Source organism: Bidens hawaiensis, unplaced genomic scaffold (assembly GCF_021521415.1).
Source record: "Bidens hawaiensis isolate Kalapana, Puna unplaced genomic scaffold, B.hawaiensis_p1.1 tig00001575_1, whole genome shotgun sequence".
Taxonomy (NCBI): Eukaryota; Viridiplantae; Streptophyta; class Magnoliopsida; order Asterales; family Asteraceae; genus Bidens; species Bidens hawaiensis.
In genome coordinates this window covers 3918268-3977587 of record NW_027491088.1, presented here as the reverse complement: position 1 = coordinate 3977587, position 59320 = coordinate 3918268, and the positions used below count along the sequence as shown (strand labels likewise).

The following is a 59320-nucleotide window of genomic DNA, read 5'->3' as shown; positions in this document are numbered from 1 at the left end:
GGGACGATGTTAACCCCGTGACACTTCTAAGGACTCAGATTGTGACATTGCTTAGAGTTTGACAGTCAATTTAGTTAAGGTGATGAAATTATAGCTCGGTTTGACACCCCGTTTGGCCGTGGGGCCCGTTTCCGGTATTTCGGTGCCGGAAACGGTAAAATCGGGTAAAATTACCCAAATCATCCGAATTATTTTCGGATGATTTATTTTTACTTAATTTACTTAAATTTATGAAATAGTCCATTTTTAGAGTTTTCATGTACCAGTCAGCTCGCTTATGCGAACTTTGCCGGTTTTCACGTTTTAAGCTTTAAAAACTTGTTTTTATGTTCTTTTTAGCACAAATAATTACCCGATTAGTCTCGGGTCTTGAAATTTTGCACAAAACTTAATTTGACAGTAAGGAATTTTGTAAAATTTTCCCAGATTTATTTTCCTATATTTACATTTATTTATCTATTTTTAAATCTTATTAAAATACTAAATATATCAAAAATACCAAAACACTTTAGAAAAATCCCAAATTTTTCTGGGATGATCTCTATCATCCTCATAACTTTCTGGAAATTTTCCAGATTTATTTTCCTATATTTACATTTATTTATCTATTTTTGAATCTCATTAAAATACTAAATATATCAAAAATACCAAAACACTTTATAAAAATCCCAAATTTTTCTGGGATGATCTCTATCATCCTCATAACTTTCTGAAATTTTTCCAGATTTATTTTCCTATATTTACATTTATTTATCTATTTTTAAATCTTATTAAAACACTAAATATGTCAAAAATACCAAAACACTTTAGAAAAATCCCAAATTTTTCTGGGATGATCTCTATCATCCTCATAACTTCCTGGAATTTTTCCAGAATTTAAAACTTATTTTTCAAGCCATTTTCACCCAAAACCGAGCTAGAAAGCCCTAGAACTCGTTTCACCGAAAAGCCTACTTAGACTTTTCCAACTGAGCTCAAATTTTGTGGGTGACTTTTATATGATATAAAAAGCTTATCTTAAATTTTCCGGAATTTTTCATCATGTTTTGCTATTTTTCACTATTTTTGGCCAAAACCGAGCATTAAATTCACCAAATATTCATCTTTTATCCAAAAATTACCAAAAATTCACAGATCTCATATTTTCATGTGTAGATCATCTCTGTGAAATTTCGTGACCCGACTCTAATCACACGTAAATCTGTCCATTTTTCATAAACACACGAAAACCGAACTATTTTGTGTTTTCTAGCTTTAGATCGCAAGGATCTCGGTTTCTAGCCTTTGCTAGCCGCTAGATACAACACTTACAAGCACAATATCACTATACCAAGCAAACTATACCAACAATCAAACCATTTCTTTCATAGTGTCGGTTTTTAAGTAAAAACAAAGGTTTTAACCGAAAAAAATCCGTTCTCGACTCTTTTTACTCATTTCTTGGACCAAGATCCCTTGTATAACATGTATACATCTCTTGATCATGCAAGAGTCGGTTTCATCTCGGGTTTTCACCCATCTTTCACTTGGAAATCCATTTTAACAAGATTTTAACCGTAAAATTTTATTCTAAACACTTTTAACTCATTACTTGGATCAAGATCCTTTGTATAACTTGTATACATCCCTTGATCATACGAGAACCGGTTCCATCTCGGGTTTTCACCCATATTTCACTTGGAACCTTCCTTTTCTCAAGATCATGGAGTTAGAAGTAGGATTCAAGCATCAAAACATGTTCATACCTTGTGATTTTTGGTTAAAAACTCAAGAGCTTGGATGTATGTTTGAAGATTTGAGAGAGTTTGTGTGAAATGTGTTGAAGAAAAAAGAAAATGAAATGAATGATAATAACACAAGGACCGATCGGTCCATAAGGTGGATGGGGGTGGGCCCCACACATCAATTCTAGGCCACACATTCGGATTACGCAATCCGGATAATGTTGTGGATAATCTGGTTCAGTTCGTTTCTCGTTTAGACTCGTAATTCGGCTTAAAACGAGCATAAAATGGTTGTTTTTCGGGTCAAAAATAAAATTTACATAAAACTGATTTAAAAACTTTAAAAACTTAACCCATGACATTAAAACATCATATTATCGGTATTTGTGCATCTTTTTCGGTTTGATTGATCGTCTCTTGCTTGGTTTGGTGTTAAAGGTTTCGTTTAGCGTACCGACGTACCATTAAATCGAAATCCTTTTTCTGTGCTATAATTTACTTATCCCGAAGCATTAATACTTCGTAAATATCACTAAACATTATATACTTCGTCTATAATGTAATTCCCGATTCGTTCGGGTTTCAATAACCGATCAATGATTAATTGTAATTCCAATACGATTCACTATATAATTGAGTATGATTCATACTGTGAACCATATATATTCGTATCAATGTGCTATAACTCATATAATCAATATTAAATAACACGTAAATAGTATATTCCGGCTAGGGTATACCTGGATTTGCCGGAATCGTTACATTTACAGTCATGGATCAGATTATGTTGTCTTAACTAGGCTCATTCTGGTTTCAGAGTTTGGCTTGAACGTTCTCAAAAAAACAATAATTCTGGTTGTCAATTAACAGTCGTTGTGCCATTATAAGATAAGAAATATTTGATGTAACACACGATAATATGAAAACTCAAATGAATTTGGGATTCGATCGGAGAGAATGTCACAAGACCCGGCTTAAATCCTCCGGGTTTCACGTAACTGCTAATATTAATATTTGTTATCGTGATTAGTGTTATGACATATTGACATGCATCTGAGTCACTGAAAACAAAACCCTCCAAAACCCATAATAATAATAATAATATTCATCCCAATCCAATCCATGGCTTCCTCGCCAACTCACCTCTAACATTTTGTCGTACCACAGTCTTCTCTACTCACACGTCTTTCATTTCAATTCTCAGCAATTAATTAATTAATTAATTAATACCCTACTATAAATTAACACTCACCTCAACCTCTTAACACCATAGCCGTTTCACCCCCAAATTATCTCATTTCCTACAGGTAACCAACCAATTACTTATACTCTCTTCAATCACCACAACACACTCACACGATCTGCAATTCAGATCCAACAATTACAATCTAATAATACGCTTTAAGTTTTTAATTGCAGATATGAGTTTCGCTAAAGAGTACGAGTTTTTGACGGAGATTGGAATTGAGCCACGGAATCTCGGGAGTTATGTGAATGGTGTATGGAAAGGAAGTGGCTCTGTTGTATCGTCGGTTAATCCTGCTAATAATAAGGTAGTGAGTAGTATTAATTGTTAGGTTTAATTGTATCTGATTTTGAATTTAATGTAGCTTTTGGATGATCTGATTGAATTTAAAACCTAGAATTAGGATTGGTAATTGCTCATGAGAACAGTGTTGTAGAATTCACTAGGCGGTGGTACCGCGATAATAGCCTAATAGGTATTAATCGGGAGTAATCGGAATGGAATTTTATATGTAGTTTTTCAAAATTATATCAAAATTTTTATATAATTTTTCGAATTTATCAATCAGATTGGATTAATAACTAATAAGTATAGTTTTTTGAATAGTACAAAGATTTTGGCTATTTTTACGACTTTGACCAATTTTGACCGAAATCTGAACATTGTTTGGAATTTTATATAATTTTTCAAATTGATTAATCGGATTGGATAAATAAGTATAGTTTTTCAAATACTTCAAAGATTTTTGCTAAGACTTTGACCAGTTTGACAGATTTTGACAATAATTTGAACATTGTTTGGAACATCATAACAAACTAAGTTTAGCATCACAAGGTCCAATATAGAGCTCATGTTCCACTTAAAATGAAGAGAGTACAATGATATGTAGTATCTAGGGGTTTTTTTTTGCTAATTTTACACTAGCTCAGATTCTTATTATGGAAACATATTCTTTTTGCAAGCAGTGAAACTTAAAAATTAAAATGAAAACATTGTGCTGTACATCACATGATTGCTGCGGCTGCTTCATTTTACTTAGGGGCTGTTTGGCAACCTTGTGCTGAGCCATTGAGAAGCCTGATCGATTAAGAGGCAACCTCTGAATCGGTCAGCATGTTTCTTAAACTTACCCATTTATAGGTGTCTTATAAGTGAACCAAACACACTCTACCTTTGACCGCCGATTCAAAGGTAGCCTCTTAATGGGATCGCTAAGAGACTACCAAACAAACAACCCCTTACTTGTATTCTAAAATGTATTTCCAAGGTCCTTAGCATTGCACTATTGTATTGGTGTTTGAATGACAAGTTTTTTCTGAAAGTAATTGTTTGCTATCATGTTGATCCAGCCCATTGCTGAAGTGATAGAAGCTTCTTCTCAAGATTATGAGGAGGGCATGCAGGCTTGTTTTGAAGCCTCAAAGATTTGGAAGCAGGTAAGTGAAACGGTTTTTTTTGTTGATGTCCTTCTTTGACATTGCTTTATTTTATAAGTTGAGATTCTAAAGTTGGCAAAGTTCAGCTTACTGTTAAAGTTGTGTAACTGTTATTTTTTTTTGTTTTTTTTTTCAGCTTCCTGCACCAAAGTGAGGTGAGATTGTTAGACAGATTGGTGATGCGTTGAGAGTCAAGCTTGACTACCTTGGTAGGCTTTTATCACTCGAAATGGGAAAGATTCTTCCAGAAGGCATAGGAGAAGTGTATTTTAGCATTGTTCTTTCATTAGTTTAAACTTTGACTTCTTTATTTTCCTGCATATATGCACTTTGTATATCTTCTGTGGTTCATTTTGTGAAACTGTTCAAACTTCAAACCTTAACTTACAAAAGCTAATCATGAAGTTGTTTTCAAATGGCAGGAAGTTATTGATATGTGTGACTTTGCAGTGGGTTTAAGCCGGCAATTAAATGGATCAGTCATACCCTCTGAACGTGAGACATTTTTCTTGTTTCTTTAATCCTTTCAAACTTTCCGAAATATAAAAAGATAAATACTTCTATTATATATGGTGGTAAAAGTGAACAATATTGTGTCTCATGGTGGAAATTTACTATAAGCGGGCCGATTCAATATTTTAAATTTCAGATGTTATTTATACTTTCTTCATGTGAAATATTTTACATTACAACCTCACATACTTTCTTGTCTCATTTACAAATTCAATTGATTTTGACAGGTCCAAATCATATGATGCTCGAGGTGCGTCTAATTATTTTTATTTAACATATGCTTATGCAATATTTTTTTTATAATTAAACTTGTATATTACCAACCATATACAGATGTGGAATCCTCTTGGAATAGTTGGTGTCATTACCGCCTTCAATTTTCCCTGTGCTGTTCTTGGTGAGCATTATAGCACTTATTAATACATCAATGAATACATTTCAAGATAAACCTATAAATGAGTTTAAAACAAGACTCAACTGAATTATACCTTTATTCTTATTAATTATTTAATTGCTTCTGTGTAGGATGGAATGCATGCATTGCTTTAGTCTGTGGAAATTGTGTTGTTTGGTAAGTCTTCACCATAAACTTTCTTTGGTGCAAAATAATTATTAAGTCTTAACATTTTGGATTGCTCATTTTATTATTTTGACATATTTGCAGGAAAGGTGCTCCAACCACACCTTTAATAACAATTGCAACGACCAAATTAATTGGAGAAGTGTTAAAAAAGAACAATTTACCAGCTGCTATTTTCACCTTTGTGGAGGTGCTGAAATTGGTCAAGCGATAGCAAAAGATACACGCATACCTTTGGTTTCCTTCACTGGAAGTTCAAAGGTACTTTCTTCACTTATTCTTTATTTTAGGCTTGCAAACGAACCAAACGAACACGAAAAAAATCAACGATTGAGATTTTCTTATTCATGTTAATTTTGTTTAAAGGTAGTTTCTTCACCAGTGTGTTTATGCTCGCTTTTAGTTGTATAAACTAACGGTTCACGAACGAACATAACTAGTGGAGATCAATTAAAAATTTAAAAGTTAATATGTACATAAATATGCTGGGCCTAAAATTTTATGAAAAGACTAAGCTATAAATTGGTACTTCGAATTTGGAAAGAGCATGAAGAAATTAACGATACTTCTTTATCTTTTGAGTTGTTATGGACAATAATAAAATTAGGCTATATTGTAATAGCCCTAAAAGTTTAGATGAATATGCAACCAAATGAACTTAAACAAACGTAAACTAATGAACATAAATGAACGATGGTAGACAAACATAAATGAACGAATGAGAATTGTGTTCATGTTCATTCGTTATTAAACAAACGGACATAAACGAACTTCCTGCCAAATGGTTCACTAACAGTTCACTGAACGTTTGGTTCGTTTGCAGGCTACTTTATTTAATAATATCTGTAAAAAAGTTAATTATCACGTGTTTTCTGTTATATTGGTTCTATGTAAAATCGTAAATCATGAATGACCATTCTTAATTTCTTATACATAAGTGTGAATGTTGGTGTTTAATTCTCAACATTATTATTGTTAACACATGGCATGTTCAGGTTGGTCTCGTGGTTCAACAAATAGTGAGTCAACGGTTTGGTAAATGCCTGCTTGAGTTAAGTGGTAACAATGCTTTAACAGTAATGGACGATGCTGACATTAAACTTGCGGTTCGTTCTGTCTTGTTTGCTGCTGTTGGTACCGCTGGACAACGCTGCACAACGTGTCGTAGACTGGTAACCTATTATCATCAATTTCAATCTTTCTTAACAGAAATGGTGTTTCCTAACACTAATGATCTGTTTTCATTATTTTCAGCTTGTTCATGAAAAGGTTTATGACTCGGTTGTCGATCAGTTACTGGAAGCATATAAACAAGTCAAAATTGGAGATCCGTTGGAGAAAGGTACGTTGCTTGGACCTTTGCACACAAAAGCATCAAGGGAGAATTTTGTAAACGGAATTAAAGTTATTAAATCCCAGGTATGCTTATTTCGGTTGCTTGACGATGGTTTTCATAATGAAATCAAATTTGTGTTAATATTTTTCTTCATTAATTGACATGTTTTATGGAGGAAGAATCCTCACAGGTGGTTCAGTTATAGAATCTGAAGGAAACTTTGTACAACCGACAATAGTTGAAATTTCACCGACTGCTAATGTTGTGAAGGAAGAACTCTTTGGTCCTGTTCTATATGTCTTAAAATTCAAGGTCAGTTTTGACTTTTAGAGCAAATTCTTGTATAACTATTACTATATGCATATATCTATAAATGCATTATTACTTCTTGTACAGAGTTTTGAAGAAGCTGTGGAAATAAACAACTCGGTACCTCAAGGGTTGTCTAGTTCGATAGTCACCCGCTCACCTGAGGTTATCTTTAAATGGATTGGGTGAGTGACATTTGATAAGTAGGAAATATACTTTTTGTATCTAAACATATGTTTATTTTTATGGCAGGCCCAAAGGAAGTGATTGCGGTATTGTTAACGTTAATATACCAACAAATGGTGCTGAAATTGGTGGTGCTTTTGGTGGTGAAAAGGGTACCGGGGGTGGTCGTGAAGCAGGAAGTGACTCTTGGAAACAATATATGAGGCGATCAACTTGGTATGTTACTATATCCTCAATTTATTTATTCGTTATGTGATAGTAACCAAGTTTTTGAGTAATAAGTTGGCCAAAAAATAATGAGGCACATAATATTATTTCAACAAGAATCTGAGTTTTTTTAATAAACATACAACTTTTGACTGAACATGTTTTCTTTTACAAATTTATAATTGGCATACTTACATCATCTGATTAATATAATGTTTGTATGTTGATTATCAGCACAATAAACTACGGGAGCGAACTATCACTTGCACAAGGGATCAACTTCGGCTAGTGGATTAGCCTCATCTTTGATAAACGGTACGACAAGCAAAAGATTCATGGTAGGTTGGTTTTGACATTTAACTGCTTGTAATCGTGCGACATTATGAAATGATTAAATAAAGGGATTTCACTCTCAACTGATTAGTCTAATTACTAAAAAATTTGATCCATGATGTAAAATGTGGTTTCTACACTATTTACTAGCAGCATATAGACTTGTCCATGGGAGTATATTTACCAGAGCCATGCAATGTAATCCAAACCTTTGGTGTCCTGTGACATACTTTTGTTCATTTGTGGTCTCTTTTTCTTAGGCTTACATCTGTCGAAACTTGAAACCGAAAGTTGTGCCTTAAGTCTATCCCAAGTGCGAACATGTAGCCAACTAGCCATAGCCATCCTGGCACGATGGAAAAGTCCAATGTGCATTCTCAGTCTCCGATCTTAGCCCTTTACGCCTTTGGACCATTCCATTGATCAACTTGGTGTCTTCGCTTACGATTTTGTTCCGTGTTAGTTCCTTTTATCACTTTGAGTATGGGCCTCGTAGCTTCATTATTTGAGACAAAGTTTGGCTGGTCATATATCGACTAAGGATTATGTGTATATTATATTTACTTTTATGCATTCGAATTGAAGTTTGCTTGGTGACTGTCTTTGGTTCCCGTATTCTATCTTAGCCATTCCTGGTCCCCTCTTGTCCTTCCCCTTGACGCACTTACATTGCATTGTCGTTGAGTAACTTATCTTACGCCATGTTGTTGGACGTGTCAACAACGCCTACCCGACACAACACTCTTGTCATTAGTAGACACCCTTTATGCGGTAACTGTAATTAGGAGTTGTTTCCTCTTGGTAGTAATCATAGCTTCTTCTAAATAATATAGCGAGCATTTCGTTCTCTGGAATTTGAACATCATATTGGTGTATATTAATAAAATCAAATTATAAAAATGGTGATGTATTGTGCATAATAAGAAACAAAAGTTGCGTATTTATAAACATATGTTGCGTAATTACCAAATGATATTTGGCCCAATGATATTTTGGTGTGTTAAATGACGCCTTACCATATTTTGAGTCTCGCTGTGGAATAGAACTAGATGTAAATTAGATTGGTATGTGAGTTGCTATTCTAAAAATATATATATACGTTGCGTAATTATTTGTATCACTACTACAATAACGTTCTCTCAGAAGCGGTGATAAGCCCTCTTTGAAGCGGTTTAGAACCGCTTTTAAGCACATGTTTATGCTAAAAATGAAATTATATCAAAGAAGTGTAGGAAACCAACAGAAAACATCACGTGTTGTTGATGCACTATTGGAAAAAAAAACACATTAACACACCGTTACAATTTACGTTTTACACTTTTAGGCACAATCTTCTTTTTTTATAATAACTGTGATGAGATCAATAATCTGTTACAATATTAACGGATTGAAATTGACAGTTGTGAATTCAATAGTAGTTGAGTCGGTAATAGTATGTCAACTAGGAGATATGTAGATTGAACAATGAATCACAATGAATGGACATTTGGCCTAATGTGATCATATACATCTTGTCAACCAACTAACAACCAAATATGATTCCAAGCTTTAATTACTTATTAACTTGTGTTAAAATATCTTTCAAAGAATACATAAAAAAGAATGCTTTCAACACATAACTTCCAGGTTCATATTCGTTAGAAAAACCCGAATAACTGAATCATGACCAGTAGATAACTTTTGGTTAACCCGTACTCTAAAACCAAATTTTATGGTTTAGTTCGGTTATGACTTGTTACGTGACCGAGCAAAACCGATATGCTATGCTCTTGCTTTGTTTGTATATCTGATTTTGATATTTTTATCGTCTAGTAAGGGTGTGTATGGGCCGGTTCGGTCTTGTGCAAAAACCTAACCAAAAACCAAAATGCCGGTTTTGGGGTTTTTGAAAACTATTCGGTTTCCATTCAATTCAGTTTCGATTTTATTTGTTTTACCATTTAGGCTTCAAAATTTTGGGCCGAAAAAATAAAGCTGCCAAAAAAATAATGAATTTAGGCTTAAATCTTTTTATTACGTAATAAATGATTGATTATTATACATATGAGCTAAAATATTTGGGTCACACTGTATACTATATTCTTATAAACAACTTCAAATTAAAATAGAAAAATAAAAATCAGTAAATTCGGTTCGACTTGGTTTTTAAAAAGCATATAGCCAAACCGTAAGCTTTTGTGTCGGTTCAATTATTTCGGTTTTGTTTTTTCGATTCTGAATCGGTTTTTTTCTGTTTTATACACACCCGGCATATAGCAATGCCGCAAGCCCGCAAGGTTATTAACTAAAAGTCTAAAACCAAGGGCCATAGTAGGACAGGCCCAAAAAATTTGGTTGATTAATTGACCAATAGCCGAATCATTTTGTTTACTTAGTCAAGAACCAAAAACTAAAATTAACCAAACCAATCAGTTACACATTTTCTTTATTGTTAGTAACGATTTGATTATACAAACATAAAAAATGATAAAATTTAACAATTTAAAATTAAAAATTATAGTGTGAACAATGCATTGAGGTTGGACTGTCAACCTACAAACATGTCACATGGAGGATATAATAAGATATTAAGACATGTATCTAGAATATAAACCTCAATTATTTGTGTGGTCGTTTACCTAATCTAGTAAAATCTGGACTCTAATCATGCACCATCCTACCTACTTGTATATTTTCCAATCATTTCTAAAGAATATATTGTTTATAAAAACAAAAAAAAAAATTAAAATCATATGTTTGGATTTAGATAATGATGGTGGCGATAAGGAGCATTTGGAGAGCTAGGAACAAACTCATCTTCGAGAATGAGCCAATGAAGATTGAAACCATTCTTGATGAAATAAATGTGTTAAGTTTTTTGTAGATAAAAAATAGAGCGAAGCGTTTGGATTTAGATTGGTCTTGTTGGAGTAGCTTAACTTTGTAATATGTTGCTCTGGTTGTTTTTTGGACCCTGCTAGCTTCTTGGTAGTAGGTGCTCGGTTTTGTTGGTTTTATTGAAATTGCCATTTCAAAAAAAAATAAAATATATCTTATGTATCATGTAAGCATTAAAATAAATATAAATATGTTTTTGTAGGTGGTGCCATGTGATTTGGTTTTCTTGTACATGTATACAAACAAATATATATCTATCTATAAACACAACCATTCTCTAACTTTCCATTTGAAGTCCCTATTATTGTCTTTGGACGTATGCCAAATAGTTATGCCACCATTAATATGATGAGAGATACTTTTAATATTATGGTATTATTATAAGTATGAAAAGGAATAGTTTTTTGTTGATACTCATATTAAGAGAGACCAAGGGACTCACAAAAGGACATCTTGTCCTATTAGGTTTTAAATCTTAATCAAGATACTTGTTAGAACATCTTCAAGACTTCAATGGAGAGTTTATAGATGTCCATAGGTTGTGCTGCAAGAGAGGTGACGACGTGTAGAAGTGAGGGGACCGCCTTTCCAAGGTAGGGGCCGGCATGCTAATCAATTATGTGATATGACAATGAAGAATAAATATTAAATCTATGTACCTGTTAATTTTACAAGCATATAGACGGAAGATGACATGATTCTTGATCTTCTCGAGTTTCGTTTAGGATGTATGGTTACGATGGCTAAGGTGAAATTTATATAAGAAGGCTATATAACAGTTTAAAATTTTGAAACATGAGATAACATCATTGGATAGGTACCATTACTAGTTATTTCTTGCCGTATAGTTATGTTAAATACTATATAAGTCAGCTATATATAATCTACTATTATATTTCTAGTGAAAAGATCCAATACACTAATGCCTTAACGTACACGCGAATCCTTTTTTTCACGAATCGATCCATGAAATCACATCCAAACATCTCGGAATCGTCAATACATATCCAATCAATCATTTGTTCACCGAAAAAACAGTTTTGGATGGAATTAATCGATCAATTTTTCACTTTTTTTACGAAGACCATTTTTGAGCGTTTAAGTTTTGTGAGCGTTTTCTGAGCGTTTTAGGTTTTTGCCTTTGAGCGTCTCGCGTACCTACCGTACGTTAAGCATTAGCGTACAGTAACTACACCCTATATATATATTTCTAAATCTCATTATATTTACCAAGTACTACTTAAAACTCATTTTGTATCAAATAAAAGCGTCCAAAATTTATGAAGCCCCGTCTTATATTCAAATGGCAAAGTTTTAAAAGCTTATACACAGGGGCGGACCCACATAGGTCCGATCGGGGTCCCGGGACACCGATGTTTTTTAAAAATTACTTAAAGACGGTATATTAAATTTTGTAAGGACCCCATAAAAATTAATACTTGGAACCCATACTATTAAGATTGAACTGGTACAGTGGAAAGTCTCTTGTTTTACTTGTGAGAGGTTGTAGGTTCAAGCCCCACCATACTCCTTTTTTGTTGTTTTTTTAATATCCTAGTCTTAGTTATTCAATTAGGGTATTTGTGCTTTTTGTTAGTTTCTCTCATATAGTCATTATCACCATGCAACATATATAATGTTAACATGGATTTTGCATATTCTTTTATTATTTACCTTGTGTATGTATATTATAATTAATCATTTATTTGTGTTTTGGTCAATTATGTAAGACCATATATATAGATTATGTTCATGTTTTTCGGGTATGAATTAAAAGTGTATGTTTCATCTAGTTTGTAATTTAGATTCTTTCTACTTACTCGTTTCCAATGTCACCATAGTTCCGTGTTTTATTGTGTTCCTCGCCTCGACCCGACCCGAATAACGACCGACCCGAAAAATTTTGTAAACCGGAAAAATCGGGACCCCATTGACAAAAAATCCTGGGTCCGCCACTGCTTATACAATAATGTAAAAACAATGAGTGAAGTATATCACACTTAAAGTTAAAACAATTTTACTTAGAAAACTAGATAACCTCATAAAACTTTATTCATTTTTTTTACTTCAATTGCAATCAGAAAATAGAAATATAATTGCATATTCCACTCACTCTCTTTCTAACTTTATAATGTCAATATAACTTTCATGATATTCAATAAGTAGCCATAAATGTATCATATAATTCTCTATGTAAAACTAGTTTTTATAACTAAAGTTTCACTAGAATCTGTTACATATAAATGCAACATCATAATATTATCACCTTTTTGCCATTATACAACATACATTACGTGTGGTTAGAAATCTAGTTCCATAGATATTAATAACTCGTCGTTGACATATTTGCTAATCATAATAACCATGAACATGCATTTAACTTTGATGTTGATATTAACATTATATTATTATATTTCAAACAAAAATGAATATTTTCATTCCGCAAGGCGTTGAATCATGAATGCATCTCCTTAATATCATTGAGACCTATGAAAAGCGTATAATACATTTGTACTTGATGCTTTGATAGTAATACATAAAACGATAACATAATCGTCACAATTTATCTCCCCCACTGCCCTTACCATATTTGAGTCCCGTTATAGAATAGAACTAATAGCAAATTAGATGGGTATGTGAGTTGCAATTCTAAAAATATATATATGTTGTGTAATTATTTATATATGTTGTGTAACATGTTACGTAGTTGTTTTTGACCAAAAACTATATTTTCATGCCCAAGGCGTTGAATCATGAATGCATTTCATCAATATCCTTGGAAAACGAGAATCGCATAATACAATTATACCTTGTGCTTCGATAGTGATACGTAAGACGCTTACATGAACGTCACAATTTATCTCTCCCATCACCTTTATTATTTTTAGTGTATTATGTACAACTGTATTATACAGCTCTCGTAGTTCTTAGCATTTTTCTGGTTCTGAAATAACTGCATCTGTATCTGTATCCTTTGACCGTTCATCGTCGTCTTCCGATTCACGACACGAACACGAATCAACGACAAGCGTAATATCCGGAATACAACTCTCCGACCGAGCAAGCGCGGCACACTCTCCAACCTTCGTAACCGGACTACACGGCACCGACCTCGGCGAATCCAAACTCCGACGGAGAATCCGTCTCATTGCCGCAATAAGATGAACCGTTGGATTCGAAGAGATCGGCGATCGACAGAACGACACGTGGCAAGCCATCGCTTCGTCGGTGGTTATCAGTCGGTTACTCCTAACGATCTCATCTTTAACCGCCTCACTGCATAATCCACATATCCATTTTCCTTGATACCGTTCACGAATCCTTTGTATGTACCCCGGTGTGCAGTCTTCCGTCAATCCGCAGCACTCGCACTTCACTAATTTTACTTCCGTCGTCTCGGTTATTAGTTTTGTTGCTGCGGGTTGCGATTCGGTTGCCGGCATCACCATCGCATCGCTAATTACGGTTGTAGACATCCGTAATCTGTTAAAAAAAAATTAATATGTTTATTCATTGATTCATAAGCAAATCAGCTAGATGAACATTTTATAACAAATACCGGTATCATACCACTCATTTTTCATGTTTTTAGTATCGATAACATTTGGTTTTGGTATTTTCAATGATACTGGTACCGAACGGTATCAAACCGAGAAAATCATGACGGTATTCGGTATACGTTCATCTCCAAATCAGTATAGAGATGAACATTTTATACCGAATACCAGCATCATACCGCTCATTTTTCATGTTTTCAGTATTTTCAATGATACCGGTACTTACAAACCAAGAAAATCAGGATGGTATTCGGTATATGTTAATCTCCAAATCAGTATAGAGATAAACATTATATACCGAATACCAATACCGATTTCAAAATCGGTATAGGTTGTCGTTAATCATGTTTCGGTATCAGTACCATTCAGTTTCGGTATATATATTTTTAGTATTTTCAATATTCTCGGTAACGATGAGTAACGAAACAAAAAAATCGGTACAGTGTTCATATATGGTTTCACTTTAGTACCAGTAATGTACCAATCTCGTCATTAAATCAGTATGGATAAGAACATTTTATGCCGAATACCGTTACCCCTGACACAATCAGTCAAGTGTACCGGTACTTGTTTATAATGTTTTATCAGTACCATACAGTTTCTGTACTTTCAAGTATTTTTAATAGTACCGGTACCAATCAGTAAAGAACTGACAACATTCGGTAGTGTTTAATACCAGTATTGTATCGATCTCATATAAAATGAAAAAAAATAAATTACCAGCACAGAGAACGAGGTGAACTTCAGTAATAATAATATTCCTTGGATTCGAAAATTAGTTGAAAGAAGATGTGACTGATTGTAACTGATAATCTATCTCTCTTTCTCCCACTCTGCATCTAGAAGCTTCGATTTGTTAGGAAACATGAAGAAGTATCTGAAAGGCATTTTCGACTGATTGTAATAGCAGCTCTTAACAACTTTTTATTTTCTAGTATAATTTTGTTTTCTATTGGACTTTGAAAATTATAATGCTAATGAATGAATGAAGTGAAGAAGTTGGAGTGATAAAAGACAGAGGATATGGGGATGAACAGAGGATGTAGGGATAGTTGCTTTTGTAGGTGGGGGTAGGTATTACTCTCAATGATTAAGGGTTTAGCAAATGGAGAATAGAATCCAACATTTTATCAAATGCCAATGAACAATGGAATAAAACAATTTAAACCATAGATGTAGGATTAGGATTACTTTATGCATGTTTGCTTTATTATAGAATTTAGGTAATGTTGTGGTAGAGGTATACAAAATTGATTTTTTTTAAGTGGGTTCGGTTTTGGTCAACGAAAGTTGAGAACGATTTTGTTCAAACTAATCGGTTTGAAACCTGTTTTTATAAAATGAGTATATAGAACGGTAAAAATCCAGTGATCGGTTGGGTCCAGTTATAAACTAGTTTCATTTGAATCGGTTTTAAAAGCGGGTAACGTTTGGTTTCTTGAAAGGTTCGGATATACATCTCTACACTTGTGTATGGTGTTTATCGAATCGGTTATCGTGTTATATAAGCTGGCTTATTCTTTTTTTTTAAGTGAACTAAGACTGGATTTGATAAACTGATTTGAACTATTGTTGATTCGAATAAACCGAAAGTTTATATAGAATAAAACATACATGCATTTAAAATACTCAATTGGTATAAATAATTAGACTTCAAATGATTTGGTTGAATCGGTTAGATAATTCGATATAAATCATCAATGAGTATATGACTAATGATATTTGGGTATGGAAGAAAGGTGTTTACTCATTTTGAAGGTTGATGATGCAAATCCACACCAGACAAATCCGATGATTTGAAGAGTATTTTAGTCACTCATAAAAAGAAATATATATAAATTTCAATACACGTTTTTATAGTGACTTAATTTGAAACTTCAAAATCAAAATTTCCAAGCCGTTCTTTTCGCATTTTAATTTTTTGTTTTTAAAGATTATGATGGGATGATACAAAAATATCTTACTGTGTGTGTATGAACGAGAACCTATCTTATAAGCAATATAATAATTGTGTGTTGATGAACGTGAACCTATCTTATAAGTAACATAACTACACTTTAAAGTAAAATAATATGAAAGTAATATTAAATTATTTACCACTATATAAAGTACTTTTGATTATAGTTGTCTCGGTTTTTTACAATCTAATGACATTTTTAATATTGGATTAAACCCATTTAAAGGGTAATTTATTCGTAGCAACTTAAATATATGGCTAGCCTTAGAAAAATATAAGTGAAGTTAACTAATAGGATGTTTAGTGATAAAAAGAATAAATGAATATTAAACACTGACCTCAATGGTAAGAGCAACGTTTCTTGTAGGAAAAGGTCGAGTCTATTATTGGTAATATTTCCATACTTCATAAATTGTGTTTCTTACCTAGTCCCATACCTATAGCCTACAGGGACTCAATACTTATCGGGTGAGTGATATATCTGCATGTATTATGAATATCTGTTTATGGTATTGTTATACTATTAAATTTTTCTCCGTATCCAACATGCTATTTATTATATTATTAAATTATATTTTATACTAATAAATCAGGGCGAATGAGTTAATGTAATCGGGCGGGTATTTACTGATCCTACACCAGTAAAAATTTATAAAACTAATCTCATATCATGTCTATACCTGAATATCCATCACATTATACGTGTTTGAGTGTTTTAGATATTTTTATTATCCCAATCACTTATGACTTTTTCAAATAAGTCATTCTTTATATGAAGTACAAAAGGGTATGAACCTTAAGACAATTGGCAAGTAAAGTAAGTACTCCAAAATCTTCAAGGAGGCAAACCAACGGTGGTAGGAGAAGATCAACGGGAGGGGGCGATGGCAGCTACTCAAGCTACTATGCAAGATCTTTTTCGTGAGTGTCACGATAACATGAATCTTTGAGGGGTTGCGATCTCTACTTCAGTTTTACATGACCGTGGAAGGGAGTTTTCACGGGACATGCACATGTGAAAGGTGACCTATGCATGTTATGATAAACTTCTTATTGAGCTTTCCTTGAACCATATTAAAACCAATTTTACGGGGTGTTGTCAAAGATGAATAATTTATTAAGATTTGCATGTTTTTGTGGTGGGGGAATGTAACCAGTTAAATATTTTAAGATAATAAATACTGAAGTTGTGCTTAATTGTGTTTTTTCTTAGTAACCACGTCATACTTTTCGAGTGTGGCTCAACAAGAGCCGCCAGGGTCACTCGCATGATAAAAGTTCTTGCACTTGTCAATCAATTAATCGAGAGTAGAGGGTCACTCCCACGACAAGACGACACAAATGACCATAGTTATTAAAAGCCGAAGATGACAATCCTCGAGTTTGAGGACACTACATAACGCAATAAAAGGCAACTCCATATGTGAGTATCCTTAGCAATGGAATTGAAAGAGAAATGAAATATACTGTAAAATAGTTCCTTTCCTTTCGAAACTACAAGTGTCATTCATTATTCAACATTTTATATTTTAGTTATCATCTATTTATTTACTAATCAAAGGGCTTGTAGCCCAATAACATTAAAGAGTTAGAACACTTGTCATTTCTAAGGACGCTCATAACGGTTTCTTTATACACCCTGTCACGTAAATTCAAGACCATGAAACACTAAAGTGTGTAATTGTTTCACACTAATATCACTAATAACATTCATGATTAAATGTATTATTATTTGCTTGTATACCACTCCAAACAAACGTTCCATTGAGTTTGTATTTCATAATTTTTGTACGAATGATACAAAGACACGTTAACTCTTTAGATGTGACAAGATTGTGATCTTTATCTAATTCATGTTGATATTGATATTGCTTTCACATTTTCGTTCTCCCCATAGGTCCTACCTGCTTGAACGATGTGTCAACATTTTTAACCAACCTTTTGTTTATGATTTGAGATGTCTCTTAAGCCGTGTTAGCGTAAATTATATTTTCTCTATGTATATATAAAACTTATACAAATTATGGTATTCCAAAAGTTATACTACTAGTATTTTATTCATCATCATCCAAATAAGTTAATAAAGGGTATTCAATATATGCTACACATGTATGGGTGTATCCGTTATAAAAGCTTGAATTAAATTACTGATGCAGCGGTAAAATGATAACGAAGATCGAATAACGTTGATTCAGAGAATACCCGTGATAAACTTCCAAAACCCCCAAATCCCACCCAAAGGTCAAGGAAATTGAAGAGAAAAATATTTATTATCAAAATTCAAGTCTGACCATCTATATTACATCAACATCATATAGATAGGATTTCTGATACGAAATGGGCCCAAAAAAGGCCATGGGCCAAACACAAACCCAAAATGAAAAATATAAAAACTGACAAAAAAAACATAAAAAGACCCATAACTTTATTTAAGAGGCGTTTTTGGACTTCGGACAGGAGGCTGTTTGCCGCAATGTGCTCCTCGTCTCAAGCTTCGATTTGACTGCTAATGGGCTTGAAACGGAGCTTCGTGGGCCAAATTATGCTCATTTTCGTTGGCTATCTTTGGAAGCACGATCTTGGGCTTCCAAATATAACATGGCACACTCTTCAATACTTGGGCCTCCATCAATTACCAAGTTTAAAAGAGATCGAGTCTAAACTTATAATGGTTTAACAAACGAACTTGAGTTCAAGAATCATATACAAGTTTAACTAAGCCCACGGTTCGAAATGGACCTAGAATTTTTATTTTTTTTTATTTTATTTTATTTTTTTTTTGTTATTCAAGTTCATCCTGTGTGAAATTTGAAAACATACAAACCGATGAAGAGGTTTTAACATTTTAATATACATTTTCTAACAACTGTTCATACCATGCCAAACCACAAACATGCAAATCGAGCCCAAAAAAAGAGAGAAAGTTTGTTTAATGTATACTTTTTGCAATTATTAGCCGCTAACAATAAAAATATAATGTTGCCAGAAAATTTTAAAGTATATATATACCTTATTGAGGATAGTTTATTAATAGAATAATAAATATGGACGATCATGGTTCTTTCTCTTTCTCTAACGGCACATGAACTTTTATTGATTATAAAGTAACAAAATGATAGATCAAATATATACAAACAAAAATTTATAGGGGGTTAAATATTGGGACAAGCAAATGGTATCGGCATTCAAACAAGTATTTCGGTACCGGTATCGTTTTTTGAGAAAACAATCGGTACCGGTATCGCTTTTTGAGAAAACAAGGATCAGGTTTTTTTGGGATCGGTACCGGTACCGGTATTTACTGAAAATGTTTGCCTACGATACTAGTACCGAACTGAGCATTTTCGGTATCGATACCAATTTTTTTTAGGAAAATCAGGATCGGTACCGAGCTTATTCGAAGCTAAAAAATGCACATCAAGAATTCTAATCTAGGGATCGTAGTTTCGTCTTATTTTTTACTCATATAACAATAGGATATTATATTCTCTAGTAATTTATTATAATGTAGATTTTTTATAAAAAGTTTTCTCATTACGTGTTTTCCAAATAAACCAAGTAGATGCCAAGAAAATCGTTTGGGTCAACTTATGAAATATAGATCCAATCAATCTCTTAGAAAAGCGCAATACTTTCGCAACCGAGCTTCTAATCGTGAATAAAAACCTACACCATGAGTTTACTGTTCCAGACCGTAATAATAAATGATAATCATAGTTCTTAACGGAAAAGGTGGACGGTGATCATAGTTAATGACCACAGTTGTTGTAAGTGTGATTAACTTAATTAGGTCATTAGGATCTTCATTTGTGTGTTGGTTTTTATTAATGATACCAAACCCACTCTTTTTTATAATTGTATTAAACCTTTCAATTAAAAAGGTCAAAAAGGTTGTATTTTTTTGTTTGACTTCCTAAATGTACGTTTTCATTTATGTTACGCTAGTGGACTAAAAAAAGTATAAACATATTAAAAATTATTTGTTAACATCTATTTTGTAAAGGGTCCCTGGTGTTTCAAATTAATGGTTGAAGTCTCATATCAAACAAGGGTATAGAATATGACATATAAGTTTGTGATTATGATTAAGAAAAACTAGTTCAAAATATGTGTGTGTGTGTGTTTTAATAGAGTAAAATGGGGTTTTCGTTCTTATGGTTTGTCTAATTCTGCGTTTTAGTCCAATAGTTTTTAATTTGCAATTTTCGACCATATGGTTTTCTTTCACTTGAAATTAAACCCGGCCTCACTAACCCCTTTAAGTCTAGTCGTTAAACCTATCAGTGTGCTCCTCACGTGAGGGGCAGTTTTGTCATTGTTTTCTCAAAAACACCCCAACCCCTCACGTGAGGGGGCTTGCGAATTAGGATGAGGATTATTTGGGGAGTAAAAGGACAAAATTGTCCCTCACGTGAGAGGCATGCTGATGGGTTTAACGACAAGACTTAACGGAGTTAACGTAGTCGGGTTTAATTGCAAGTGAAATGAAACCATAGGGACGAAAATCACATATTTTAAACAATCAGACTAAAATCGCATATTTGTACAAACCACAGAGATAAAAACCGTAATTTACTCTTTTTAATATATGTTTAATGACCATCTGACGGGCCACTGACTCACATGATCATATTTATTTCATTCTCAAGAGTAACCCAACAAAATGGTTTTCATTTAATAATTGACAATAAGATTGGAAAGTGGGGGTTAAACAATTGCTGTTAGCCAAAAGCTTTAACAAATCTGTTCAGCATGTGAGTTGCAATAACCAAAAGCTACAATTACTGTTACGACATGTGTAATAACATTAAAAAATATATATGTTCTTGAAAGAAAAGAAAGGTTAAATGGTAGTAGTATCATAGGTTTGGTGCTCAATTTTAGATAATGTTCTGGTTGAAAAAGAACATTTTATGATATTCACTAAATAAAATGCAATATCATATAAGAATATAAGATTATTTGGCATGATATTATAATATATCTTATCAAGTTTATAAACTATTGGCACAAGCAAGGTATGGGTTTACGTTGGAATAGTTTGGGCCTTAGCAAGCAAAAGATTATTGTTGTGTTTTAATTTGTACCAATTTATATAGTCAAATGGATTCGATAGGGCACTTGGACTCGGGCCACTCGGCCCATTATTCAATTCCACCACAAAAGCAGTTCCGTATATTGACTCGGCCCATTAACTTTATTCCAATGATCCAATCTACTGGAATAAAATCATTAAATCATTAAATACCATTACGTCGGGTTAAATTTTCCTTTTTTTAAAAACACGACCAAGGTTTTTTTAATTTTTTTCAGTTTGGTTGCTTAATTTTGAGCATTTATTAAAAATATCATGATAATGATGAAGAGGCTTTATACTTTAATAAACTAAGCGACTTTAGTTACTTCATAGACAAATTATCATTAATATAAACCAAAGCAGCCGAACGATATTTAGTCTGATATTTGGTGTGTTAGGTGTGCTTCTCTCATAAAGGTGGAGGGCTTGAGTCCTGTCGTGAATTGGAAAGTAGATTAGATAGGTGTATGAATTGTTATTTGAAGAGAAATGATAAATTAATACATTTTAAAAAATAATAGTTACATGAGCATCCAAGTCAACAAAAATTCACTTCGGCATAAAAAATGAAACATAAGACTATGGACGACATTGAGGTCATCCCTCATCTTCTAATTTTCAGGGTTCCCACATATAAACATTTCTTAGAAACTTATGTTTTAAAAACCCGGGCCCTCTCATCTGTATATTTTGGCTCACTTTGCCACCTCAGCCCATAGACACTTGTGTGCTCTATATTAGGGGCGTTTATATTTGACTTGGGGCTTATAAAACTTTAAATTCAAATCACAAATCCAAATTTGAGGGTTAAATATTCGAATCGGATCCTTATCTTAACCGAATGGTGTATTCTGTTTTTAAATAGAAATTAAATCAAATGAGTCTGAACTTTCCAAATTCACATTCAATTAAAAAAAACCCTCCAACCACATAACTCGATTCAAATAACCAAAAACCCGAACCCAATAAACAACCTAGTCTCCATTTTAGATCTTCTTCAAGACTCCTTTAATTTAATTATTTACAAACTCCAATGATTTACTTTTACCGTACACAAGTTAAAGATTCGATGTGGATACACACATCAAACTAACTAATACAATGTGGTCCTGGTTAGCATTTCCAAAAAGAAACCTAAATAATTTTCACATGAAACAACAGTAATAAAGAAAGTGGATGATGGTCTTCTTCAATGTCTTTGTTCGATCGATCGAAGTTGATGAAACATGAAGCATGAAGAGGCAGGCTTTATTAAGCACCCGCACACACGCTTCAACGGAACACCACTCTTGGGATCACCATCACCTCCCTTTAATTTCTCTTTTTACACAAACACACACCCTTTTTCTTTTTCAAAGCTGCATTTACTTCACTTTATTTTCTGTTTTCTACATACCTTCTGCTTTCACTTTCACAATAACTATTTAAGGTTTTTTTTATTTGATATCATTATCCCAAACACATAGTTTGTGAATATGATTTTACTTAGATAAGTTTTTACGTATTTATGGTTTTTTATTCCTTTCATAATAATCATTCAAAATTCCAGCAATAAAAAAGTGACAACTAAACGAGCAACAAGTTGCACCACAACTCATTTTAAATAACAAAACCGATACTACTAATAAACAAGCTTTGGGTCTTAAAGGTCGAAAACTTACTATGCACGACCCATTAAAAACTGGTAAGAAAGTCGACAACGTGAGGCTATGGAACCATATGTATCAAAGGTGTAACTATAAAAGGGATAAACGCGTGTTATTTCTCTAAGCAAGATTTTTCGTATTCAATAATTTTGCATGATTCCGCCTTCAAGCAGCCTAACCAACAACAAACATTTTGTATTTAAGCCCAACGGACATTCTTGTAAGGTCCCCTACCCACCCACACACAAAAACATCGGTTGATCATGGAGTACACATTTCTTCAAGTGGATCCGACTTTTACCCGAGCCTCTTTTTTAGCAGAAATTCCTCTTCGTTTAAGAATATGCCTAACAAAATCATACATATATTTAAATTTTAAACCCAAGTAACTTTGCAGTCAAGTGCAGGCTCGCCTAAATGATCCTAACACACCTTGGGCAAATAGGCATGACTCGTCAACTAAAAAACAGAGGGGTCATTAGCCGGTAGTTAAGGATAGCCCGGTACTCTAAAGTCGACATGGTTGGTTTAGTACTTTGTTAACCATAACTTTGAAAATTATGGACAACATTCCAACTATTAGCTAATAAAAGTGTGTAAAAACACTTAAATTCATGTACTTTAAGACCAAATCTGTGCTTTATTTCTGATTTGTCATCATGTTCTTATATGAGCTCAACTATAACTCTATTATTGCTAAATTTGTTTATTTTATTAAGATTTCGGTTTTATTTTCTACATTTGATATAAATAAGTGTCGAATTTAAATGCTCTTTGAAGTTGATTTTGTCTTTTGTGTAAGTTGGTGGAGGAAGTCGGTCCATAGACGATGACTTATCATAGGAGTTTTGTATGCTTGAGGGATGACAATTGTAATTATGAGATAGTGAAGGTTCTTTATATACAAAAACTAACTTAATGAACCTTTAAAACCAACGGTATACACCTATAAACTTTCATTCTACACCTCTTGATGAGTTTATTAAATTAATTTTTTTATTTGTGTAGTATTATTTTATATGATCGTAGATACATAGTTACGACTTATTATTTTCATTTGCATCTTCATAAACTGTTGAATCTAATCGAAAGAGAAAAAGCTTAAGATGGTAAATTAATGTTCGCTTCGGTTATTAATAACTTTAACATGTTCTATCAAGCTAAACGTCAGTAGTGGCGTTTAATTCAAAACTTATAACGAAAAGCATATAGGAAAGTTGATTCTTAAAGATATAGTTTGCTTAAACCTAAGGCCACCCGTAGTGGGCGGCGACCTTTCTGGATGAAAAGTGGGGGAGCCGGGCGAGAACACCGCCCCACGGGCAATATGTGGGGCGAAATGGTGTGTGGGTGGGTGGGGGGGGGCGCAAACTATTTGTTGGGCGATGTGTGTATAATATATATATTAAATATTATTATAATATATGTTTGTGTGTGTATATATATATTAGCCTACAACACTATTACACTCCAAAAACAAATTTCTATCATTTGATGACTGAGTGTCACGTGTTACAATTCGCCCAATTTGTAGCCCCACCACTACACATAGCCTAATAGTAATTTATGACAAATGATTGTCAAGACCATTAGAGAGGTTAATTAAATTGTGCATCTCCTAATCGGCTATTGTAAATAAGGTTTTCTTTTTAAAAGAAAAAAAAAGAACAAACAAAATAGATGAAATATACCTTCCTATATGTTGGAACAAGTACCTTCTGCTTTTCTTTTGCTTTGGTTTTTCTTAGGAAATGTGGTGATTAGGGTTATAGACAGATAAAGCTCCTTTTGTGTCATAACAAATTAGATGCAAAACAACCCTAACTCACTTTTTCTTTGTTGTTATCTTTCTTTTCAAACTTCGCTTCTTCTTCAATATTCTTCTTTTGCACATCCTTGATATTTTATAAAATGCATGGTTGGTTCTTTTTACTATATTTGTTTTGCTTTTAAAATCAAGGCCACTATTTGATTTGCAAGAAAAATCCTAAACGGATTTAAAAAAAAATCTAAATATTTTGATCATGATAGAGCTTTCAAAGCTCAATATCATATCAAATTTACGTATGAATAAATTGCTATTAAATTCATATAATATAGAGGGAGAATGTTATTTAAAAGAAAAGTGTAAATAACTAGAATATTTAATATTTATGTTAATATTAACTAAGTTAATTTTATGGTATAGTTTTTATACTAGATTAATTATTACTCCCTCCGTCCCTTTACAAGCGTCATGGTTTGAAAAACACAAAATTTAAGAAAGTTTGAATGATTGTACTTTTTTCTTAACAAATTACTATAATGCCCTTGACATATATAAAAAGACAAAATTTAAGAAAAGTTGGAATGATTGCATTTTAAGGGTAAATTTGGAAGTTAATTAATAAAGTTTGAAAGTGGACATTTGTAATGAGACAAACTAAAAAGAAAATGTGGACACTTTCAAAGAGACGAAGGGAGTATTACTTATTATATTACAACAAAATAAAATAGCATAACGGGTAAAGTTAAAATACAAAGGACAACAAAAATGAGAAAGGTGAGAAGGAATCCGGTCCATTGATCTTGTATTTGAATGGTTGAGATTAATTTAATAAATAAAAATTGATGGAAAGGGCATGAAGGTAATAACACACCTTTGTTGACTTTCTCTCTCCACATGCAAGGCACATGGCAATTCCCACATCATTTTAAAATGTCCATAACTTTTTCATACGACATTATTTTAAAAAAAATCACCATAATAATAAGCGTTTTTTTATCTTTAATATGAGTATCATATTGTTATATAAAAATAAAAAAAATTAATGGGTTTTTTAATTGTGTTTTTTTGTTGTTCATTGTGTCATTGTGTAATATGTTGTTTCCATTGTGTTTTACGTTTCAAGTCATTATATTCACTATTGTGTCTTACGTTTTAGGCCATTGTGTTATACGTAGTCACCATTGTGTCTTATGTTTTAGGTCATTATGTTATACGTATTCATCATTGTTTTTTACGTTTTAGGTCATTGGGTTATACGTATTCACCATTGTGTTTTACGTTTCAAGTTAAAGACACAATGGTGTGCGAAAAGACACAATGACGAAAAAAGACACAATGGCGAAAAAAGACATAATGATAAGCGAAAATACACAACGGTGTGCGAAAAGACACAATGACGAAAAAAGACACAATGATAAGCGAAAAGACACAATGGTGTGCGAAAAAACACAATAACAAAAAAAAGTCACAATGATAAACGAAAAGACACAATGGTGTGCGAAAAGACACAATGGTTTGCGAAAAGACACAATGGCGAAAAAAGACACAATGATAAGCGAAAAGACACAATAGTGTGTGAAAAGACACAATGACGAAAAAAGACACAATGATAAGCGAAAAGACACAATGGTGTGCAAAAAATCACAATGACGAAAAAAAACACAATGATAAACGAAAAGACACAATGGTGTGCGAAAAAACACAATGACGAAAAAAGACACAATGGTATGCGAAAAGACACAATGTCGAAAAAAGACACAATGATAAGCGAAAAGACACAATGGTGTGCGAAAAGACACAGTGACGAAAAAAGACACAATTATAAGCGAAAAGACACAATGGTGTGCGAAAAAACACAATGACGAAAAAAACACAATGATAAGCGAAAAGACACAATGGTGTGCGAAAAGACACAATGACGAAAAAAGACACAATGTCGTGATTTTTGTTTAAAATTTTATATAACAAAAATCATACTCATATTATAGATAAAAAAACGCTTGTTATTATGATGAACTTTTTTTAAAAAAAAAATATCATACAAAAAAATTATAAACGTTCTAAAATGATAGGGGTATTTACATGTGCCTTGCATGTGGAGAGAGAAAATGTGTACAATTACCTCTATACCCTTTTTCTTTTTGTCCCCACTTGACACATGTCAATTATTTATAGCTTCTCACACTTCTCAGTTTTGTTAGACCATGTGTAGTCATAAAGCTCCACTACCAGGGGTTATACGCCACGTGGCGCCCAGTCAGAGTTATGGTTTTGTACAAAAACAGACTGTAGTCATAACTCTCCACTACCAGGGGTTATGCGCCACGTGGCGCCCAATCATTATTAATTTTTTTAATTTTTATAAATAATAATTCATTTAAATAATTAAATATATAATTAAAACAGTACATTAAAATTAAAAAATACATTAAACGGATATAGTAATCTAATATTATTATTATTTTTACGATGAATATTTGATATAGTTATGATATTAGTAACATAAACATAAGCATAAACCAAGTTTTTTTTTACCAAAGGGGTTTGGGTAAAATGTATTTATCAATATGGAGATTTTGAAACTTATTTACCTATAAATGGTGTGGGGTTAAAATTGCAATAAAAATATATTACGGGTTTAAAATTACAATAACAAAATGGTGTGGGTTATAAATTAAAATAAAAATATATAATACACCACTCCTCATCTCGTCTTCTTCAATTCGCCGGCCACTAACTCCGACGACTGGCATTTAACCGGCGATCCCGTTACCACCCACCACCACCACCATTTTTCTCCTTCTTCTCCGATCTGTAACTCACCCACCACCACCATAACAATAACATAAACCGGCTCCAAGACCCACCCATGACCCACCCAACGGCTTTTTTTTTTATTTGTGTGCCAACCCCCGCGTTTTGTATACAACGCAACCAAAAATCAATTTCATATAACGCAGGGGGGCGGCGTACCCCCCGCGTTTTCGTCCTCAACGTTTGCCACTACGGGTGATCTTACCCTTTATAGAATAACTTGACCCTAATTATTATGCTACTTTAAAACGTAAATAGTTGTATTTATTTTTTACGCTTCTTACATTAATACATATGTATTTGTATATGAGGTGGGATCTCTGACACAACTACAACCCCGCCACCATCACCACTGCCACCATCACCACCGTGCCGTCTCCACCAGCATCTTCGTCTGTCCTGCCTCCTCACAAGCAAGCAAGTGGTGCTTTTTTTCACATCCTGTGCCTATTTAATCATCCAAATGGATTACAAACTAAAAATTTGTGATATATTCACTTTCATCTTAATTTCAAACTCTCTTAACAAATTTCAACCAATTCTTTAAAAAGAAAAAAGAAAACCGAAGGCACCTTAGATTTTTAATTATGGAATCCTAAACTTATTGACAAGTACTTTTTTTTATTGAATGACCAACACACATAGAATTGTCTATGTATTCCGTACGGGATGGTCTAACGGCAACGGGTAACCACCAGCTGCTAGTACAACCCAACGCAGTTTAAGTAAATAGATTTATAAACGTACATAAATTAAATGAAACAAAATCAAATGAATTATTATTATAATTATTATCCAAGATACACATTGGCTAAGTGAGTGAACCAAACGAGATATGAACTAGTGATCAACAGGATCGTGACTATAGTGATTCATGATTCGAGACACTGATCGCGACGTATCACGGACTATTAGAGTTTGTGTTGCGCAGGGGTGGTGGCGGTTGGTGGTTGGCTCGCGGTTGTCATCGGAGATCATATCATAGAAGTCGTTTTCCCTAAATAAAAACAAAGAAGTGGCTTTTAAGGAGCTAGTAACACGAGTGCGTACGTACGTGTGTATGCACGACATGAATGAAACATGTTGGCCACCCACACATGTGCTCTGCTGAAAAAGGCGTCCACAGATGATAGCAATGGGTTATAACTTATAAGACTTGTCTTTGTTAATGTAATCACCACCACCCGTGGTCGTGGTGGCGATGCTGGTGGCCCGACGGTGCATGGTATTTAATTAACGTGGTGGTGACTACTCATGCAATTGTTTTACCATCTAAAGTTTATTCCACACACTACAACAAATCTGCCCTATTGCGACAACAATTTCCATACTTTTCCCGACAACATGTAGTTGGTACAAATCTAAATTTTTTATCCCGACGACATGTGGTCGGGATAGGTGTCGTCGGAGTAGCCTCGTCCAGAAAAAAAACAAAAAAATGTTTCCCAACAATATGTTGTCGGCATAAGTAATGCAAAAAACATTTTTAAGAAAATGTGTTATTCTTTATTAAAATGAAAAAAAATATATTTTAAATAAAATATTAAAATCTTATCCCGACAACATGTCGTCGGCATAGTGATATGAATAAAATATTATTAAAATCTTATCCCAACAATATGTTGTCGGGATAGTTAACTGAATATTATAATATTAAAACCATATATTGACAATACGTTGTCGGGATATAGTTTTAATATTATTATATTCTATTAATTATTCCGACGACATGTTGTCGGGATAGAGTTTATAATTATTTATTTCAGCTAAATCCTACAGCATTGTTTCGCTATTTTCCGGATTTCAACCTGTTTTTCGGCTAATTGCAAAACACCAAAATCAAAATCCATAATACGCAATACATAAACTTAAATTATCCTACATCATATATACGACATTCAATCCGTCAATTTGTTCAAACGCCAAAAAAAAAAGAGAGAGTTATCCAAATGAAACACAACTAAAATGTCATAGCCCTTGTTTAAGCATCACTTTCATCTTCGCTTTCGTAAGGTCGATGTTGCCATTGTTTCTTGGCATCTTCAAGTTTTTTGTCAAACTCTTGTGACATTTTTTCAAACATCTCTTGCATTTGACTTTATTGTTGTTGTTGAAGTTCGGCTTTTAAACTTTCATGCCAATCTTGTTGTCATGATCCGGAGGAAGAACCAATTTAGGTACAATAGGCTGTGTTGCCCTTCTTTCAATTTGTCCAATTCCCCGGAGACGCCTGCGTGATTCACCGAAAACATTTCGAAAAACTTCTGAATTGCAATAATCATCCGATACATCTTGAATTCTTCTTCTTTCCGCTTTAAGTCGTTCCTAAAAAAATAAACGGAATATATGCTCATTTTGGCCCAAACAGGGCCGTCTCGTGGGTAAGCTAAATGAGGCAATGACTTTAGGCCTCCAGATTTATAGGGCCTCCATTTTAAATAAGAGTTATGTATTATGATATTTTGAAAGTAGAGTTATTTTAGAATTAGTAACTCAATGATGAGCCACAAGTTAAGGATGATTGCTTCATATCCATTATCACGGCATATCATCTACATTATATAATTCTTGTATACTCTTTAGCGCTATACGCATAAAGAAAAGAAAATAAAAAGGCCTCAACCTTTTAGTTAGTTTTAGGCCTCCGAGAACATTGAGACGGGCATGGGCCCAAACACACTTTAATTGACCAAAATAGATAAGTTTTGGTAGAAATGGGTAATTTTGACCCATTTGGACCAAAACGTGCGTATTTTGAGTTATGTAAAGTGTGTTATGCTCGTTTTGTCCCGAACACACTTTAGTTGACCAAAAATATATATGTTTTGGTTGAAATGGGTAATTTTAACCCATTTGAACCAAAACATATACATTTTTTTCCCTGAACACACTCTAATTGACCAAAATATAAAAGTTTTGGTTGAAATTGACAAGTTTGACAAAAATAAATACAATGGGTCTGAATCACTTACAAAGTCTAATCGTGCCGCTTCATTGACCCATTCACCATCCTTTGTATGGGCATCCTCAAAACCCTCAACATAACTTGCTGGTTCTTTGTTTACGGTCTATATATATTGAAAAAATTAATACTAACTCTTTTAGCATGAGATTAAACTAGTATGTCTTTGTATAATAGTAACATTTTTCTTACCTGCACCTTACGTGGGTCCTTGCGAGGTGGTTGATTACCACCATCTCCCCCGTGTGCTCGGGCCACATCTGCCATTCCTACAAAAAGTTATTTAAAGTGTGTTATGCTCGTTTTGGCCCGAACACACTTTAGTTGACCAAAATATATATGTTTTGGTTAAAACGGGTAATTTGATCCATTTGAACAAAAACTCGCATATTTTGAGTTATTTAAAGTGTGTTATGCTCGTTTAGGTATTTCTTATCTGAGAAGAGCTTATCAATCACTTCAATCCAACGGTCCTCATTAAATAAATATTAAGTTTCTTAGCATGTCAAATACACAATAAATACAAGTATAAAGTTCACCCACCCAAACCAAATTGTGAGCACCAAACCAGTAAGAATATTAAATGGCGTTTAATCAAAAGTAAAGAATTAATTAAAAATAGCAGTGTCTCTCAGTCTATCGAAAAACCTCTCGATAACGTAAATGGTTTCATGCTCACATTAAATCTGAGCGAAAACCAAAATTGAAATCAGTTGTTTGATGCGATTTCCATTTTTCAAGTGAACGACCCAGATTCAATTATCAAACAATTGAGGCTTATTATTAACAAAAAATTGAGGTTGTACAGTTACAAGCAGTTCAAACCAAACCCTACCAACCCAGATTCAATTATCATTAACAAACAATTGAGCAAAAACACCCCAGAACCTTAATCTACAACATAAGGTATAGAATACTCACTTAATAGAGGTGGATTTGGGCTACGTGGCTGAGACGGCGACACAGGTGGACGGAAATGGCTGAGGTACACTGCGGCTTCGTTTGATCCGGTGGCGGAGGTGGACGGAAGAGGTGGACGGCGGCGGTTGGTTTGTTCTCTTTTAGAATCAGTGCAATCGGTGGCGGAGGTGGACGGCGCAGGCGGACAGCGGCGGGGGTTGTTCGGAGGTAGACGGGTTCTGGTTATGATTTTTTGTCATATGATAGAGAATAAGATGGGTTTTTATTATTTATATCTAAGTAATCATATCCCGACAACGGGATATGTTATGAATTTTTTCTTTTTTTAAAAATTTTTAATAATGACGTCATATGTCCACCCTATCCCAATGACATGTTGTCGGGATAGGACTCCTAAAAATAATAGCTGGTGTATTTCAATAAGGCGGGTAACTTGAATTATTTTCCAAACATTTCAAGAATAATTTATCCAACGACATGTTGTCGGGAAAGGTCATTTGTTTTTTTTTTGTTATATACATTGCGTACATTATAGATACGTACATAGATGGTTACATCTAATAGTACTTTACGTATACAATATATTTTTATTGTTCACATGGTTTCAATAGTATGATTAAGCTATTATATATTATTACTTAAGTTGAATATATTTTCCCGTAATTTTTAAGATAATGTCTGTTTTGGAAAAAAATCTGCTAAGGATAATGTATCCAAATCTGTTATGTGAGATTTAGTGCTAAAATGATAACAACGAATGTATATATGAAATCTTGATGAATTCAACGATTATATGAACAAAATAGAGATAAACGTTGTGATATGATTACGAGGGAAAAAGCCCTTAACCAAAATAGTCTTACTTCGGTCAAAACTTATCGAGGTAACCATTGGTAAAATAGCTCCGGTTAATGATTAATAGGATAATCTTTGGTCGAAGTACTTTAGTCAATGATCAACAAGGTAACATTTGGTCGATGAGTATATGGTTATCTTGGTCTCCGGCACAAAACACCCCCGGACGGTGAAAACTATCACCGTCGAGTTTATTGATTAACAAAGAGTGATCACAAGTGTTTGTGGAGTATACGATCAAGATTACAAGGAAAGCGAGTGTGTAGAGAGAGTGTTTAGTTCTGCTCTAGTGTGTCTAAGTACATGTGTGTTCCTACTCGATCATAACTCGATTATATAAGAAAATACAAATAACAACCTTTCCTAAAAATCCGGAAGTCTTCCACTAACCACTCCAATGACCACGTGCCTATAACCATCCAGTAGCGAATTAAGTGGAGGACCAGGTCTAGGAACCGTTAATGTTGATAAATATCAACATTCATATGAGAAACAATCGTTAACAGCACCAAATACTGAGAATCCATGATCCTGACATAGCTCTGGAACTCTTCAGAAGGATAATTGATCCAGACATGTCTTCAAGAATAACATATCCTCAGTACTCAGTTATTTGTGACACAACAAGAAGTCCTATAAATCCGCCACCTTCCCACTATCTTCATCCACGACTTTGACCATGTGTTTGACAAGTCCAATAGCGATATATCCGGTGGAGCCGTTATACTTATTAAATAACAACCTACACACAAGAAACAATTGTTAATAATACCAAGTACTGAGGACCACTGATCCTGACAGGATCTGTCTAAGGATAACTGATCCAAGAACATATGTCAGGATAACGTATCCACAGTGTCAAATTTCCGTGCCCTAACAATGTCATGATTAGATTTTTAACATATGAGTCGGTAATGTGTCTCTAAGCTTTAAAAAAAAGAGAAAGAAGATGATTATTTAACATTGTTTTAAATATGTCTTAATTTATAGGGTAATTTGTTAAAATGACTATTTAATTACTCTCACGAGTTTGGAAAGTTCAATAGTGCCGCTAGAATGGTTGACCAGGTATGTTCCCTTTGACCCGGCCCATTTTTTTACCTAGTAAATTTTGTGCCCCCCCGAAGAGAATTTATGGATATGTTTTTGTATGTATGTATGTGTGTGTGTAACAATCTCTAAGTAACATATCTATGTATGTACGTATGTAGCCATCTCTATGTATGTATGTATGTATGTAACCATCTCTATGTATGCATGTTTGTAACCATCTCTATGTATGTATGTATGTATGTAACCATCTCTATGTATGCATGTTTGTAACCATCTCTATGTATGTATGTATGTATGTATGTAACCATCTCTATGTATGTATGTATGTATGTAACCATCTCTATGTATGTATGTATGTATGTATGTATGTAACCATCTCTATGTATGTATGTATGTAACCATATCTATGTATGTATGTAACCATCTCTATGTATGTATGTATGTATGTATGTATGTAACCATCTCTATGTATGTATGTATGTAACCATATCTATGTATGTATGTAACCATCTCTATGTATGTATGTATGTATGTATGTATGTATGTATGTATGTAACCATCTCTACGCATGTATGTAACCATCTCAATGTATGTATATATGTTTGTATGTATGTAATCATCCCCATGTATGAATGTATGCAACCATATGTATGTATGTATGTATGTATGTATGTATGTATGTAACCATCTCTAAAATGATTTTAAAGAAAAGAAAAAATAAAATATAAAGTTTATCCCGACAATATGTCGTTGGGATAGGGTAGTTAATTTTTTATTATTTTATTTTAATTTAAGATGATTTTAAAGAAAAGAAAAAATAAAATATAAAGTCTCTATCCCGACAATATGTCGTCGGGATAGGGTAGTTAATTTTTTATTCTAATTCAAGATGATTTTAAAGAAAAGGAAAAATAAAATATAAACACTCTATCCCGATAACATGTCGTTGGGATTGGGTAGTTACTTTTTTATTATTTGATTCTAATTTAAGATGCTTTTAAAGAAAAGGAAAAATAAAATATAAACACTCTATCCCGACAACATGTCGTCGGCAAAAGAATTGAGTCAAAATTTGGTTTGGTCAAAGTTGGTCTCGCGAATTAACGATTGACACTTGTAACGAATTCTGGGATTTTCTATCCCGACAACATGTCGTCGGGATAGAGTTAGCTATACCGACAACATCATGTTGTCGGGATAGGTTTCGTCGCAAAAAGACCAAATTCTTGTAGTGACAGTAAATAAGGATTACAGATTAACCAAATCTTAAAATTTCTTTTGGCTATTTTTGTTCGTTTGAACTTAATTAGAAGTTAGAACTCACGGTTTTGATGTTTGACTGTTAGGTGGTGTGTTGTGGTTTAGGCGTTTAGCTAGAAAAGGCTAGTTAAAGCATCAAATCATTGCCATGTAGGCCGTGAGACTTTAACTAACCCGTCTTTTAACTAGTACATTGGTTAACTAGATTTAATTACCTAAATTAATATAAAAAGAAAAAAAACAAATGAAGGACAATTAAAATATGTTATTGGTTGTTACTTGGGTTGATCCACTTGTTATTTATGTTTCACGACATTAAGGATCTTTGGCACCATATTTAGCTAGCTCGGCGTGTTGTAGTAGCGTCATCATGCCCATGCGGTATGAATGGCGCCTCCACAATACACAGTCTTAGATGCAAATTTTAAAGTACGACTTTTATATTTTTATTTTGCAGACTGATCAACCGACAAGTAGATTTTTAAGTATGTATATAGTATTAATTTCATAACTATAATAGAACATATTAATGATGTACATAGTGTTTGAATTAGATATATAAAACAATTATGTAACTAACACAATTTTTATCATACATAGATTACTTTAATTAATTATCTTTCATGCGGTAACTAAGTGTATTGTGTGTTTTATCGCAGTTCTCGACATATATCAATTTGAAGTGAACACACTGATGTATGTGGTGTTTGTCAAAACAATTACTCCATCCTTCCCTTTACAAGTGTCATAGTTTGAAAAACACAAAATTTAAAAAAATTTGAATGATTGCATTTTTGCTTAACAAATTACTATAATGCCCTTAACATATATAATAAGACAAAATTTAAGAAAGTTTGAATGATTGTATTTGTGAAAATAATATTTGAAAGTGGACATTTGTAATGGGACAAATTAAAAAGGAATGTGGACGCTTTTAAAGTGACGGAGTGAGTAGTTGAATTTGGTGTTTGTCAAAACTATTAGCTAATAAAGATGTGGGAGAGAAGATGAGACGGCTATGTGATTACATAATCTTCTTATCTATCATAATAGTTTAAACAATAGGTAAAAATATTGTTACAAATGTAAGATCTTCGGAGTTCTCTAGCTAAGTATCGGTTTCCTGTCAATTTGTTAGCATCAGGAGTATTTCTTTTTATGAATCCAATATCATTTAACAATCCATGAACACTATTCAGACCAACTCTAAATAAAACAAACCATAATATTCAAGTATTATTTGTTTGGCCTCACACATTATTCATTATGAAGGCTTTTGCCTCTTGTTTTCTCTATAGATCTTGTCATTAAGTATGTAAAGTTACAATCAACATAAACACTAGTGAAGTCGTCTATGATGACGGGCCGACAATGATAATTATGCAGGTGTTGATGTTCTATCAATATTGGTATCTTGTCTCGTTCATCCTGGTTAAATCGGCCCGGCATGTGGACCATCGAAAATTAATGGTGTGTAATATGTGGCTTAATCAAACGAAGATGTCATAATAACACGAATCAAGTTTTTGTATGTCAAATATATTATTTCAGAGTTTATGTTATTTTTTCCTACTCCACACCAAACATTTGAAGTGAAAAAAAGAACACACAAAGAATTACTAGTGGACCTATAGAGTTAAAGGTCATGCCGCGATGATGATTATGCCGGTGTTATTAAGATCATTACAAGAAAATTATGTTACTACCCGTTACAAGTCAATATTCGGGTTGGGTCGGACATCAATCACAAGGCGGCGATTAGAGGGCCATATGTGGAATTACTTAATCAAGTTGGATTAGAACTCTAGTGTTTATCAAATTGATTGTTTGGATATATATTTGTTTGGATTAATGTTTGGTTCGTGTCTAGTTAGCTGTATAAACTGAGTTATGGTATACCAAACCAAGTTTATTTTTCTCAATAATATTCGGGAGTTATTCAATTTGTGTTCTTGTTAATTAGTTCGGGGCTTAAAATTCTACATTGAAAAGAGAAAAGGTATAGTGTTTATATTTTTATAGAAACTTTATACTGGTAAAACTTGACAAAGATTTTGTTCATGTAAACCCGACAATGATGTTCTTCCTATAATATAAAATGTGCATAAATTGTCAATAGTTTGAAACCAACCAATATGGACAATTGTTGTCTCTTCACGTATTACAATTTTTATGTCCTGATCCTTTTATTTAAAAAATAATGTTTTTTTTTATTTTAAACCCTTTTTGGATTGTAAGAACTTGGTTTAACTAAATTGTGATATTTAAAAGATGGTAATAAAAATGATTTTGAAAAATCTATGAATCTAATTCGGGTTTGTATTATAGATGATGGGGATAATTAAACTTGATTACAAATAACTTCTATTTATAACTCTTTAATCCTTGACCTATACAAATCCTTATTAGATTCAACTAAATAAAAAATCCGTAAGTTTGTAAGTATGACAATTTGTCCTCTGTAATACAAAAGATTACTCTTAACAATATTAATGGTGAAAAGTTACATTCATCATACAATAAATTAAGTTTATCTAGAGATTAAATCGATAATAAAGTTTCAATTTCAAAATAAAATAAAAATAGCAAGCATATAAAATAAATGAGTTTTTATTATCTTATTCTTATTGATAGGAAAAACTATTTTAGTTAATACAAATTATTCCCTCTTGGTGTATTATCATATATTCTTGCAATTTAAAAGCATATATTGACTAAGAAATGTAAGGAGTGAATGGTATAATTATATTATTTACTTTGAAAACAATACAGGTTTATAAGTGTATAAAAGTTAGAAAAACATGATTGTATAATGGTTTGGATGAGTGTTAATTAACATATCTTGCGTTTGCTCATTAACTATAAAAGTTAACCTCACTTTCTTATCTCTTAAAAGGTATAAATCACCTTATATAATCTCGACAGAGATCATTGATTTTCTCGAAAACAAAGACAACCATCACTCCTGCATCTTTTCCCTAAAATGTTAACTAACTAATACATTTGTGATCAGTGTTAACTAAATGGTTGTTTAAGTAAATACATAAAGCTAACACCTGAAAACTTGAATCAAACCGTTATGCATGACCCGACTATATCAAACCAATATCATTAAAATGACCTATTTTGAGATATTTATAGAGATATAGCGTAATATCCTTTTTATAACTAGATAACTACGATCTAGAGAAAAATGTGTTGTTTGTAATAACACACACTTAAGGCCACCTATCACTAGTGGAAGTGTTGCACACTATTATACTAGCATAGTAGCATGCCTTCACTTAGCTTAGGTAAGGGAAGGCATAGATGCATTGTGTACCTTATTCAAGTTCTCAAAGCAAGAATAATCCCGTATATATTAGGTAATATCTGTAAATCATTAACCAATCAATTACAATATAGAAGTAAGGACAAAAATGAACCTTTTAATTATATTTGATTATAATAATTGTATGTATATCAAGACATTTATTATATATGCTGGGTCTTCAATGAAAAGTAAGTAGCAAAGATTTATGTAGACATAAAAAACATCTATAAATCCCTGTTTCTCCAAACCACTACACAGAAAATGATGTAAGCTTTGTTTTGTCAATTTGTGCTCATTGGATTCCCTCTAAATCAAGCATGATTAACCAAAGTCATTTTAGTTTTGTTTTAATTTTTTTTTAGTTCACCACATGTGTAGTGCTACTATAATTGATCATAATTTGGATTAACTGTATGTGAATAGTACTATTTTTAGTGTATATGAAAATGAGGATTAACGTGTTTCCCCAAATCAACATCCAACATACAACAACATTAAATTTGAAATCTAAGCTTAGTTTTTTTCATTTTTGGCAATATTCACTTTAACTTAATATGAACCTGTCCTAAAAAGGCTGTTATTATAATAGACATTTCAAGTGAGGCTATACTAACATAGTGACATTTTAAACATCATTTTTGTCCCATCTAATTTTAAAGTCTTACAGAATACTCTGTCTATATATATTTAAAATGTTTTTATATCTCATAGCACTATACAAACTTGAAGAACCTCAATTGTTAGTGCGAAAAAACATACAGGTGATACGGAAGATATTTAGAGTGAAATAGGTTTATGTTTAATAATTTAGTTGTCTTGTTGTCTAAGTTTCTAGGTGCCTATAAATAAGGAGGCTTAGGTTTATTTGTTTTCATTAACTATTTTTATGTATGAAGTTTGTTTCTTATAGATAAAAAAAAGAGTCTTATGCAATATCATGCTCGGTTTATTGAATCATTTAATATAATATAAGTTGTATTAGATATTCTAATAAAGTATAAACAAGCCTAGCTCGAGTTTGAAAAACTTCTCACGAGCTGAGCTCGAGTCTTAAAACTAGGGCTTGGAACAAGCAGAGCTCGAGCTGAAGCTCTATATTACATGATTTACATGTTTAAAAAAGACAGAGTCTGATCTTGTCTAAGTCATAGAGAAACACAAACCGTGTGTAAATACCAGAGCATTCAATTCGTTAAAGCGTTTACGTACATCTTTCAAAAACAATTTATCATTAAGCGGTTGATTCATATAAGAAATAATTAACTTGTGAATCAGGTCTAATAAAATAGTAATTAGTGATTTTAATAATTTATAGCTGTTAACAACAAACTCGTATATGATTGTTTAGAAAGTAAGATTTGGACTTTGGAGTCCAAAATGGTGAAAACCGGAAAGAAAAATCCACAGAAAATCTAAATGTTCCCCACACTTTGAGACCCACCAACACCAGTTTAATCTTATTCATCATTTCGTTAACGTGTTCCTGCTTTATCACTCCTAACGGTTCAATAACAACAAAAGTTATTTCTTAAACTATGTTTATAAATTATGATTTTGAAAACACAATTTAGCATAACCAAACCATGTAAACCAAAAAATATATATAATTAATATAATTTACTTATTGTTTGACACGTAATTAAAACATTTTGCATAATAAAAAGGACCCACGAATAGCATATAGAAAATAAAGTTAAAAAGTAATAATCTTCTTGCTAACATCTATTTCAATCTGATATTTGGGTATCAATCTCGATATTCTCCTTCCTTCACACTATTCACACCATCATCTTTTAATAATGTTATTTTTCTTTTAAAATAACATAACATAGGGTTTTTATTCAACATAGAAAAGGTTACTTCTAGTTCGAACTTCGAACATATCAATTGATAAGAAATTTTAAATTATTACAAATAAATCTGTTTAAACAAAAAAATCGGTATTATTACTGTATCGTCGGTTTTTCTATACCGTTCGTGGGTAATAGAGATACTGAGCACAAAAGTTACGCCCGATCATAAATCATATTTCTTTCACATTAGTAAACACCCAAATTCTTAATAATGAGAGTATTATTTAATTTTTTGAAAACCCTGATAATTATATCTAAATAAAATCCAAAAAATATAAAGAAAAATCAAATTACTTAATTTAACGGAATTACAAAATAAACAAAATTACTTCTAACAAATTAAACCCCACACCAAATAACTAACAAGTAACAAACTATATTTTGTTCAATTACATACGAAATCCGTCACCGAAGGCTACATGTATCCAGACGAGTAGTTTCATAAATCCGTCACCGACGGCTACATGTATCCAGACGAGTAGTTTCATACACAGGCAATTCGTCTCCATAATTCTCCATTCCAATTGCTGAAAAATTCTCCAGCTCAAACAGATCCGAACTTGTGTTACTAGCAACATCATCTTCATCGTCTTCATAACTCAGGTCAGCTTTCACATTACCTGTAATTAACTGATTCAAATCAACTTTCTTCTGGTAATTCCGCAACAAATTCCTCGCAGCTTCTTCAATTCGACGTGTTTTCTCATTCGAATAAGCCCTAGGCTCATCGTCGTTAGGTTTTTTAACGAATTTGAGTGCATGTAAACTCGATTCGTCACCGTACAACGATTTATGTCCACACGGTTGACAGTCGTCACCGACGATCACACTCACCGGATAAAACCTAACCGATCGCTTCTTATTATTGCTTAATTTGCCTCTAGACGACGGCGTTTTGCTCAAACATGACCGTGAGAATGATGACGCTGACGAGCATGTTGATGAGTTTGCGGATTTTGATTCGATTGAGGCGGTAGATGAATGCTTCGTCTTCTTCGTGTTGCTGGATGTGAAAATCGAGTTTAGAAACGTTGCTAGCTTACCGCCTGGAGATATCGGTTGCTTCGCCTTCTTTAAGTCTCCGTAGATCTTCATCGCTCGTGCTTTCGTCTTCACGAGCTTTCCTTCCTGTTTTTGTTTCGGTTGCGTGTCATTGAGTCGGTAGCGTTGCTGTTGCTGTTGCTGTTGTTGCTCTTGTTGTTGATGAGCGTTCATTTGTTTTGAATTGTGTACGTCGTGTCGGTTTTTGTTAGTACGGATAGGTTTATAGTAAACCGATTCGGTTTCTGAGGAAGAGAAGCCACCGCCAGTGCCACTGCTCGAATCCGAAGAGCTGGAACTCGAATGATTTGTTTTGAAATTACCAGCTAATCTTACTTCTTTCGCCTTCCAATTCTCAATCATGTCATGTTGATAATAGCTGCTACTCTGTTTTGGCCTAGTGGTTTCTCGATAACTAGCCGATTTACGGTCATCTCGTTCGTCGAACGAGCGGTAGATCTCATCGAGTAAGGAAGATGAGAAGGAAGGATGCTCTCTGGCTGATCTATACATGATTAATTGTGTGTAAAGACTAAAGAGAGTGAGTTAAAAACTTACAATGGGTTACAATGAAGTGAATAATATTGTGTGGAGGAAATAATGGCATATCTAAGGGTAAAGGAAATGGGAACACATGTGGAGGAAAAAGTGAGAAAAGTGTTGAGAGTGGATTGCTTGTCTAGTTACAATGAGTGAAAATGGAGAATTTGGGAACACAGTGGACAAGAGTGATGATTTGGGGTTTAGAGAAGCCATTGGAGTGAAGTGGAAAACATGGTTTTATTGATGATGATGATGATGATGATGATGATGATAATGATGAAAGAGAGTGGTGGTGGTTGTGAATATGTGATGGTGGGTGGTTCAATTCTCTTCAAATTATGCTGCTGCCTTTTTATAAAGAGAGCAGAGGAGGATGTTGTAAGGGGATGTTGATGCTCATGCCTTTATCTTCCTCTAGGAACTATGAGGCAGAGATATAAATATACAATAATGAGGTATGGTTACTTTACCAAACTTCATAAATAAATCTGAAATATTCAGAATGGGTGTTAAATAGGGTATGAGACGAATATAATATCAGGTAACATTTGATATGATTAAAAATATACAAACATCGGAAACATATATATTCATAACTATTTTGTTTGTATTTTTGTTTTAATGTCACTAAGGGGGTTTTTGAGATTTTGCTTATTCTAGTTAGCAACTTATGACTTATAAATTTTAAAAAAAGTTAAAACGCGTTTTATATGGTGTGTTATTATGAGAGAATAAGTTAATAAAGTTGTAACTTATTAACTTATAAAAAAAATTATAAGGATGTAAAATAAGGAATCCCAAACACCCCATAATTAATAAATTAATTTGCTAATTTGTTGATAGGAAGAATGGTGAAATAGTAAGAATTGTATTTAAATATTCTAACAAATAACTTTCAAAATACTAACTGATATACACAATACTCACGATTATATTGATACCTTGATGAGTATTAGGCAATGATATTGAGTCTAATGAATGCACTATTGTATAATCAGGTATAGAACTCAGGGGCGAAGCTTGGACTAAGTCGTCGAGGGGGTCGGATTCAAAATGTATACAAAATTTCACAAACGAAGGTGATGGGCTCAAATTTTCGGCCAAAAGGGGCTAAGTTTAAACTACGTATAAAAAATTTCGGCCGAAAACGACTAAATTTTACACTACGTATAAGACATTTCGGCCGAAACGGCTAAATTTTACACTACGTATAAGAAATTTCGGCTGAAAACGGCTAAATTTTACACTACGTATAAAATATTTCGGTCGAAAACGACTAAATTTTACACTACGTATAAAAAATTTGGCCTGAAAACGGCTAAATTTACACTACGTATAAAAATTTCTGGACGAAAACGGATAAATTTGCACTACTGCGTAAAAAACAGGGGGGCCGGGGCCACCCCTGGCCCTAAGCCCCTAAGCAATCTTCGCCACTGATAGAACTGGGGTTATCAATACTTGACCAAAACTCGTTCCATTGTCATCCATATAATTCATTTCTTATTCTTATTGATATGAGTAAAATGTAGAGTTTATGATAAGAATTATATAGATATGAATAATGAAATAATGAACATAGACATGCAACGAACACATTTAACTTGAAGGCAATCCCAATAATAACGTTTTAGAGGGCTTATAAACAGGTAACGTTGTGCTTGCTACATTCACCTCTATCTTGCTCACTTATGAGCATACCCTTCTCTCCCTCCCTCAAAACACCCAAAACCGGACCACTATGGATACACAACAAACAATGAAAATGAACACTTAAGCGGAATGCTTGTTTGTATTTGTTTGTCAAAAAATGAACAAGCTTATATACGTTTATCGATGTTTAAAACAAAAATAAACAAAAACCAATAAAAAATAAATAACAATATTCCGATTATAATCTTTAGTCATCGTCACACGAGTAATAAATATATAAAATTTACTAATAAACACGCATCAATATTCAAACTAAATTGTCTAAATAAAATTATTATTCAAAAATTAAATCAATACAAACTTATAAAACGACCAAAAAACACAAATAAATCAACTAATATGTAAATGGGTCAATCGATATTACTAATAGTTAATTAATATATTAATTTAAATAGATTATGTAGTATATAAAAATCCGGTATTATAGAAGAAGGTATTTTGATGTGGTATTTTGATGTGTTATGTAGTATATAAAAATCCTGTATTATATAAAATCAGTCTATTAGAGTCTTAACGTTTTTACCAACAAAATTACCAATGTTCCGTTTAAACATTTGAATATTTTGTGAACAAATACAACCTTTTCAACCAATTCCATTTCACTTGAGTAATCACTCACGCGCATCTTTACATAAGCATGGTCAAACACTACAAATAAATTATAAATTTATAAGTGAGAAAAATGAGATATTGATATAACAACTTTTAAGGACAATACCACATACAAAATAGACCTTTAATTTAAAGTATTGGTGTCACTATTACTGTATTACGGGTCGCATTCACTTCGGAACCTACACGGTTGGGCATTTTTTATATATATTTAAAATCTAATATTGTTAATTTTGTATATTTTTTTTCATTATAATATATCGTTTCAATTTTATCAAAATTTTGTAGTTGTGACTCGTGACTTCTAGTCTTCTACGACATGAGATTTACATTTATTCAACCTTGGGTAAGTATACCGTTAGGGGCGCTTGTGTATCACATCGAATTTATACACTTTTGACAAACTAAAAATATTATTATTCGAATTGTGAGATAACTATATCCGGGTATTACACTAGATAATTCTTATGTGTTTCTTACATTTATCTATAAAAACTGATTTTTGGAGTGTTTGAATGAGTTTTTAAATTTTACTTATTTGATTTTTGAAAAGGAAAAGGTGTCAAAGTTACTCCAAAAACTTCAAAATTTACTTTTCAAAAATCAAATAAACAAGTTTGAAATGCTCAACCAAACACCCCATTTGTTTGAATGTTCATACGATGCGAAAGGACATAACTCAATCAATCTAGCTAAACATCGACCTTAACACCTTACCACTACAACAACACAACTCTAGGCTGATTATCTCGCATCGAAACACAATTAATAATTAGCTACCATTCACCAAAAAGTAACATAAATTTTCGGGTAAATATATAAAAGTTCTTTACATATATAATATATTGACGTTAAGACTTACTTTGAGTAGTTGCATCAAAGTGGTGTAACTTTTTTTACCATTCTGTATTGAATATAAGATAAAATAACTTTGTAGTATACAAACCTTTTATAATATATTTTTCATTATAAAATATATTTTTATATAATAAGCCATCAACCAACCTTAATTATAAATTATTCTCCAATGGAAAAAAGAGAGCATATACGACTATGTGTAGTGGAGAACTACAAGCTAAGGGGGATTTTCGACACGTGGTGTCACGTGACAGTTGGACTACTTTCATTTTAGAATCGTAGTGGAGTTATCGCTCTTTTTAATTTTTTATTATTATTTTCAACCCTTCACAGCCAGCGACAAAGGTACCCCCCACCCACCCACCACACGCAGTACACTTATCGCCCAAAAATCGTCGGGGGAGAGGGGGGTTGTTGTCACCGAAAATCACCCCAAAAACCTGCATTTTGTCACCCACTAGGCATGGCCTAATAAAATATATCTTGTCACTATATATTGAACTAGAGAATTTGTGTGCATGTGAATGTATAACAGGACTAGTGAGAAAAGCATATAGATTGTCGTACTATAAAAGTGGGCGTATTGTAATAATACTAGAATTGTAGTAGCCTTACAATACAAGTAATGTGTTGCGCATGCAACATTCCTTACCTTTTTTACACACATATATATATATATATGTATATACAAATACATGTGTGTCTGTGTCCGTGTGCATGGGGTGGGGATCTAGGACTACTACTAGTTATCGTCATTCGTCAGTGGGAATATAATCATTCCACTCGTGGCTTCTCCACTCTTTTTCTATAATTAATTTGACCTAATATGCCATTACACATGATATAATAATATACATTCTACTTTTTATGTGTTCATCTCTAATTCAAGCTACCCTTAAAAAAATAATAATAGATTGTGCTTCATCGGTTTATAAACTAGCCCACCGGTCTTAAAATCACCCAACCAACAAAGGGATCAGGCATGGATCAACGCGATGTCTTAATTAGTCAAATCTTACAGATTTCGTGTCCACTAAAGAGATATCGAGGCTAGAGGTGTGCGTGGCGCGGTTCGGTGCGGTTTTTGGGTAAAACCAAACCGAAAATCAAACTTCGGTTTTTGGAGTTTTTGAAACTGTTCGGTTTCGGTTTTTACTTTTTAGGTTTTTGTTTTTGTTTCGATTCGGTATCGATTTTTTCGGTTTAACCATTTGAGCTTGAAAATTAGGCCGAAAAAAAAAGTTGGGAAAAAATAATGAATTTAGGTATAAATAATTTTGTTAATTGTAAAAAAATAGACTTTCATACATTTGATCAAAAATATTGGAGTTATATATTTATTAAATTCCTATAAATTACTTAATATAAAATATAAAAAAACAAAATTTAGGAATTCGGTTCGGTTCGATTTTTTCGGTTTTTTTTACATGCAAAACCAAAACCGAACTGTTAGTGCGGTTTTTAAAAAAACATAAAACCAAACCGTCGATTTGTTTCGGTTCGGTTTTTTCGGTTTCTTGCACACCCTAATCGAGGCAAAAGGAACACACGCTTTATATATCATAGTTTTTTGCACGAGATAGTTGTAAATAAGTTGTATCACATTTAAGTGTGTCTATGTGAAAGTAGTACTAGGATGGACATGCTTTGTGACATGGCAAAGAAAAATATACTAGTGAGCTTCTTGTGAGCAACATATTGGTTTATGTGAGATGCTAAATTTTTGTTTGTTTTTATTGGTTATTACAGTTCATCAAAGACGTATCAGTTCAAAATTGTTTGATCTATTAGCTAGTAAGTGAACCCGTAACACTCACGGTTCCCTGGTTATACAGGTCTGGTCCGGTGTGGTCCGATTTTCAAAACATGGTACCACACTACCACATATGAAACCTTATATGGCCACGTGGAAAAATTGACCCACTTCACAACAAAAACAAGTGACCACTTTATGCATCTCTTGGTTAAGACCTGCCTATGTGTTGTTGTGTGTGGTTAATTACCTTAACACAATTATTCATCCAACTTAGAATCAGATAAAAGTACAAACTCCATGATATAAAAAGGTAACTTTACACCTTTTCTCCACTAAATTGTAACAATTAACTTTACATAAATCACTAAGTAAAAAAAAGGTTAATTAGTTAAAACACACCTTCAGAACACATGCAACATAAAGTGCTACTTGTGAGTTGTGAGGGTCTTCGTTGTGCAAATACAAAGAACAAAATCGTTGGTAAATAATTTTTAGAGTTCATTTCGTGAGAAAAACTACTAGCAAGATGTATTTTTGGTCTCTAAATTTGTGGCCGTATCACATATAAATTTTAAAATTTTTATTTTATTTACCCGTTATAGAAAATGATACTTTATGCTTAATATAAATTTATTAGCTTCTAAATTTGCAATCAACGAGTTCCTTCCAAAATTAGCAACATAATTTAAATATGTAGTTATACATCGGTCACAATCTTAATGATTAGCTTAATTTTTGTTGGTTATTTTAAAGCAAATTCAATCACAAAAGCTGACAAATGTTCGACATATTTGGAGTTGCCACTCTTAGCATGTTGTAAATGAGTCAAGCCGTGTCCACCCATGTTTGACTTGAGATCGACTCGTTTATCTTAACGAGCTAAAATATTGAGCTCGAGCTACGCTCTTCAAGAGCTCGATTGGCTCATTTACTTCCAAAAATATTCAAATTTTGTATTCTTTTTACACAAAGTGGTATATATGAAGTAAAAGAAATTAACATACACATAATATGCTGAATTTGTAACTTTTATTTTGTAATTTGTGTTACAACTTTAAGTTATAATTTTTTATATTAAAATTTGGGCTTTAATTTAAATGAGCCAAACGAGCCAGCCAAGTTGTGAGCTAGCCTTTTCTTGGTCTCGGCTCATCTTTACAAATGAGTCGATTTCAAGCGATCCCGAGTCACGAAATTTTTAACAGCCATAACTCAGACATGTTGAGATTTTTTTGCTTGAATTCATGTTGTTACCAATGCCGGTTTCTAATTCATGTTGTTACCAAAGCCGGTTTCTAATAACGAAATGGCACAATATCTAGGATACTAAGGTGAATAATTCAAAATGAATTCATAGCAATAAAAGCAAAAATCAAATCTGCACAAAGAATCCAAAAAAGTAAAGGGACTATGATCAGTAGTATAAAGACTGCTGGCACCATGCATCAAAGAACATGGGGATTAATTAAACATTTAAAAGAAAGACAATAAGATTCTTTTGGTGGCCCTTCAATTCTCATTCTTTTGATGCTTTTTTTTCTTTTGTGAATAAAACTTGTATCAAGACAAGAGTGAGTGTCTGCAATCCCGATAAATTATAACAACAATCTCTGGGAATAGAAGGAGAATACCAAAAAAACAAAAAACAAAACAAACTTCTTGAAAAGATCATCATCGCTTTTGCTTTACATGATATCACATGGCCAAGAATTTAATCAACAATGGTTTGAGTAATCAATCATCAAAATCACGGAAATTAAGGAGGGTCCATATAACGGGCCGTGTCATATTTTGTTATGTAATCGGATTTTCTTTTAGGAAAATGCGTGTTGGAACTTGGAACTTTCAAATTTCGCTGGTTGAGAAGAAAACGTGATTTTTTTAGATGAAACGTGTTGTAACGCTTATTTGAGGAAAAAGTAGATATTCTTTTAGAAGGAAAAGATTTTTATAAAATAACCCTCTAAACGAAAGGCTCTAGTTCTAGACACTGGGTATGAAGAACTAGTAAAGCACTAAAGTTTAACATATGCATTTGTTTTAAATATTTGTAAAATAACTTTAATGAAAGTGGCAAAGTGTAATGTAAACAAAGAATATCCGTACAGGCCTTGTGGCCCACCATGCCACAAGGACACAAGGTAAAACTAAACTACTAAATAAAACCAATCTGAAATATCCAAAATAGATTGGGCCCAACAAGCCCAACGGGTAGTCTAACATGGTAACATGTGTGATTAGAGGTGCACAAATTGGGTTTTTTAAATATCCGGGTTCACGTATGACCGGGAACAGGTATGACCGGGTATTGGTAATAATCGGGCTGGGTATTGTCTCTAAAAACCATACCCTATGCATCAGGTTCGGGTCGGGTATAGAACCGGGTATTCTAAGACCGGGTATTTGAATACCCTATTATCGGGTATTGAAAAAACCTCATTTACGGGTTTTTTCGGGTTGTTTTCCGGGTATTTTTCGGGTATATATTGGATTTTTTAAAAGTTTGCACTTTTTAGAGTATTTTTCGGGTATTTTTAAGGTATTTTCAGGTATACATCGGGTATTTGAAATACCCGGTTTGGGTATTGGAAAAACCCGGTTCCGGGTATGAAACCGGTTGGGGTTTTCGGGTATTACCGGGTACAAATCGGGTCCGGGTTTTAGTGCCAAAATGCACACCCTATCCGTACCTTACGGGTAGGGTCGGGTACTAAAAACCCGGGTATTAGAAAAATCGGTTCCGGGTTCAGGTTTTTTGTGCACATCTATGTGTGATTGTGTGTTTTAGCTTTTATTTTATTTTTCTTCTCTTTTAATAAAATTATTATACATAATTACATAGTCTCAGTTTTTTTTTTTCGAACTGTGAACTTTTATAAACAACCAACCAAACACCTACAAAGCATCTCCACAACTCGGAAAGAGGTCACCTAAAAAAGAAAGCAAAAAAGGAAAAACTACATAAGCAAGAATTTACACCAATTCGACCAATTTATACTTCTATTTTTTGACCTATGTTTGAACTTTGAACCAAAAAAAAAACAAAAGACTTGATGTCCGTAATTATTTCTTCAATCTTCACATCTTTGCCTTCAAAAACTTTCCCTAGCCTTCCAAATTCTCCAACAAGCAATGATAATAACCAGTGGCGAAGCTTGGACATAAATGTCGAGGGGGCCGGACTCAATATGTATAAAAAAATTCATAAACTAGAGGGGCGTGGGCTCAAAATTTCGGTTGGAAACGGGTAAATTTACACTATGTGTAAAAATTTTCGGCCGGAAAAGTATAGACCGAGCGAAAAAACGGAGGGGTCGGGCTCAAAATTTCGGTCGAAAACCGGTAAATTTACACTATGTATACAAATTTCGGAAAAAAAAAAGATAAATTTACACTACCGAGCGAAAAACGGAGGGGGCCGGACTCAAAGTTTCGGTCATAAACGGGTAAATTTACACTATGTATAAAAAATTTTAACAATCCAACTAAGCTTCGTCCTTGATAATAACCCCATGAAGCACTTCCTTGTTAGCCCCAATATGATTGACTTTGTGAAACTCCAACAAATCTCTAACTGAGAAACCAAAGATAGGAGGAACTTTACACCAATGACTGATGTGTTCCCACACTACCGTTTACACCGACTGATTCAGTTGATTGTAATTTGTAATTCTAAGTCTTTTTTTGTTTTTGTTACCGTCCAGGCATATAGTATAGACCACATTCACTAATGTGTAAATAGTTTCATTAGGGCTTAACCGTTACACACCGCCTCATAGCGAAACTTTATATAATCATTTTAGTACTTAGCAATTAGCATGACTTAATATTAGAAACAAACCTTCGTTAATATATAACTAATTCTTCTATAAATTACAAATACGATAGAATTTAGTCGCAAAAATTAAGAGTAAATTGAAGAGATGCAAAGGGTGTGGCCGTGTGGTTGCCTGGCTTGTGGGCATTAATAGGGTCTTTTTTGGACTATTTGGGCTGAAATGTCCCGAGCCCAAACTAAAAGACGATAAACAAAGCTAATTCAAACCTTACAACAAACCATATCATATCATATCATATCATATAGATCTGAAAACCAAATGCCCAGTTAACCCGTGTAATTTATTAGATATCCAAATTAAACGTTATCTAAAAGGATATAATATAAACTTTAATTCCAACACATAATTAGCTATGAATTTCAAATGAATGGTGACGCGCCCTGACCCAAGATGTCACACATCTTGAAAAGAAATACAAAGCCACCACAAAAACTGAAATTGCTGGGTTGAACATACTCGACCTAAAGAAAACAAGAATCGTCTCCAAACAAAGGCCGATGATCTATCACAAGTACTGTTCCTGAATTCGGGCTTTGTTCTGTTCCCACCACATCCTTGCATTCGTTTCTCCAAACTTTTCTCGACTGAAACATAAATGGAAAATAATATCATGTATCCGTACTCCACTAAAGTAATACAAAAACGTATCATGGTATCAATTTGGCAAACATGTTATAAGTTTTGTAAAGCCAAAAACTATAGGTTTACAGCATCTATTTGTTGCCTACTTCTGAAAAACACATCTTAGAATTTTCAAGCAATTTATTTATTCAAAATTACTTATAGTAACACCTTGCATGATGACGAAAACGCCCTAAAAACTGAGGGGCATAAATACCCATGTTATAGTTCAAAAAGTTAGCAACAGCTGGATCTACAGCATCGGTTTGTTGCTTACTTACAGACAAGACACATTTTCATGTGTAGGGGCATTTTAGTCGTTTTACATTTTTTTAAGCAAGCTTTTAGCCAGAATTGGCAAAAATGAAACAAAACTGATACCAAAAACTTGTTGGATGACATAAATGCCCTCAAAAATTCAAAAAGACAAGTGATATGTGTGGCCTGTTTTATCCTAAAGAACAAAAATTTCACCTGAAACGAACACGCCTCAGCTCACGATTGCCACCTGGCAGTGCTCTGATGGTGATGTAAACGCCTGGCTCATCTTGCTCGACCCATTCGGTTTCCAAATCACTGGCGTTGCTCATAGAAAGCTCTCCAGAGTGATCATCACCGTCACCCTCTTCCTCTCTGGATGAACTACTCCTTGCAGAAGCCAATGATGATGTTTCAGTTTTAGCCCCACTTATGCTCGACAGTGCAGGAGTTGATGCAGGCCCAGTAGACACGTTGCATGTTTGTTTTGGGTAAAAATTCCTAGGTGGTGGTTCCTTGCTAAGTGGTGGTGTCACAGGGCTGTTCTCAAAAGAGCGGATTTTTGAGCTCTGAACGGGATAATAAACATCCACATATCAGTTATGATACAAAGGATGTATCTGATCAATGGTAATAATAAAAACAAAATGACTAATTTATCCCTCATTTCTATTACATATTATTTAAATATTGTAATCACCTTTTTTATTGTTTAACACTTTAACAGTAAATATTGATGTTTAGGACTATAAACGAGAAATGCTATAAAAACATTTATTATTAATACGTATTCGTATCATATAGTAATTGATAAAAGATTTATGGGATTTCGATAACATATAAGCATGTCATTTTTGACATTTTATTATTAACTTCTTAAAGTAGAATTTGTCAACCACTGAACAGCTTATTATTATTGAAAATATTGGGAATACAGTTGAAAGATATTTTTATCAATTTAAATCATTTCAATTATATATCAGAAAGTTGTTATAGTCATTTTATCTATTAACATCTTAAATTACACTCAAAAACACATCTATAATTACTATCTCGAGCAACAACTTATATTACAACCGACAATTTGATCCTAATTATTAATATCACATAACCGATAAACCGGTTTCAAAATGCACACTCCAAACCACGCATTAATTATGCGCGAATTTACCCCCCTAATCAGGCAAATAAAATCATAACTTAATGGTGGAAGAGGGTATGAAGGCTGACCTCGTCTTCGGACTTTGGTGGATCGGGTACTGGTACACCTTGATGATTGAAACGCTGAACATTATATAACTCCATAACCTTGTCAGAGTTCTCAGCCCACCACCTTTGAGCTTGCCTTTTGTTGAACATTTCACGACTTGTATAATAACACCATATAAATGTCAAAGAAATCAGAATCTAAGTCACTTATTATGCTACTTACTGGTAATAGGCTTCACAAGAACAAAAACATGTTCTTTAGGTGAACATAAGCAGTTGTTTCTATTAACTTATTTAGATATCTTCAATTAAGCGTGTTTTGAGTAAAAAAAAGTAAGAACAGATGCATAATAGCAGAAAAACCATAAAAATGAATGAACATAACGGATAATTCATGTGTACAGTGTGAATTATTTTTCAACCACATTGAGAAGTCATCATACAAATCTTACTAGTCACTACTATCTTTAAATAATATCACAGGCCATCTAAAAGCGCAGCTCCTTGTTATGATCACTATTATACAAGTCATAAAACAGCCTTTTTTTGCGATTAACAAAGGGAAATGATACATAATTCAAATTTCTAAAGACATGTCTGAAAAACAGAATAAAAAAACACAACGTAAAGTTTTAAAATACAGGACGGTCCCCTAAGTTTTCAAGGACAACAGTTCAAATTATAGCTCTATTTCATTTTTGGATGAAAGTAAAAAACAACATTTCATCTGAAATGAAATTTTGAAAGGACCCCATTGCATTATTTGGACAATGGTATTATTAAACCAATTATGTAGAACTGCAAGGGTCCCCTTAGTTCATCATCCAGAGAATAAAGTCACAATCGTTGTCTAACAATAACGGGATGTATGGTAGGTAGCATAGCACTACATACACGTCTAAAAGAGACAATTTTCCCGTGCAACACGAACTTCATAATCATAGTTCATATGCATAGTGGTATTTCCTGCTACACGTGCTTTATAAAGGTGATTTTGATGCACACATATTCCATTATGGGAACACTCTTTAGGATAAAATGGGGTTCACCATGTGATGTTAACAGCAGAAAACAAAGCATATGTATTTGTTTACCAATCATTATATTATGTAGGATGTACCAACTACCAACTCCTAGGTTAGAAACTACACTAGCATATAAGATACTTTATAGAACTCTAATTATGTAGCATGTTGATTCTTGCCAAAATGATAATATAACACAAGTTAGGAAAGAATCTATCAGTTTATCACATTTTAATATGTAAATTCTCTATGTTGTGGGTCTCAACTACATTTTTGTCCATCAAATAAATGGTCCCACTATCACATCTTTATTCCTTTCCCCCATCATGTGGAGAAACAAACAAGACTTCAAAAGAAAAAGTTAGCTAACTTAAACAACCAAAACATTATGCTATAACCATATAGGGGTTTGTTTATCATTGTATCTTGCCTCTAATTAGGTGTCATTAGTTCACTTTGTTCCACTTGTTTCTTATTGTCTAATGTGTAGTGTGTGTCTTTTTTTTCTTTTATAAATCAAGACTATATTTATTTAGTGTGAATGAGTTAGAATGCTAGATGACTCAAACCAACAAATCAAGGTCTAAACAAACTATAATGGACCCACAAAGACTTAGGTTTGTTGACTATATACTGCTTTTACAATAGTTAGATGTGTCTTCATTATAGCTTGTTTTCATTATGTGAAAAGAGCTAAGTGGGATTGCTGATGTTAACCCACACCCAATTGGGGGCCACTTCCATAAATCAGGGCATTATGCAGCCTATTGTCCATTTCACATGCTACTTAAAATTTGACTTTAACAACAACAACAAATAAAACATTACCAACAGATCAAAACTTGTAACCAAATTCGAATTTAAATCAATACCTGAATCGTATTCGTTTTAGATCGTTGCCTCCTTGAGGTAACGAATTAAACGTAATAAGCACTCCAGGCTCCACCTGAGCAACCCATTCTTTAACCTCATTTTCCTCAATAAACTTAATCGATTCAATTCGATCAATCCGGTCACTGTACGATGCCGGAGTGCTCCCACCGCTCGAAAGCCCCTTCAATCTAGCCTCCATTTCCTTCCCCCAAACCTTAGGTGTCGAATTCGAATTGCAACCTCTTTGATACCCAATATTAAACCTACTAGACTCCGAACCGCCTTCAGAGTCCAAATAATCACCATTCCGATTATTATTATTATCATTAGACGATCCGGCACAAGGCCTGCAGTTCTTATACGCTCCAGATGCCTTCACCGCAATATCCTTGATCTAAATCAACCAATTCACAATATTATCAATACACATAATAAATTTGACAAGTTATAACTTTATATTAACATTAACATTAATAACCTGAGATGTGAGAGCTTTAGTAGCTGGCTTATTACTGCGAGGCGTACCGCCCGCAGAGTCATCATCTTCCAGTTCCTGAAGAGATCCACCATTCCGCTGCTTCGAACACGCGATACACGTCAGCATATCGATTTATAGTTACCGATCTCTAAACACTCGAGTTTTCAAAATAAGCAAAATAATAGATCAGAATCAGATGCAGTATTTGCAATCCAATTTGAACGAATTAAATCTCCAAATTAAATGTTTGCATCAGAAAAACTGGATCAGGGAGAATAAATATTATATATAAATATTTAGTAACAAAAACACAGATTTGAATTCACGCGGTTTGCGTGTGTGAGTGAGGAGTAAATAAGAAAACCGTTATTATTAAGCAATTTGTAAGTAGCTCAACTAATAATAATAATAACTTTAAGCTTATTATTATTATTACTATTAATTGATGAACAAACACACAAATTGTGATATAACATAATAAGCCTTTTAGTACACTAGCGAATGTGTATTAATTTGTGTAGGAGAGAATGAGGTTGTTGTTGTGATGACATAATGGCCGTACTGGTGACGGAGGCGACGGCGATTGGCGGTGGTGGTTGTGGTAGTGGTAGTGGTAGTACTTATTATTATTATTATTAGTAGTGACTGTGAGAATAACTACTGTACTTTGGATTGGTGTACGGTCAAGAACCGGATTGAGATGTCAAAGTTAAGAACCGGTTTTTAAAGCAGCAGACGTATTGGGACCGGATTTAGGAGATTGAATGTTAATAATTTAAAAGTTAAAATATATTTATTGATAATAATTGTTAGTGATGGACTTTTTTTAACTGTCAAACAAATCTTTTAAATCGGTTATTGACTAAATTTATCACATCGGAATAAATTTGTCTTTCGATTCGGGAAAAACCTTCACCTAAGGTTAACGCTCGTGAACACTCGCCTGAAGGCACGACAGTGCGGTGAGATAAAACTCATTCAGTTCAAGGATCCAACTAGTCACCTACTCGCTTAGTCTCTTGTCATCACCCTGGTGTCTCTGAAACTAAATGTTCAGGGCAGAAATCGAATCTAGATTACATGAAATATCAAATCTCACCCTTATAGCCTTACCACTCCACTAACAGTTCATTTACTGTGAGGCCAATGTTATTCATGACTTGTACTTCTTCTTTTTTTTAAAAAAGGAAAAACAAACTCGGTCTAGTAACTATATATCGACACGTAGAGTTATTTCTCTATATTAAAATGGGATTGTTTTTAACAATTAAAGTGAAAGTTAGGCTTATTAATTTTCATGTTGAAGTTAATAGGATTTGGTTACTATATAAAATGAAGTTAATAGGATTTGATTACTATATAAAGATTTGTTAAAATATGAGTTATTAAAATACGATAAAAGTAAAGAGAGATCTATATTATCGACTTCTTATCCGTCCGCATGTGTGTGGATCATGGAGGATCCACTTTTATAACTTTATATATATACTAGTTTTTATCTCCCCGTATTACGGGGGTTGTATTTCTTTTTCGTGTCTAATATTTATATTTTTTGTATTTTAATTTTATTTATTGTAAGAATATTAACAATATACTTAAGGTTTGATGATGAAATGATTTCATAGGATTTTTCATATAAAATAATTGAAGAGATTAATTTTTAATATAATGAGATGTTATAACTCGTTTAAGGGCTATCTGGGTTTGGTGAGACCCATACCCATGAATTCGGGTCAAATGAATGAGAAACTTTTATTTAAGAATAAAACAATCTGGTGGCTTTCATAAAATGGGGGAGCGACCACATCGCGACACGTATGATTTTTGGGTTTTCGTTTATATATATATATATATATATATATATATATATATATATATATATATATATATATATATACTAGTTTGATCATCTCGTGTTACGGGGATTTATTCAAGTTTTTGTTTTAATCGTTTTGTTATCTTATGATGATTTATTTTATTTTTTAACGTAGTTTAGTTTTAATTTAATACATATATATTAGTTTGTTATTATATTTTTTAGCGTTTGGGTTCTTTCAATTGAGATGTGTAGGTTTTTTTGATCTTTAAGGAACAAACATAAACGGACACGAGCATGTTGATATTTTTAAATGAACAAACATAAACACAAATATTTATCTAATGAAATATGGGATGTTAATGTAGTTGACAATGGTGGGTAGTATCGGGAGTTAACCGGCGATGAAGATGATAGACCAACAACAGAGAACATGTAAATGCAATAAATTTTGGTAAGACCCATAACCCGTGCAAATTATTCTTTGATGATTAAGGGACAAAAAAATGAGATGTTATAACCTGTTTAGGAGTTATCCGGGTTTGGTGAGACCCATGACCCGCACAAATTATTGTTTGATTATGAAAGAGTTTCGTCAATAAATGAGATGTTATAACCCATTTAAAGACTATTCCGGTTTGGTAAGACCCATACCCATAAATTCAGGTCAAATGCATGAGAAGTCTCCATTTAGAAATCAAGCAATCTGGTGGCTCGTATTAATTGGGGGGGGGGGGGAACAACCTGGGAGCGACACATATAATTTTATTGTAGGCAATTATATAGATAGTTAAATTATATATATATATATATAGGATTATGTTCATTTCAAAAGTTTTCTTAGCGCGAGAAGTGCGAGAAGACATTAGAACCAATCAAAAATTTTCTTTTTTATTTTATCATTAATTAGTCATATGGGTATAATAGTAAAATTTTTAGGTTTTGTTTTTGGTAACTAGTAAATGTTGTAGGGAGTTTCAGATTATAGTTTTTTTATTTGTTCTTTATCAAAATTTACTTTCACAATTTTAATGATTTTATCTTGACTTTACGCAACATGTTCGTTTACCGCAAATAAAAATAAGATCAAAATACATCAAACATAATTAGGGATGACAACGGGTCGGGTTTAGGTATTCCCAAACCCATACCAGGTTATGAAAGTCTGTCCCAAACCCGTCGAGTTTTAATCGGGTAATTACCCGTCGGGTTTCGGGTTTTCCCATCGGGTTTCGGGTTTCTTATCGGGTTTTGATAAAATACACGTTGCGTATACCCGACTCAAAACCCGCTAGGTTTCTATCGTGTTTTGACAAAATATAACTAATCGATTACAAAAATGGTTATCATAAAGATGAAATGTCACAAATAATTGACATAAACAAGTTCCGACAAATAATATATTCGGAATATAGTGTATATATATAATATAATAAGCTATATCGGGTACATCGGGTATATAATCGGGTAAATGGATTTATGCTATCGAGTAATAGGGTATATTAGAAATCCCAGACCCGCGAAAAAATTCAAAATTAATCCCAAACCCATCCCAAACCCTAATGGGTCGGGTATTACCCGTCCCATTTATGTCGGGTTTCGGGTACCATCGGGTTCGGGTTTCATTGTCATCCCTAAACATAATTATATCATATGATATAATTTAACATGATCATGTACATTACATACGATCAACAGAGTCTAGGCTACATGTATGAATTGAAATATTGAATTACTTTACAACTGCCTTATTTCCTTAACATACCTACCTGATCCTCTTAAAATAATCATTCACTAAACTTTTATACTAAACTACCTATTTATTTTTTATTAGGTTAGGTTGTGAACTGCTTATATAAACTTAAGCTTACATAACTCATATACATACATACCTACACATATCTATGTATCATAATAACATCAAAGTAATTAATCGGTGCTCGAAGTACACAATTTTAATTATAAATACATCGTAATAACAAGTCATAAGATAACATGTTGTGTTTACTATTTACCTACACATACACACCACAAAGCATATATGATATATGTTAATTCGATAATGCTCCCTACTATCCTACTCAATGTAAACTATTAATTTTAATACCACCTACACTGTACATATATGAACACACACAACAAAAATTACACATACACAATTCAAAATATCACTTACACAATGCATATGAACCTACACATGATGATAAAGTTTACACGTACACAGTTCAAAATACCACCTACACAGAACAAAATAAACTTTTTTTCACATTAAACTACATATAATAAATAACGGATCATGCTAATAACCTACAATTATAAAATCTAAAAAAATATATTCATGATACCGCCTACACAGTATATATATGAACCTACACAGTACAAAATAAAACTTACACAAGTTACATACTTTAGTGTAGGACATTCTTTTTTAGTGTTGGCAACTTTCATGAGAAACTAATATAAAGCTACACAATTCCCGATATTTAAACTAACAAATATTGTTAAAACCTAAAGAAACATGTATAAAATGTAGGGAATCACCACACAATACACTATTATACATACATTTATTCCGCCTACACATACAAATTTGAATTCAATAGGTAAGTACACATTCACAAACCCCATACACAGATTTGTATGTTTCTAAATTTGATGTGTAGGTAGTATAATCCATAATATTCAACGTAATTCTGCAAAATTTATATGGTTTATTAACAAATACTAAAAACTTACAAAACCATAATTCCCAAAAGAATGATAATTTTATTTACACAATTTTAATGAAAGAAATAAAATAGGAATAATCATATATGACTTTGTGAACATCGATTAATTAGGCATAAAAAAATGAAACTGCAAAATGCATTAATGGTTTGGCTTGATGAGAGCTAC

At 33.1% G+C, this 59320-nt stretch overlaps 2 protein-coding genes and 1 pseudogene across 3 annotated transcripts; 1 reads left to right on the top strand and 2 right to left on the bottom strand.

Moving 5' to 3' along the window:
* The first annotated feature begins 3123 nt into the window (after window positions 1-3123).
* On the top strand, window positions 3124-7955 carry LOC143586349 (aldehyde dehydrogenase family 7 member B4-like; annotated as a pseudogene). The gene is made up of 14 exons (XR_013144696.1): window positions 3124-3277; window positions 4320-4406; window positions 4543-4683; window positions 4829-4901; window positions 5147-5169; window positions 5253-5316; window positions 5445-5490; window positions 5584-5760; window positions 6495-6671; window positions 6754-6918; window positions 7007-7147; window positions 7232-7329; window positions 7397-7546; window positions 7772-7955. The product of XR_013144696.1 is annotated as an aldehyde dehydrogenase family 7 member B4-like (transcript).
* A 32278-nt stretch (window positions 7956-40233) lies between these two features.
* Window positions 40234-41357, bottom strand: LOC143586341 (protein BIG GRAIN 1-like B). Its single transcript, XM_077067909.1, has one exon. It carries the CDS (start codon window positions 41335-41337, stop codon window positions 40234-40236), a length of 1104 nt encoding a protein of 367 aa, XP_076924024.1. The 5' UTR covers window positions 41338-41357.
* A 9013-nt stretch (window positions 41358-50370) lies between these two features.
* On the bottom strand, window positions 50371-55221 carry LOC143588312 (protein Brevis radix-like 3). Its single transcript, XM_077069356.1, has 5 exons — window positions 54610-55221; window positions 54131-54525; window positions 52255-52390; window positions 51241-51593; window positions 50371-50729 (listed from the first exon to the last, which is right to left on the bottom strand). The coding sequence occupies exons 1-5, from the start codon at window positions 54733-54735 to the stop codon at window positions 50651-50653; spliced, it is 1089 nt and encodes a 362-aa protein (XP_076925471.1). The 5' UTR covers window positions 54736-55221; the 3' UTR covers window positions 50371-50650.
* Window positions 55222-59320: the final 4099 nt, after the last annotated feature.

Excerpts from the sequence above, each read along its gene's own strand:
- LOC143588312 (XM_077069356.1), bottom strand. The coding sequence starts at position 54,735 with ATGCTGACGTGTATCGCGTGTTCGAAGCAGCGGAATGGTGGATCTCTT. Across the intron at positions 51,594-52,254 it reads CACCAAAGTCCGAAGACGAG|AGCTCAAAAATCCGCTCTTT; the intron begins GTCAGCCTTCAT and ends TATCCCGTTCAG. Across the intron at positions 50,730-51,240 it reads CTGAGGCGTGTTCGTTTCAG|TCGAGAAAAGTTTGGAGAAA; the intron begins GTGAAATTTTTG and ends TTTATGTTTCAG.
- LOC143586341 (XM_077067909.1), bottom strand. The coding sequence starts at position 41,337 with ATGTATAGATCAGCCAGAGAGCATCCTTCCTTCTCATCTTCCTTACTC.